The sequence below is a fragment of the Rhodamnia argentea genome, chromosome 6 (genome assembly GCF_020921035.1).
Source record: "Rhodamnia argentea isolate NSW1041297 chromosome 6, ASM2092103v1, whole genome shotgun sequence".
Taxonomy (NCBI): Eukaryota; Viridiplantae; Streptophyta; class Magnoliopsida; order Myrtales; family Myrtaceae; genus Rhodamnia; species Rhodamnia argentea.
In genome coordinates, this window is record NC_063155.1 from 21,178,755 (window position 1) to 21,233,606 (window position 54,852).

The 54,852-nt window shown below is 39.8% G+C and overlaps 4 protein-coding genes across 4 annotated transcripts; all 4 read left to right on the forward strand.

The window, feature by feature from the left end:
• Positions 1-1,790: 1,790 nt before the first annotated feature.
• LOC125312423 (WAT1-related protein At5g40240-like) lies at positions 1,791-6,685 on the forward strand. The gene is made up of 7 exons (XM_030665031.2): positions 1,791-2,120; positions 2,228-2,293; positions 2,385-2,498; positions 2,916-3,162; positions 3,259-3,417; positions 3,508-3,659; positions 6,202-6,685. Exons 1-7 carry the CDS (start codon positions 1,933-1,935, stop codon positions 6,359-6,361), a joined length of 1,086 nt encoding a protein of 361 aa, XP_030520891.1. The 5' UTR covers positions 1,791-1,932; the 3' UTR covers positions 6,362-6,685.
• Positions 6,686-15,212: 8,527 nt separating this feature from the next.
• LOC115731973 (WAT1-related protein At5g40240-like) lies at positions 15,213-23,234 on the forward strand. Its single transcript, XM_048280866.1, has 7 exons — positions 15,213-15,510; positions 15,622-15,687; positions 15,824-15,937; positions 16,357-16,600; positions 16,684-16,842; positions 16,933-17,084; positions 23,051-23,234. Exons 1-7 carry the CDS (start codon positions 15,323-15,325, stop codon positions 23,199-23,201), a joined length of 1,074 nt encoding a protein of 357 aa, XP_048136823.1. The 5' UTR covers positions 15,213-15,322; the 3' UTR covers positions 23,202-23,234.
• Positions 23,235-25,213: 1,979 nt separating this feature from the next.
• Positions 25,214-28,013, forward strand: LOC115733093 (WAT1-related protein At5g40240-like). Its single transcript, XM_048280865.1, has 7 exons — positions 25,214-25,590; positions 25,697-25,762; positions 25,878-25,991; positions 26,215-26,461; positions 26,558-26,716; positions 26,808-26,959; positions 27,843-28,013. The coding sequence occupies exons 1-7, from the start codon at positions 25,403-25,405 to the stop codon at positions 28,000-28,002; spliced, it is 1,086 nt and encodes a 361-aa protein (XP_048136822.1). The 5' UTR covers positions 25,214-25,402; the 3' UTR covers positions 28,003-28,013.
• Positions 28,014-29,680: 1,667 nt separating this feature from the next.
• LOC115734307 (WAT1-related protein At5g40240-like) lies at positions 29,681-39,595 on the forward strand. Its single transcript, XM_048280735.1, has 4 exons — positions 29,681-29,868; positions 29,980-30,045; positions 30,185-30,298; positions 39,274-39,595. Exons 1-4 carry the CDS (start codon positions 29,681-29,683, stop codon positions 39,593-39,595), a joined length of 690 nt encoding a protein of 229 aa, XP_048136692.1.
• Positions 39,596-54,852: the final 15,257 nt, after the last annotated feature.

Consider the following 54,852-nt stretch of genomic DNA (forward strand, 5'->3'; position numbering starts at 1 on the left):
ATATCAAATCCTAACTTGTCTAACTAAGTATCGTGTATTAATTTTTTTTTTTTTGGTCTTAAATATTGTGTATTAATTTGTCTCATACTAGATCTTGATTTTGATCTTTGGCCACCATAGAGAGAGAGAGAGGGGCAAGATGAAGTGCAGTGATGACCACTCAATGGTCATGACCTTGGCCATTTCTCCTCCTCTTCTTTCCTCTTGCCCCCTTGAGCTTCCTCAATAAACACAAAGACGGAGAGTGAAGAGGGCGTGAGAACACTGGAGTCCACTACGTAGAAGAGATTAAAGACGGGTAGAGAGTTCTTCTCCAGAGATTCTAGAGTGGTTTTCCTGTTGTAATCATTCTCAACGGACTTAGCCGTGAAATTCCTGCTGTTAGAATTTTTCTAATTCCTTTGTGAAACTGAGATATTACTTTAATAGGAATTGTGAGAGGCTAAATACTAAATGAGTTAATGGGTGTAATTGAGGGCCAAGAAATATTGAGAGAGTGTTTGAGCGATTGTAATCTCTATTGGACCACATGATCTAAAGTGGAATTATGTGATGCCCTTCCCATAGAATAAACCATACCAACCGAACCACGTGAATATAATTTCTTATTTATTTCCTTCCGTTTTATAACACATGGATTGTCGTAAAATTTTCTTTCAAAGAATTCCAATCATATATGAGACTTTTAGGCGATGTTTGATCATCTGAATTTCTAACCAAGATAGGAGAGGAAGTACAGGAATTTTATTATATCATATCCATGTTTTGGTGAATTGCAATAATAAAGCCGTACATATTCACATCATAGCATATCTAGTGTTTGCAATAATATAGTCACACATATTCGCATCATATCATATCAGCGTTTGATATAAACTGCACATCAGTGTAAATAAACCGTAAACTTGTACAAACGGAGATGATAAGACTCTCTCACAACACTTTTCCCCATTTCATTTTTATTTGCTTACTTTTTATTATACTTCCTCTCTTTTTGTAATTTTTTTCTTTTATATTTCTTTTTTCCCCTTCCATCATCCATCATTAAATTTTTTTTTAATAGTAAACTATACATATACCTAAAATACTGAAATACTTAAAATATGTAATAATTATAAATATCATATATATATTGAATTTATGTTATAAAATAGAAAGAAATACTAATATATATATGAATAAATAAAAATGAATATTTTTATTTTATTTTTATTTTGAATTCTTGTATTAAAAGTCGAACATCATTTACAGTTAAATATCATTTTAGTATTATTAATTGAAGAAGTTTGTACTTCGAGGCAAATAACTTTTATTTTATGGATACTACAAATTATATCTACCTTTATCTCACTTTCCCCATAAGATGATTTTATTTATGCTATATCCATCATATATTGACTATATCATGTCTTGAGCATGCACCAAATACAGGATATAATCAATTTTATCACACGCTAAATTATATGCTGACTGCCAAATCTAGCCTCAGATTAAAACGTACGCACATACTATTCTTTTCAGAGAGAATATGTTTTGAGTATCCTTCGAATAGCGGGGCTTGACAAATTAAAAATTGCACAATTCCGAACGTGGTGCGCTGGGCGCTCCACAATAACCCCATGCTTCAAGTCTGTGTCGTGTTAATTTGTGCCAGCTTCGAGTTGAGTGTTACCCGTCTCCACAGTCGCAAAAGGCCACATCAATCAAGCTTGCCACCGTTGTTTCCATTGTTGACAAAAACGACCCACTCCAGCTTCTCGAGCAAGTAAGTCCCACCAAAAGTCGGGGGAAAATGTCTTTTTTCCATCACACTCAAGGTCAAATGAAAGCATCAAATAAGTGGCGGTCCCGCAAAACTGAGGGGAAACCATCAGCTTCCTCCAACTATTAACCCACGAGCTCTGAGAGAGAGAGAGAGAGAGACAGAGAGAGATGGAGGGGAGAGCAAGGGGTTCACTGCCGTTCGTGGGGATGATAATGGTGGTTCTGGCTCAGGCGAGCTACATGGTGGTGGTGAAGATGGCCATGTCCGACGGGATCAACAAGTTCATCATGGTCTTTTACAGTAATGCCCTCTCCTCTCTCGTCCTCCTTCCTTGTCCTCTCATCATCTCTCGCAGGTTTGTGCCCTGTCTATCGCTCGCTCGCTCACTCCATTAATGTCTGGTTCGAAGGGAAAAAGAAGGTTTTAAGAAACCTTGTCTTGTTTGCTTGCTCTGTTTGGCAGGTCAGGGTCGTGTCCTCCTCTCACTTTCGCTGTACTTGGCAAGATCTTCTTGCTCGCTCTGTTTGGGTGAGGGAGTCAAGTTCCTTCATTTAACATGAATTTGCAGCCTCTTGAAGCGAAAGGCAAAGTAATTTTTTTAGTTCCTTGGATGATGCAGACTCGCATCGCAGATGTCCGGGTACGTCGGCATCGATTACAGCTCCCCTGTTTTGGGCACGGCCATGATGAACCTCATCCCAGCTTTCACTTTCATTCTCGCCATTATTTCGAGGTTCTTTCTCTCTTCTTTCTTGTTATCGGCGGTGCACTTAAAAGAACCTTCGTTTGAAAAAAATGAGAGAAGCAGATGGTGGTCCGCTAATTGGATGATGGGAGGTTGATTTCACATTGGTTCAGCTTAGAGTTGGTGAATGCAAAAGCAAAATCTATAGTTCATGTTTCTGTGCTTGTGTCCTTTTTAATCTTGGAGTTCATTAATAGTTCTGTTACTTCATTCTGCTGATGCTGGACCGCCAAAATTCCTAAAAGGAGAGATGCTCTGTAAATGACTAAGTCCCTGAAATGGGACAACATCAAGAAAGTACAGTGCACATTCATGGGAAAGACGAGACAAAAGTGGCATAACATGTTATGACAATGGTTACAAGATAAACTTAGTTCATTCTTTGATCACTGAATTGAAAATTAGGATGGAGAAAGTGAATTGGAAAAGCTCAAGCAGCCAAGCTAAGCTCGTGGGAACCATCGCATCCATTCTTGGTGCATTCATAGTCACTCTCTACAAGGGTCCACCGATTCTCCTATCATCTTCGCCTCCTTCTTCTATCCAACCTCGCCACCTTCTTTTTCTTCTCTCTCGGCGATCAAATTGGATCCTTGGCGGGTTTCTCCTCGCGGCTGAAGCTTTCTTGATATCATTATGGTACATTGGACAGGTTAGCACCTATTTCCTTACTTAGAATACTATTGACACTAATGGCACTAAAGCAAAGCCAACGACTTGACAAGTAAGCATATCTTGAATCTTGCAGGCATTTATCCTCAGAGATTATCCCGTGGTGCTGAACTTAATGTTCTATCTAATGTTCTTTTTGACTATTCTTTCCGGGCTATTGTCGCTCGTTACAGTGAGAGAACCACAGTCATGGATTCTGAAAGTCGATGTAGGTCTGATCGCTATTTTATACTCGGTAAGAGTGTCACATGACGACTCCTAAAGTCTAGATATTGGTCCTACTTCGAGGTTGAACATAAAAGTCAAATCAATATTGTATATGCAGGCTCTGGTTGCTGGCGTCTTCAGAGTCACATTGTGTACATGGTGCCTGAAGAAAACTGGACCTGTTTATGTCTCCATGTTCAAGCCCTTGGGAATTGTATTTGCTGTTGGATTGGGGTTCATATTTCTAGGCGAGATGTTACACCTTGGAAGGTAACAAGTACTCTCTCTTCTTCTCAATTGAGATGCCCATTACTCCACCTCACCCTATAATCAAGAATCTAGTTGATTAAAAGGAACTAGAAATGTGCGTTCATCAGAGAAAAAGCTCCTTCATGAGCTCATCTCATGCACAGCAACAGATATTTTGCAGTCATAAAACATAAATGTGCTTGCTCTTTAGTTTTAACGTTTTATACAGAAATGGTTATGCTCAAGTTTAAAGATTTGCCAAGGTCCTCTGTTAAGAAACGGGAGTTTAGGTCGTTAGAAGCATACATAAATGAACAAGACAGGCTAGGAAAATGAGCTATACGAGGATTATATTGAAGAATTGCACCATCCCTATTCTTTTGGCGATCAAAAACCGCCTGTTGGAGAGAAGAATTACTTGACCTAGATATATCTAGGAGTATATTTCTCTACAAATATCTAGGGAGAAATTTCTCTAGAAGTATCTAGGATGTTCCTCTAGCTAGAAATATCTTTGGAAGATATTTATTTGAGAAAATCTAAATATTTTGGGAGGTAGAACCACCTCCTTAGGCCTATAAATAGGCAAGAGCTCTCGTTAGAGCAAGTGTTGTACGAGTGAGCTTGGCTCCCATAAGTGAGTGTGAGAGAGTGTGCTTGGCACCCGCAAGTGTATGTAAGAAGTTCTCCCAATTGACGTTGTAAGAGAGTGCCTCTTATGAAAAGAGCGTGTGTTTCTTTAAGTGAGCCTGTGTTTCTTTAAGTGAGCCTATGTGTCTTACTCAACAATTGGTAGCACAGCTGCGCCTCTCTGCACAAAGTATGTTTCAAAGCTGCGCCTTTGAGTTCAACAAGTGGTAACAGAGCAGGCAGTTGGAGACCATGGCCCAGCAATCGAAAGTCATGGTATGTGAAAATAGAGGAGAGGTCATGGAGATTGGCTGAGGTGACCAGAAGGGAGGAGCGCTCAGGAAGGAAACTCATCGGGACTGTGACAAGGATGACAGTGAAGATAAAAGCAATAAAGGGCGTACAGATGGTGTTGCATGTGCGGTAAAGTAGGACACTTTGCAAGAGCTTGTCTATTCAAGCACGTAAAAGGAATGCCACAACCTCTATCATGAAGGAAAACGATAGTGAAGAAGAGTGAGATTTCCAAGTGGCCACTGTAATAGAACAACAAGAAGAGCTCTCAGCCTCCTTCATTGTCAAGTCAGATGATGCGACAACTTTTGTCACGTCCTCAAAGAAGAGCCACCTGAGGACGAGCTCGAAAAAGTAAGTGGCAGTGCCAACGTGCGGCCTTGGGAAAGGTTTGTAGGAGATGTAGAAGATGAAGGCGAAGATGGTGGAGATGTTGAAGGAGAAGAACAAAATGCCGAGGCAGAAGTAAGAGGCACTCATGGCCAAAGAAAGAGAGCATGAGAAGCTTTGGTTTGAGCTTAAGCAGTTGCAGAAGCTTAACGAATTTAAGCCCACAGCGACATTCCCAATTGGTCAAATTAGGAAAGACAAGAAAGACAAATAAAAAAAAGCTTTGAGAAAATGAGGCCATCTCCAACTTACTTCCCATAGTGCAAGGATAAATGGAAGGGTGTGGAGAAGAAGCCCTATGAGAAGGACGAAGATGTCTACATTGAAGTGCGTCAAACGGAAGTGGACCAGTTGAACACCAAATGAAACCGCGAATCAAAAGCTTGGCCACATGAGCTACGATCTTGAAACTCTTACAAAAGAATTGCAAAGTAGGAAGGCCGGGTTAAGTGGGATGAAAGTGAAAGAGGCTGAAGCACAGGTCAACTTGGCGTTGCTAAATTCCGAGCTTCACAAAAGCCTAGTCGAAAGTTGCAAACCACAAATGTAATTGAAGTTCGAGAAGACGTTGCTACATCAGGGCTTTATCTCAAGTATCTGCAGCGAGCACAAGAAGCAGACAAAGTCAAGAAGGAATAACTGAGGTCAAAGGAAGAAGCCTATAAGGCTATAAGACAGCTAACGAGTTCCAGTAAGCGACTTGGCATGATGGCTAGATCCACATTGAGAGAAAAATAGCGAGGGGAGCTGCTGAAGAATTACACCTCCTCTCTTCTCTTAAGAATACTAGATTTTCTGGGCTATCTAAATATCTAGATATTTTTAAGAAAAGTGTAGAAATATTTAAGGAAATATTTCTCTAGAAGTATCTACGGAAGATGCTAATCTAGAAATATCTAGAAATTAGGAGGTAGAACCACCTGCTTAGGCCTGCAAATAGGAAAGAATTTTCCTTAGAACAAGCGTGGTATGACGGAGCTTGGCTACCATTGGTGGGTGCGTTAGAGCGTGCGTGGCACCTATAAGCAAGGGTAAGAAGCTCTCCTAACCGATTTGTAAGAATGTGTCTCTAATGAAAAGTGCATGTGTTTCTTTAAGTAATGTCTTATTCAACAATTGGTATCGGAGTCCCAGCTCTGAGTTCAACGGGCTTCGTTGTAATTCTAAAAGAATATCTTGTCTTGATTAACGTGGACATGTCATTTCATAGAAATATTTTCAGTTAACTTGCCTTTCGGATTTTGTGCAGCTTAATTGGAGTGATTGTGATCGTGATGGGATTCTACGTGGTAATGTGGGGAAAGTCCAAAGAGGAAGAGAAGACGATCGAGGGCAGTGGGGTTGGGGGGAGCTTGGCATCATCCAGCCATAAGATTCCTTTGCTCCAAAGCGAAGCTTCAAGCGTGTAGTTATTCTTGGCAACATTAAAAAAATAAAATAAAAATAAAAATAAAGAGAGGAAAAAGACAGAGATTTGGACATGAATTATTCATAAGACAGACGTATCCTCGTCTTTATAAATGAATTCGAGTTGAATATTCCAACGTGAATTAGATGTGGAAATATTAATGTTGGGACAAATTTCGACTGCCGTATGCATTCCGGTGCACATAAACTAATGTGTATGCCCACTTTGGAAAACCAATATACTAAACTTTTGAGCAAATTTGACTAAAAACTTTTGAGCTATTGTGATAACTATCTAATCTCGTGGTGGATATTACCACGCGATTGCAAAGAGCTGACTTTGAGTTACATAGAATATGTAATTTTCTATGTGAACTCAATTGATACAGATTTAGACATGCGAATTTTATATCAAGGCCAAGTTGTGTTATTACAATGTGTTGTGATTAGTGCCTCATGTTGAGAATTATAACGTATACGATAAAGTATATATTGTTGGAAAAAACCTTTAATTGATTTTGAAGTCGACAAAACAATCCATATTCTTTTATATGTGAGTTAATGCAATGAAATACTTATTTTGCAGATTGTCTTAATGTGTATGGAATAAGTTACACAGGATTGAATCCGGTAAACAAGCTTCAGACGATATTTAGAGGAGCTTAGACGATGTCGCACAGCTTAAGCTCTGAGGGAGTATTTTATGTGCTATGATCAGATTATCAAGAGATATCTTCGAGATAATATAACTGTGATATTATATTGTCACAACGGCTAGCAAATCAAGCTAAATTCATTCTTGGAGATTATCAATTTCGAAGATCATTCGAGAACGTGGATTACGAGAGAGGAGGATGACTTACGTTTTGAAGAACTCTATCTTTCGAAACCCATATCATAATTGAATGGGCGATTTGATCTAACGAGAGATTCTTTCTTTAGTTAACCTTAACGGCTACGAAATACTTTGTATACAATCTCGTCCAAATGGGAAACTTAGAGAGTGATCTTTTGGAGACCTTGCCACGGATAGTTGAAGGTAAAGGAGTATAAAAGGAGACCTTAAGGCTGAAGCGTACACGAGAGTTGAGAATCTTATTTTCCAAGATCAAGAAGGCTTCACATCCTTCATATATTTTTGATTCAAATACTGTAATACTCGGAAGAGTTCATTCTAATGTGTGAGTATTAGACGGGAAGTCTATTAACTCAAGATTCGTCATTGAGTTGTAACCTCCAAGCTATTCACTAATGGAATCCAGTCGATTAGCTACTAAGGTGAAAAAGTAGACGTAAGCTTGAACAAAGCTGAACCACTATAAATTCTCTATGCAAATTCTCTATCCATTAATCTCATTGTCTTTTCAATTTGATAGTTGAATAGTGCATGTCGCTGCATTTGAGGACACCTCGGATCTTGTTAGCGATCATATTCTGAACTAAACTTTGAGCTTATCCGTTTAATTTCCGCATTGATTTCTAAAGTTCATCGAAATTATTTATTCACCCCCTCTAGGTGATAAAGCTAGCACCAATAATTGGTATCAGAGCCTAATGCTTTTTTTTTTTTTAAGTATCATTACTTCTGAGCTAACGATCTTTGTGGCTAGCAATTTTGTTTAAACTTGGATTGAAGAAGGAAGCAACATCAGGTCTCCTTACTTTGACGAAAAGGAGTATAGCTATTGGTAAAACAAATTCAAGGCAACCATTGTCCGGACCGATAAAATTCAACAAGCTTCCGAGAGGACCTTCAAAAGAACAAGATGACCCACGGAAGAGAAACTAGATGACAAATTCAACAAAAACTGGAAACATAAATCCAGTCATCCAAAAGATTTTGTCTTAGATGCATAGAAAAAGGGATATAACTAATCGATTAGTCAATTAGGTTGGTGCTAAGCGATGTACTGTTAAGTCGCATTTGGTCGTCCGTATTTCTAGTCAAAATAAGATAGAATAAGAAATCTAAAGATTTTGTTATATCATATCTACTGTTTTGTGAATCATGGATTTAAAGTCGAATAAGCGGAGACAGGCCGCTATTGAGATCGACTCTATTTCCCTAAAACATCATGATGCTTTAGAAATTATTCAGTAATGAGTATTGATGAGTGAGTTGTTGTTGCGTATAGATTTGTGCCATCTGAATTCGAGAACATCATCGACGGAACAAACCGCGTAGAATTGAGGGTCTTAATTTGGAGTCGAAGCCTTTGAGAATGACCTACTGGCCTTCCTCACAATCTTGTCAAGTGAGTAAACAAGTGCTAAATAATCTAATTATTTGACATCTTTTCACAAGTTAAAGATGCACTTATGCAGATCGTTCAAAAGAGCTACATTGAAAGTCAATGATCAGCTTCGAGTTCTTCATAACATGTCGAGACCTCTCTTAAATGTTGAAAAGGTTCAAGTTGTTAAAAGACGATGCTCATGATCTCATATCACGCCAAACAATCAATTAAAGAACAAGGTTGTGGAGATACCTAGCTTTGCGGCTAGATACCCCAAACCGGCGCCACCAGAGAGGCTACCATACTTGACGGTCGCCGCCACCGGAGAAGCGATCCCCCGCCAAAGAGGCGACCTAGCATGGAAGAGAGGCAGTGGTTGTGGGAAAATTTTGATTTTTTTCATATCTACTCTCTTGAGAAATCCTATCCAAGTATATGCCCCCCCTCCCCTAGGATTTTTTTATGCTAGCTATATCCACCCATATCCCTCTTTATCGTATTCTAGACATCTACCAAACATAGGATAGGATATGTTTATCCTAGCTTATATCCTAACAACCAAATGCAATTAAGAAGTAATTATTTGAGTTTAAACATATTCAAGCCTTTCCCATCTTGCCATGTCAAAAAGATGACGCGTCTTAAAGAAAATGTTGATTTTTGTCTAAACAGGTCAAGCTTGTAAGACACAATTCTTATCGTGTCTTACACGAGTTGATCCATTTACGACATGAGCCGGCTCATATCAAATCCAAGCTTGTTTAACTATGTATCATGTATTAATTTGTCTCATATTAGGTCTTAATTTTATTTTGGTCCCTAGCGTTAAATAGGTCTCAAGTTTGAGCTACGATGAAATCCGATCCGATGAAGATATGAGCGCTTTCGATTACATGAAAGTCAAAAATCAACGTGCTATTGTAATCGGCCAAAGAATTGACAATCATGCCGCGGAATATTGATAGGAAAGTCCACTGTTGAGGTTGGGTTCAAAGGAAGAATGAAGGCCATGTGAAGCTCTCTTGTCCTTTCTTCTTAAGCTCTGTTTGTTTGGGATAATGAATCATTTGAAAAATATTTTTCTTAAAAGTAATCGCTTATATCAATAAAAAAAAAAGCTCAATACCAAAAAATTCCAAATTTACCATATGTTCCAATTATATAAAAAAAAAATTTGTCCCCTAAAAAAATCTCAACTTTTACTTTTGTCCTAATTCTACATACCTAATACCCAAAAAATTCTCAACTTTAACATCTGTCTTAATTATATCCAAAAAATTGTTTTATCTCATAAAAAATTATCAACTTTTACTTGTATTCCAATTTTAATCATTGTTAGTTAATCCTACTTAGTATTTTCACTTCATTAATGAATTATATCTTAGCAAAACCGACATGAAAAAATCCAACAACTTCTCTTCTATTGTTTACTTTCCCTACATATTGTTGGGAGATACAGAGCAGCTCAAGACGGAGCGTTTCGGATTCTCCCCGGCACTCAACAGCCCAAAGAACGGCTAAACGTGGAGATTAGATTATTTGGACGAACAATCTCAAATCTCTTCGTCCCCGAAACCTACTATTTTTTAATTTGGAAAATCCATTGGTAAGTTCATAGAGAAATTTTGAGCCACATAGGATAACTAATGGTGATTATGGATAGAAGACTTCCAGTGGTAGAATTAGGACAAAAGTAAAAGTTGGGATTTTTCTATGAGACAAAAAAAAAAATTTGCATATAATTGAGATAAATGTTAAAGTTTGGCACCCACCGGTTGGTGGCCACGCCAGTTTGCGCTCGGTTCTTTTCACGAGAGGTCATGGGTTCAAAACTTCATGGTGCCAGTGTCTTACCCGGGCACTGTGGTGGTATAATTGAGATAAAAGTAAAAGTTGAGGGCTTTTTACGAGACAAAAAAATTAGATATAAATGGGACAGATGCTAAAGTTGAGAGTTTTTTGGGTATTAGGCCCTCAAAAAATGAATAAGCAAAAAATATTTTCATTATTCGTGAAAAATATTGGATATAAATTATTGGTAATAATAAAAATATTTTCATTGATTTAATTATTTCGAAGATACACATGATTATTTTTGAGAAAACACGAAAAATAAGAGTGAAGTGTGGGGAAAGTTGACATACACGAAGCTTCGTAAGAGAAGAGTGCAGTGATGGGCATTGATTGCATGGGTTAAAGAAAAAGAGAAAAGAGAGGGCATCATGCGAGAGAGAGAGAGAGAGAGAGAGGATGAAGTGCAGTGATGCCCATTCAATGGTTATGGACTTGGCCATTCCTCCTCGTCTTTTTCTTTCCTCTTTCCCCCTTGAGCATCCTTAATAAAACACGAAGAGGTAAGAGTGAGAGAGCGTGAGAACTCCGCAACTACGTAGAGAGAGATTGAAGAAATCGTGAAGAGAGTTCTCTTCCTGTTGAGATCATACTCGAGTGATTTAGGCATTTAACTCTTGCAATTAGAATTTTTTAATTCATTTGCGAAAATAAGAGATTAATTCGGTAGAAATCTTGAGGGGCTAAACACTGAGTGAGTTCTTGGGGTACTTGAGGGTTGGAAAATACCAAGAGAGGAGTAATTGTAGTTTCCGTTGTATCGCTCGTTTTGTAGTGGGATTATATGTTGCTCTCTCACGTAAACGTAAGTCACACCGACCAAACCACATGAACCGGTGTCCGATTTCTTTCCTTCCTTCCATTTTATAGCACATGGATTGTCATAAAATTTTCTTTTGAAGAATTTCAATATTCTGTGAGACTTTTAAGTTAGGTTTGATCATTTGATTTCTAGCAAGGAAATATGAAATTCATGGATTTTACTATATGCTATCCTTGTTTGGTGAATTGCAATAATAAAGCCGTATATCTTCACATCATATCATATCTATTATTTTTTATTTTTTTATTTTTATTTCTTTTTCCCCCCTTCCCTCATTCATTAATAAATTTTATAGTATAAATATTATATGTATATATATATATATATATATTTAATTTTTATTATAAAATAGAAAGAAATTCAAATATATAAACAAAAACAGGATCAAATAAAAATGAAATTGTTGTAATTTTTGGTAAAGTTGAAATTTTTCATATTATAATTCAAATATCATAATTTACATACAAATGTCATTTTAATTTTACTAATTTAAGAAGTTTGTTTTTCAAGAAGAATAACTTTTAAATTATGGATATGAGAAATCATATCCACCTTTATCTCACCTTAATTTTATCTAGCCTATAGCCATCTTATATTTGACTTTATCTTGTCTTGAGTAGGCACCAAACACATGATAGAATCATATCCTAAATTTCATCCTAACTACCAAATATAGCCTTATATTAGAACATAAGTATATCTTGTACTTCTTGGAGAGAATATGCTTGCGTATCCTTTAAATAGCGAGGCTTGACAAATTAAAAATTCCACAATCCCGAATGAGGTGCATCGGGTGCTCCATAATCATCTGAAGTGGTCTTCGTAATCTAGATGTGTCAAGTAGTGTCGTGCCAATTTCTGTGATTGTTATCGGTCTCTGTAACCTCTTAAAAAGCCACATCAATCAAGCTCGCCACCGTTGTTTGCAATGTTGACAGAATCAACCTCCTCCAGATTCTCGAGCAAGCAAATCAACACCGAAAGTGGGTGGAAATATCTTTCTGTGATTGTTACCGGTCTCTGTGTTTTTCTCTCATTGATTTTGGCAACTTAATTGCAGCACTTGTGACTGTGATGGGATTCTACGCTCCGGTGTGGGCCAAGCCTAACGAGGAAGAGAAGGCGATCAAGGGGAGTGGGTTTGGGAGAAGCTTTGCATCCTCCAGTCATAACATTCCTTTGCTCCAAAACCAAGCTTCGAGTGTGTAGATATTATTGGCAGAAAAACAAAAAGGGAAAAGGGAAAAAGACAACGTTTCATACTCATTCATAATTCGTCCTCCTTTTGTCCTTTTCTAAATGAATTTGAGTTTCGGACCTAAGTAAGTCCTTCATCCGAGACCTCCTCTGGACCTCGAGATCCTTTAGACATAAAGCAAATAGAGGGTATTCCCGTCGACAGAGAAGAAAACGATATGCTCGGTGATAAAGAGGGTGGCGGTGGAGAAGGTAGATCTCAAGTCGACTTAAACCGACTACCGTCGGATATGGTCGTATAATAGTATCCCGCGCATTTCAACGAGCCAATGTAGGGGCATTACTTGGAAAATGAAGAATTTGGAGAAAATTTTGACTGCCATCCTCACATTGTTGCACATGTATTAATGTGCACACCCGCTTTTGAAAACTTACATTATGCATCACAATTTTATTACCAGATTTCAACTTGCCTCTTCTATTTCCTTTTTCCGTTTTCTTTATTTTTGTTAAATCGCAACTTTCTTTTCTAAATTCTTCTTACTAGTCCATCATCCATTTTTACAGGGCTTTGCTAACATAATAATTTTTGAGTAATTATAAAAGTAACAACATGGTGTGGGCTATAAATTCTTAAAAGAGTGAACTTCGTAACAATTTCTAATTATATGTCATTTATTTTTTAAGGCCACTACATCTAATCAATTACCCTATGTGCTTTGTGAGTAGACAGATATACGTTGACCTAAAGAATATACTTGTCCATATGGGTTCTTCTTTCTCTTCTTTGTCATAAGATTCACCTCTTATTAATGATCACTAATCATCTGTTTAATGAGTTATTCAGATAGTATATTAAGAACAGCCACATAATAAAAAATAAAATAAGACTCTTGCATCTCTCCCTCTTTTCTCCTCCTCCTTTCTCTTTCTTCGCCCCACCCTCTAAAATGCCATCACCCGCCTTAGCTGTTGTCACCCTAAGTCGTAGTCGCGTGCTATGCCGCAGCCATTATCTTTGATGGCTCGTCTCTGCGCAATACCCTCCATCCCTATTAAGCACCGCCTCTCTCTCTCTCTCTCTCTCTCCGAGGCTGTTGTGGCATATAGATCATTGGTTGGCGATGGTCCCTTACTCCATGATAGCCACAAAGTTGACCTGGCCTCGATTGGGGAGTGGAGCTCAAGCTTAGAATAGAGCTCACCCCTCTATGCACAGTTCAAGTTAATGGATAATTTGTTATGGGATGCTTTTGAAAGGAAATACGGATCGAATAGATGACGTTAGGGGTGATCGGTTCCAAAATGGATTATTCCCATCTTAAAATCGAGAATCGCCTACTAGGAACTGATTCCGCAAAATGAAAACCGTTAACCATCCCCTCGTTCTATGGACCCATCTGAGAACCGAACCACCCGTGATTCGATTCTTGGGGGGTCTATGGAACCGGTCCTTCCGAGTACCAATATCAATTAAAAAAGTGTACGCGAGTGAATCAATGAAGCCATTCCCAATTTCTCATGGGATGCTCTGCATTCATTCAAGCAACGCTGAATTCTCACATCTTGACAAAACCGTGAAAACTGCAGCACTTGTTCCCTTTTCTGACCCTCTTTTTCCTTCTCAAAGTCGTGTACCATACAAATATGCTTTCAGTAAACCCCAAAATATGAACCATCTCCATTAGTGAGATGTACAGAGGAGGTATAGCATACCAAAAGATCTCATTGTTCCTCATTCTCCAACAAGATGATTAGCTTGAATGGACAACAACTTCATTGTGAACCCAAAAAAATAGGTCCGGTCCGATTGAGAATTTGAGGGAGATAGCCTGAATTAAAAAATATATATCTATATTATATACATAGGACTAGTTTGGTTGGTCCAATGGGTGGTTCCCACCTGGAACCAGGAACCGAGTCGGTACCCGTTGGTTCCAGCAAATTGAAACTAGAAACTAGACCCAGTACCGAGGGGAACCACCGAAAACCAACCGATTGGGTACGGTCTTGTCCAGTTCAGGTGGATCCCGATTTTTTTCTCGCCTCTAGATGTAGTTCACCACCAAGGCATAAAGGAACACCACTAGTCAAAAATAAAGGAATTTTTGGCTCACCACCAATGACATTGGATAAAAAACCAAAGATGGAAATGCGCTTATTTGAAGAAAATCTCATGTACTCATCAACTTGAAGTCTGGATCCATACATTTGAGAATTCACCTCTATTTGTAAAGGAACTGAGAGATTGGAACTAGGCAAAACATTAATGACATGGGAGCTAGACATATATTAAAGATTCAGGAACTAGTAAACACAACAATGATCCAGGAATTAGAAAATGCATTAAAGCACATGAAAACTTTGAATTGTTTACTCTTTAGCCTTGTATATCAACCTCCAAATCATTATTCTGCCTTTACTCTTCAAATAGTAGCCCTTCTTGGGCCCATTAGATCAAGTTGTGGTTGAAATTCCCAAGATGTTTATGAATTTATAGTCTTCTTTTTAGTTACAAAGAACAGTTGTGGTTTTGTTATACCCTTTTATTAACCGTGCTCATTGGTGTTCAAGCCAATTTTCATCGTGGTCTTAATAAGTTGATGGGGACCTGCTCAGAAAAAGAAAAAAAGAAGAACTGTATTTATTATAATCATCATCATTATTCATGCTTCATATATTATAATAAGCTGAAAAGATAAGAGCCGCATCAATCAAGCTCGCCTCCACTCTTTTGAGGGGAAATATTCGTATTCCTCATCAATCATACATATTCAATATCATCATCATCATCGGTGTCGTTATGTACCAACCCTCCAACTGAGAGAGCGAGAGAGGGAGAGAGGGGGAGAGAGATGGAGGGGAGAGCGAGGGGTTCACTGCCGTTTGTGGGGATGATGATGGTGGTTCTGGCTCAGGCGGGCAACATGGTGGTGATGAAGATGGCCATGTCCGACGGGATCAACAAGTACACCATGGTCTTTTACAGTAACGCCCTCTCCTCTCTCGTCCTCCTTCCTTGTCCCTTCATCTTCTCTCGCAGGTTTGTGCCCTGTCCATTATCCATCACTCATTAACTCCATTAATGTCTGGTTCAAAGGAAAGAAAGAAGGTTTTAAGAAACCTTGTCATGTTTGTTTGCTCTGTTTGGCAGGTCAGGGTCATGTCCTCCTCTCACTTCCTCTGTACTTGGCAAGATCTTCTTGCTCGCTCTGGTTGGGTGAGTGGAGTAAGTGAGTAAAGTTTCTTCGCTCGTGAATTTGCGGCCTTTTGAAGCGAAAGGTCTATATCAACTGCTGAGAGTTTCATACGAAAAACGGAGTAATATGTTTAGTACGTTGGATTGGCTGATGCAGATTCGCAGCACAGATGTCTGGGTACGTCGGCATCGATTACAGCTCCCCTGTTCTGGGCACGGCCATGATGAACCTCATCCCAGCTTTCACTTTCATTCTCGCCATTATTTCAAGGTTCTTTGTCTCTTCTTTCTCGTTATCTGCTGTGCTCTTAAAAGAACCTTCATTTGGAAAAATGAGAGAAGCAGATAATGGTCTGCTAATTGGATGATAGCTGGTTGATTTTACATAGATTCAGCTTAGAGTTGTGAGTGCAAGCCAGGCCCGGAGAGATTCACTCTGCTATTTAATCTCGGAGTTTATTAATGGTTCTACTACTTCATTTCTGCTTATGCTGGACCGGTAAAATTCGTAAAACGAGAGATGCTCTGCAAATGAATAGGTCCCTGAAATGGGACAAAATCAAGAAGGTCCAGTATTCAGCAAGTGGAGGCTGCACATTCATAGGACAGACGGGACAGAACTGCACATGTCGAGGGCAATGATTGCAACATTAACTTAGTTTATTCTTGTATAATTGAACTGAAAATTAGGATGGAGAAAGTGAATTGGAAAAGCTCAAGCAGCCAAGCTAAGCTTGTGGGAACCATAGCTTCCATCCTTGGTGCATTCGTAGTCACTCTCTACAAGGGTCCACCGATTCTCCCTTCACCATCGCCTCCCTCCGTCCAACCTCGCCACCTTCTATTTCTCCTCTCGCGACAATCCAACTGGATCCTTGGCGGGTTTCTCCTCATGGCTGAAGCTTTCTTCATATCATTGTTGTACATCGGACAGGTTATGTCCTTACTTAGAATATGAATGACACAAAAACGAAATGAAAGAAGACTTGACAAGTAAACATCTCTCTAATCTTGCAGGCATTTATCCTCAAAGATTACCCCGTGGTGCTGAACATAATGTTCTATTATATGTTCTTTTCGACTATTCTTTCCTTGCTGTTGTCTGTCATTACAGTGAGAGAACCAGAGTCATGGATTTTGAATGTCGATGTAGGTCTGATTGCTATTTTATACTCGGTAAGCATGTTACATGATGGCTGCTAAAGTCTAGATATTGGTCCGATTTCGAGGTTGAACATAAAACCCATATTGATATTGTATATGCAGGCTCTTGTTGCTGGCGTCTTCAGAATCACAATGTGTACATGGTGCCTGAAGAGAGCCGGACCTGTTTATGTCTCCATGTTCAAGCCCTTGGGAATTGTATTTGCTGTTGGATTGGGGTTCATATTTCTAGGCGAGATGTTACACCTTGGAAGGTAACAAGTACTCTCTCTTCTTCTCTATTGAGATGCCCATTAATCCACCTCGCCCTATAATCAAGAATCTAGTTGGTTAAAGGAAACTAGAAATGTGCGTTCATCAGAGAAAAAGCTCCCTCATGAGCTCATCTCATGCACAGCAACAGATATTCTGCAGACACAAAACATAAATGTGCTTGCTCTTTAGTTTTAACGTTTTATACAGAAATGGTTATACTCAAGTAAGATTTCTGGCTAAAAAAAAAAAGTCCAAAGATTTGCCTATTGAAAGAACAAGCGGCAAGGATGGTTCAATAACCTTTGAACAATTTGATATCACTATTGTAATTTGATCAAATAAGCTCAGAGAAGAAAGACACTAGAGAGAATTGCTACCGTAACTCTCATACTTTATTCATCAGATCATAAGCCTATTAAAATAGGCATAACATCCAAAACCACTTAGCATGAAAATAGCAACAGAATAGCAATAACAAATACCCACTAACATATCCAATTAACTAGAACATGTGCAGAAACAAACTCCTACAAACTAAGACTCCACTACTACATTATTGAAGACACGTAAAACTGAAACTTGACTACGTCAACAATTCCTATAAACTAGGATCAGCATAACAGACGCTAAGAACTCGGTAACAAAATAACAAATAAACAACAATATGTTAACAATACGCAATACTTGGTCACAAGGCAACCCACGTGCTGGTGTTGTTTTATTCAATACTCCCCCTCAACACCAGCTTCTGCTCTTTTCACCATACCGAGTTGATGACAGAAACTTTCGAACTTGTTGCTACTCAAGCCTTTTGTAAACAAATCTGTAGCTTGGTTTTCTGTTCCGACATGCTCCAACTCAATTTCTTCTTGCAAGACTTTCTCTACGATAAAATGATAATGCATCTCCACATGCTTAGTTCTTGCATGAAAAACCGGATTCTCCACCAAACGTATTGCCGACAAGTTGTCGCGGTACAAAGAGATACCAAACTATGTTGGCTGATGCAAGTCTTTCAATAATTGCATAAGCCAAGTGCTTTCTTGAGCTGCCATCGCTGCTGCTCGATACTCTGCTTCCGTGGTTGACAAAGACACTGTTGGTTGTCTTTTGCTACACTAAGAAATTGCTCCGGATCCGAGCATGAAAACATACCCGGTAGTTGAACATCGGGTATCATGGTCACCTGTATAGTCGGCATCACAATAGCCAACTAGTTTGCAATCTCCACCTCTCTTGTACATAATACCATAGCCAAGCGTGCTCTTCACATATCTCGGGATTCAACGAAGCGATTCCAAATGAGTCTTCTTTGGACTTTGCATGTAGCGACTCATCACACCAACTGCAAAAGAAATATATGGTCTTGTTAAAGTTAAGTAGATAAGACTACCCACCAACTGTAGGTACATGGTAGCATCTTCTAAATCTTTCCCTTCATGAGCACACATTTTGGCGTTTGGCTCCATTGGTGTCAAGATTGGCTTTCGTTTAAGCATTACAAATTTCTTCAACAAATCTTTGGAATACTTTTGCTGATGGAGAAATATTCCTTCCCGAGTATAGTCGCCCTCTAAGCCAAGAAAATGCTTGAGCTGTCCAAGTTCTTTCATCTCGAAAGCAACCGACAAATTCCCCTTGGTTTGGAGAATTTCTTCTTCACAATCTCCTGTGATGATTAAATCATCCACATACACCAGCAAAATAGCTAGCTTCCCTCCTTTAGCTTTGAAAAACAAGCTAGAATCCGCAGATGTCACCGAATAACCGCTATGAGTAAGAAATTCGACAATCTTACCATACCAAGCCCTCGGTGCTTGTTTCAACCCATAGAGGGCCTTCCGGAGCTTACACACGTACTCGGGATGATCTTGACTCTGAAAGCCCATCGGTTGGCTCATGTACATCTCCCGATCTATGTCCCCATGCAAAAATGCATTCTTCACGTCCATTTTCCTTAAGTTCCAACTTTTGCTCGTTGCAAGTGCCGGTAAGACTTGTACAATTGTAAACTTTGCAACTGGACTAAACGTTTCATCATAGTCTTGTCCATATTGTTGAGAGAACCCCCGGGCTACCAGACGAGCCTTGTGCCTCTCTATTGATCCATCTGTGCGGCGCTTTATCTTGTACACCCATTTGCGAGAAATAGGCTTCACATCTCTTGGCTTTGGTGCGAGCTCCCAAGTCTGATTTCGCTCTAATGCAGCAATGTCCTCTTCCATAGCTTTAATCCACTCCGGACTACGAGACGCTTCCTCAAATGTCTCTGGTTCTTTTGCATCCGCTTCTTCTACTATGGCGGCATTAGCATACTTGGAATTTGGCTTTCTGGCTCTTGTTGATCTTCTAAGTGCGGTTGATGTACCTGCTCCACTTGACTCATCTTCTTCGCTTGGCCTTTGGTATACACCTGTTTGCCAAGGATTTTGAGCTATGCCTTCTTCAACATCTCCATCGTCTGCAACCGTTGTTTCACTTGAACTCAACTGAAATTGAGAAATTTTAACATTTCCTTAAAAACATCCGAGTCCGGTAGTAATTCCTTGTTTGAGGACCACCATGAGGAAGCTTCATCAAACACCATATTCCAAGATATGTAGCATTTCTCGGTTGTTGGATCGCAACATCGCCACCCTTTCCTTTCACTGTCATATCCTACAAAGATACACCTAACAGCCTTTTTCTCCATCTAGCTACGTAAGTGGTCAGGTACAAATACATATCACACACATCCAAAAACTCGAAAATGACCAACAGCAAGCTTCATGTTCCATATTTTTTCAAAAGGTGAAAGGAAGCATAACCTTTGTTGAGGAAGCCTATTGGTCACAAAGGCCGCGGTCTTCATCGCTTCCGCCCAAAATCGTCCCCGAACATTCTTTGCATGAAGCATACTTCGACATACTTCCGCCATATGCCTGTTCTTCCTTTCTGCTACCCCATTTTGCTGCGGAGTGCTGGCACATGTGAATTGATGGCGTATTCTACACTCCCGAAGGAAATCTAAGAACTCATCTGAGGTGTACTCTCCCCCGTTGTCGGTGCGTAGACAACGAGACTCTTTGCCAACCTCCGCTTCCACTACCTTCTCGAACTCTTTAAACTTTGAAAGAGTTTTAGATTTTTCCTTCATAAAGTAAACACACACGTACCTCGAGAAGTCGTCAATGAAGGTCACCATGTACTTCATTCCACCAATGGAGGCTTGTTTAATTGGTCCAAACACATCAGAGTGAATCAACTCTAATGGTTTCTTTGCTTTAAATTTGGATTCTTCATACGGCAACTAGTGCGCTTTTCCATACCGACAGCCTATACATACACTGTCTGTTCTCACTTCAAGTTGTGGAAGTCCCTTCAACATCGACTTCTTCATCATCACATCTAGATTGGAATAGCTAACGTAACTTAGCCGCATGTGTCATAAGTATGCTGTCTCGTTCCTTCTCGTCTTGTCTACATATGCGGTTTCTGCGGACATTACATAGATCGACTCCAATCTTCGTCCCTTCATTACCGGCTCTTCTATAATCTCAAGGTCCCGATATATCTTCACATCTTGTGGACCAAATAGGACAAAATGGCCAGAAGATGTTAATTGTGCTACCAATAGAAGATTTTTCTTCATACCTGGAACATGATAGACATTTTGGAGTGGCACCTCGGTATCACTACATTAGGGAGAGACCGCCGTATTACCGATGTGAGCTATTGGAAACTTTGAGTTATTCGTTGTCACCACCACCCGACTTCCCTTATACTCTAACAAGTTACGCAGCTTCTCTTTATCACCGATCATATGGTTTGAGCCGACTGAGTCAACGATCTAATCATTCTCATAATCGATTTGATTGAATGTTGTTCTTGTAAGGGCTAGCTCCTCTTCATCTATAGCAAAGAAAGCCTTAGCATCCCATTCGTCTTCACTTTTGGAAGTAGCGGTGTTACTCTTGACGACCTTCTTCTTTGACCAGCAATCTTTTGCCATATGACCCTTCTTCTTGCAATTGTAGCACTTCCCTTCAAACTTTTGGCCATTGCCATGGTTCTTAGAACCTCTCCCTGTACGAACGCTCCCTTCGCCTTGATGACTTCTTGCCTTGTCATCGTTCTTTTTGGATCCATCGTTGGCATGCTGCTTGGAATTCCACTTGCCTTTGTTGGAATAGAGTGTCTCTTCTTCATTCTTCAATGAGACTCCTCCCATTTGCTTAGCTAAGGCTTCTTGACCAGCTAGCAAATTTTCGAATTCTACAAGCGACGGCTGAGTTTGCCATCCTTGTATGGCAGCAACAAAACTCCTGAATTCTGGCTTCAAACCATGGATGATGATCCGCTTCATCCTGGTATCGCCAATAGGAGCCTTTGGATCCAACTCGGTAATCTCTCGGCACAACGTCTTCACTTTGTGGAAGTATTGTGCGACCGTCATGTCGCGTTGCGCCACCGACAACAACTCACTTTCTAAGAGTTGGACCTTCGTATCGTTCTTCTTAGAGAACAGCTTGGTGAACGTATCCCAAGCTTCTTTGGGAGTTTCCGCATCCCAAATATGCTCCAGCACATCCTCTTCAACCGTCGTCTTCAAAACGAACATGGATTTGCCCGCTTTAATCTTCCACTTCCACAATGTCCCATTCGCATCTTCAGCCTCCGGTTGTTTCACATCATTTCCATTTACAACCTCCCACAAATCCTGGCCCCGCATGTAAGACATCATGCGGGTAGACCAAGAATTGTAGTTACGGTTGTTAAGCTTCTTGATTCCGCCAACAACTTGAAGATCACCCATCTTGGCAATAGAGATGTTCACCAAATACCCGGAACCCGGCTCTAATACCATATTGTTGAAAGAACAAGCAGCAAGGATGGTTCAATAACCTCTGAACAATTTGATACCACTGTTGTAATTTGATCAAATAAGCTCAGAGAAGAAAGACACTAGAGAGAATTGCTACTGTAACTCTCATACTTTATTCATCAAATCATAGGCCTATTAAAATAGGCATAACATCCAAAACCACTTAGCATGAAAATAGCAACAGAATAGCAATAACAAATACCCACTAACATATCCAACTAACTAGAACATGTGCAGAAACAAACTCCTACAAACTAGGACTCCACTACTACATTATTGAAGACACGTAAAACTGAAACTTGACTACGTCAACAATTCCTATAAACTAGGATCAGCATAACAGACGCTAAGAACTCGGTAACAAAATAACAAATAAACAACAATATGTTAACAATACACAATACCTGGTCATAAGGCAACCCACGTGCTGGTGTTCTTTTATTCAATATTGCCAAGGTCTGTCTGTCAAGAAACTGGGGTTTAGGTCGTTAGAAGCATACAAAAATGAACAAAACAGGCCAGGAAAACGAGCTATACGAGGATTATATTGAAGAATTACACCTCCCTCGTCTTTCGGCTATCAAAAACAGCCTGTTAGAGAGAAGTGATCTTGAGATATCTAGGAATATATTTCTTTATAAATACTAAAAAGTGATTGAAATGTTTATGGAGATATTTCTCTCTCTGTATCTAGCATAGTCCTCTAGCTAAAAATATCTAGGGAAGATACCTAGAAATATGAAAATATTTTCGGGGGCAGAACCTGCTCCTTGGGCCTTCAAATAGGCAAGATCTCTCGTTAGAGCAGGCATGGCGTGAGCAGGCTCGGCTCTCATCAGTGAGTGTGTGAAAGCGTATTTGGCACCGGTAAGTACGTGTAAGAAGTTTCTCCCAGTCGATATCGAAAGAGAGTGTCTTTAATGAAAAGAGCTTGTGTTTCTTTAAGTATGCATTGTGTGTCTTACTCAACAATTAATACCAGAGCTGCGCCTTTGCGTTCGTCAGTTACGTGATAATGCTAAATGAATATCTTATCTTGATTGATGTTGACATGTCACCTAAACTCGCCTTTTTTGTCCTTTTTCTTTGGGTTTTGTGCAGCCTAATTGGAGCACTCGTGATTGTGATGGGATTCTACGTGGTAGTGTGGGGCAAGTCCAAACAGGAAGAGAAGACAATCGAGGGCAGTGGGGTTGGGGAGTGCTTGGCGTCCTCCAGCCATAAGATTCCTTTGCTCCAAAGCAATGCTTAAAGCGTATAGACATTCTTGGCGACACAAAAAAGTGAAAAAGAGGAAAAAGGCAGAGACGTACCCTCTTGTCTTTTTTCAAATGAATTGAAAGTCGAATATTCCAACGAGAATTAGATGTGGAAATGCTAATGTCGGGACAAATTTCGACCGTCGGATGCATTCTGGTTCGCATAAATTACTGTGTATGCCAACTTTGGAAAACCTATATTCGAAGCTTTTGAGCAAATTTGACTCAAAACTTTTGAGAGATCGATGAATTAACTAATCTCGTGGTGGAAACTACAACACAATTCTAAGGAGTTAACTTCAGGGCTAGTTACCAAACAATTCCTAAAAATTATGTCAAATCAGTCCTAAGTTTTTTTTTTAATCAATTTAGTCCTTAATCTTTTGCAATAATGCCAATTCAGTCCACTTTTTTAGTTGGAAGTGAAGGCCGAAGGCCAGAGTATATGACTGGCGCCACTGATAATGAGTCTCGGGGAAGGGCTCGAGGAAGAAGAAAGCCAGCAATTAAAAATAAAGACAGTAAAAGATATGAGAAAAGAAGCAAATTTTTAGCTTTTTAGCTTAATTTTTTATTTCTTAATTTTTTACTTTTAGCTTTTTTTATTACTGACTGGGATCCTCTTCAGAGAGCCACATGCTATTAGATTTGGCACTTTTGGTGTCGTTTTGCCCTTTCTTTTCTAACTTTTTGTACTTTGGCAATAAAAATTTTGAGATTGGCAAATTACTGGCATATCTAGATAAGAGTTAGACTGATGATTATTTTTTTGGCTTAATATAAATCTTGACACGGACACATTTTGACTTTTTCTTAATCAAGAAAACTTGAAACTTTCACAATATATAAATATTGATACGTAAATTCCCATATAATTTTTTTATTTTTAAAAAAAATTGAATAATAAACCAATAATCAATTGAAAGAGATTTACCAATTTAATTCATTGTTTTAGGCATAAGAGATTCCAAGTTGGATCACATGTCGGGTAGGTCTAGAAAAACTCACCGTCTTCCCTAAATCCATTTGAGATGAGAATGCTATTCTTAGATGCAAATGTTTCTAATTTCTAATTTCCAAATCGGATAGGTCTAGAAAAACTCATCGTCTTCCCTAAATCCGTTTGAGATGAGAATGCTATTCTTAGATGCAAATGTTTCTAATTTCTAATTTCCAAATCGGATAGGTCTAGAAAAACTCATCGTCTTCCCTAAATCCATTTGAGATGAGAATGCTGCTCTTAGATGTAAATGTTTCTCATTTCTAAGTGCGAAAAAACGCAGTAGAGAACAAGAAGGTGTTCAACCAAAAGAACCAAAGAAAACAAGAATGTGAAAGTATATAATGCCCATTTCTGCTCGAGGGTCAAATTCTGACAATATCGACGGATTCGATCCCCATCCATCTTTATACAATCTTTGAGGCATAAAAATTTGTGTGTCAAAAATTATTTGTCACTCCTCTGGAAATTTTACTCTATCGAGAGCGAGAATAATTATTTTTTCCGTGAACATCTTTTATTTTCGTTATCGATAGTCAATTAAATTGGTGTTAGTTGATGTGCTTAGAAGAACTAAATGGTAATTAGTCGAGTATTAAGCACATCAAAACGCGTCTAGTCACGTTGTGTCAAAAAGGCAACACATTAACTCGCTAATTTAAAAATATTAATTCGTGTCTAAATGAGTGAAGTAGACACAATTTTTTTTTTTTTTTGTTGTATCTTGAAACGGGTTGACCCGTTTATGAGGTCGAGTTAACCAGTCTATACCAAAGTCAAGCCTATTTAACTGCCTATCGCGTTGTGCACACGGATCGTTGTCATGAATTACGGATCTAACCCTCGAAGTGCAGCCTGACGCACATGCCCTTACCCCCAAAAAAAAAAAAAGAAAAATCTTTCATAAACAACGGTGCTGGAAAATAATGGGAAAGAGAGAGAAGCATATTTTCCAAGGAATCTTCAGGTTCCTTGGCAAGACACCTCGTAGATGATCGGGCGGATCTTTTCGAAACGTGGACTGATCTCTGCTCGCAGATGCACACACATAATGAACTAGAGACAAACCTTATTTTGGATTTGGCCTAAACGAAAGGCTCCTGCCGAGGAAAAAAAGAAGCAGCAAAACGTAGGAAAACCTCAGTGTCCTCCAAATATTAACCCGAGAACTCTGAGAGAGAGAGAGAGAGAGAGATGGAGGGGAGAGCGAGGGGTTCACTGCCGTTTGTGGGGATGATCATGGTGGTTCTGGCTCAAGCGGGCAACATGGTGGTGATGAAGATGGCCATGTCCGACGGGATCAACAAGTACACCATGGTCTTTTACTGCAATGCCCTCTCCTCTCTCGTCCTCCTTCCTTGTCCCCTCATCATCTCTCGCAGGTTTGTGCCCTGTCCATCACTCATTGACTCCATTGATGTCTGGTTCAAAGGATAAAAGAAGGTTTTTTCAAGAAACCTTGTCTTGTTTGTTTGCTCTGTTTCGCAGGTCAGGGTCGTGTCCTCCTCTCACTTTCGCTGTGCTTTGCAAGATCTTCTTGCTAGCTCTGCTTGGGTGAGTGAGTGAAGTTCCTTCGTTTCTCGTCAATCTGCTGACTAGGGATTTGCTTTTCTTGGAATTCTTTGTCTCAACTGCTGAGAGTTGAAGTAATTTGGATTGCGTGATGCAGATTCGCAGCACAGATGTGCGGGTACGTCGGCATCGATTACAGCTCCCCTGTTCTGGGCACGGCCATGATGAACCTCATCCCAGCTTTCACTTTTATTCTCGCCATCATTCTAAGGTTCTTTGTCTCTTCTTTCTCGTTATCTGCTGTGCTCTTAAAGAATTTTCATTTGAAAAAATAAAAAATGAGAGAAAATCAAGGAAGTCTGGTGCCTCAGCAAGTGGGAGACAGCTGCACATTCACAGGAAAGACGAGACAGCAGGGCACAATGTGTCGGTGACAATGATCACGAGATGAACTTATTCTGTTCTTTGATTTGTCGATGGAATTGACAATTTAGGATGGAGAAAGTGAACTGGAAAAGCTGGAGCACCCAAGCTAAGCTTGTGGGAACCATTACATCAATTCTAGGCGCATTCGTAGTCACTCTCTACAGGGGTCCTCCGGTTCTCCGCTCACCACGGCCTCCTTCTGTCCAGCCTCATCGCCGCCTTCCTTTTCTTCTCCTGCAACAATCAAATTGGATTCTGGGCGGGTTCCTCCTCGCGGCCCAAGCTTTCTTGTTAGCATCGTCGTACATTCTCCAGGTGAGCCCTGACATCATAACATTTTCCTAGATCAAAATGACACTACAACGAAGCGAAAGAAGACCAGACAAGTAAAATGACTCCCGAACCTTGCAGGCATTTATCCTCAAAGAATACCCGGCGGTGCTGAACTTGATGTTCTACGTGATGTTCTTTCTGACAATTCTTTCCGGGCTATTGTCCTTTATTACAGCGAGAGAACTACAGTCATGGATTCTGAAAGTTAATGTGGGTCTGATCGCTATTTTGTACTCGGTAAGTGTATATTGTCACGATTTGTAAAGTCGAGATTTTGGTCCAACTTTGAAATTCAAGATAAAAAGCCATCTTGATATTGTATATGCAGGGTGTGGTTGCTGTTGCCTTTGGATCCACATTGGGTACGTGGTGCGTGAAGAGAGCTGGACCTGTTTATGTCTCCATGTTCAAGCCCTTGGGAATTGTATTTGCTGTTGGATTGGGGTTCCTATTTCTCGGTGAAATGTTACATCTTGGAAGGTAACAAGTCCTCTCTATTCTTCTCTACTGAAATGGCTCTACCCCCCACCTTTTTCTATAATCAAGAATCTAGTTGATTAGAAGGAATAAAGAAAGATGTGCTCACTAAACAAAAAGCTCCCTCATGAGCTCCTTCTCAAGCATATCAAAGATATTCTTAACATACAAAAATACAGATTGCCTTACTCTTGAATTGAACTTTCAAAGCCAAATGATTATGCTCAACTCTGGGGATTTTCCCAAGACTGTTGATAAATCAGAGTTCTGCTCATTACAAGCATACATAAATGAGCAAAACAAGGTATAAAAATGCGTCCAGCGAAAATTAAATGGTAATTCTAAGAGAATGCCTTATTTTGCTTGATATGGACATGTCATTTGGTAGAATTGGCACATGGACAACTGGATGGACCGATGGGCTTACTAGCCTTAATCGTCACAAAGAAAGATTTTACCACATTGAGCCTATTGCTGTAGAAGAAAATCAATATATTTGTTATGTAGCTTACCCTCTAGACCCTTTTTCCCGCGCTGTGCACTCTACGTCCGGAGGATCTACAAAATCCCTCCTTATACGAAAATTTTGCAAGACCCACCTTATAACATCCAAATTGAGAGAGATAGATTGCGCCAGTATGGCCGTCCCCTGTTAGGCTGTACTATTAAATTTGAACCGGAGGGGGTTGTCAGCTAAGATCTTTCGTAGAGCATCTTATGAGTACCTTTGTGGTGAGTCTTGATTTTACAAAAGATGAGGAGAACGTGTGCTCCCAACCATCTATGCACTGAAAGAGGACGTTTCTTATTTCGCGCCGGAGCAATTTTTGAGTATCCGATTGGTCCTTTACTTGCCTCTGTGTTTTTCTCTTATTGATTTTGGCAGCTTAATTGGGGCACTTGTGATTGTGATGGGATTCCACACGGCGGTGTGGGCCAAGTCTAAAGAGGAAGAGAAGGCGATCGAGGGGAGCGGGGTTGGGGGGAGCTTTGCATCCTCCAGCCATGACACTCCTTTGCTCCAAAACCAAGCTTCGAGTGTGTAGATATTATTGGCCAAAAAAAAAAAAGAAGGGGGAAAAGGGAAAAAGATAAAGATTCGGATGTATTCATAATTCGTCCCCTTTTTGTCCTTTTTAAATGAATTCGAGTTTCGGACCTAAGTAAGTCCTTCGTCTGAGACCTCTTTTGGACCTCGCAATCCTTGAGACATAAAGTAAATAAAGGGTACTCCCCACCAGCAGGAAAGAAAAAGATATGCTCAACAACAAAGAGAGTGACGGTAGGGAATGTAGACCCCATGTCAGCTTAAGCCAGCTACTGCCAAGTAGAGTCGTATAATAGCATCTCGGGCATTTCGATGAGCCAATGTAGGGGCATTACTAGGAAAATGAAGAATTTGGAGAAAATTTGGACTGCCATCCTGACATTGGTGCACATGAATATGTATACCCGCTTTTGAAAACTCACATTATGTATCTCAGATTTATTACTAAATTTCAACTAGCCTCTACTACTTCCTTTATCCGTTTTCTTTATTTTTTGTTAAATTGCAACTTTCTTTCCTAAATTATTCTTACTAATCTATCATCCATTTTTACGGGGCTTTGCTAGTATAATAATTTTTGGGTAACTGCAAATGTAACAACATGGTGTGGGCTACAAACTCTTGAAAGGATTAACTTCATAACAATTTCTAATTATATGTCATTTATTTTTAAGGCCACCACATATGATCAATTACCTATGTGCTTTGTGAGTAGATAGATATACGTTGACCCGTATGGGTTCTTATTTCTCTTCTTTTTTATAAGATTCACCTATTACTAATGATCACTAATCATCTATTTAATGAGTTATTCAAATTGTAGATTAAGAACAATCACATAATCATTTCTCTTTTTGAAAAATCAAAAATAAAATAAGACTCTAGCATCTCTCCCTCTTTTCTCCTCCTCCTTTCTCGCTCTTCACCGCACCCTCTAAAATGCCATCACCTGCCTTAGCTGTTGTCACCCATAAGTAGTTGTCGCGTGTTCTGCCGCAACCATTATCTTTGATGGCTCGTCTCTGCGCAATACCCTCCATCCCTATTAAGCACCGCCTCTCTCTCTCTTCCCTCACCCCCCCGCCCCCGCCCCCGCCCCCCCACGGCCCCGGCTGTCGCGGACATTAGATCGATGTTTGGCGATGGGTAAAATGTTCGGGTCGGATTATACGTCGGGTCAAGTTCCCAAAAAGCTTGTCATCTTGCCTAAATCGATGTTGATTGGTCGATTGTGGGGGATGTTGTCTCGTTATTGATTAGCCCATTAATTGGTGTTAGTTGATGCACTGTTAAAACTAAATGGTAATTACCAAAGTATTAGGCCAATTGGAACATGTTTGATTATGTTGTGTAGACACAATTTTTATCGAGGTCTTAAATAAATTGGTGGGGCCTGCCCAGAAAAGGAAAGCAAAAGAGCCATATCCATTATCATCATCATTATTACCATCATGTAGTAGCAATCGTACATGCTTCATATATTATAAGCTGAAAAAACAAAAGCCGCATCAATCAAGCTCGCCTCCACTCTTTGAGGGGAAATATTCGTATTCCCCAACAATCATGCATATTCAATTTCTTCATCATCATCATCATAATCATGATCATCATCGGTGTCATTATGTACCAACCCTCCAACTGAGAGGAGAGCAAGAGAGGCAGAGAGAGGAAGAGAGATGGAGGGGAGAGCGAGGGGTTCACTGCCGTTTGTGGGGATGATGATGGTGGTTCTGGCTCAGGCGGGCAACATGGCGGTGATGAAGATGGCCATGTCCGACGGGATCAACAAGTACACCATGGCCTTTTACAGTAACGCCCTCTCCTCTCTCGCCCTCCTTCCTTGTCCCTTCATCTTCTCTCGCACGTTTGTGCCCTGTCCATTATCCATCACTCATTAACTCCATTAATGTCTGGTTCAAAGGAAAGAAAGAAGGTTTTAAGAAGCCTTGTCACGTTTGTTTGCTCTGTTTGGCAGGTCAGGGTCGTATCCTCCTCTCACTTTCTCTGTACTTGGCAAGATCTTCTTGCTCGCTCTGGTTGGGTGAGTGGAGTGAGTGAGTGAAGTTTCTTCGTTTCTCGTGAATTTGCGGCCTTTTGAAGCAAAAGGTCTATATCAACTGCTGAGAGTTTCATACGAAAAACAAAGTAATACGTTTAGTACTTTGGATTGGATTATGCAGGTTCGCATCACAGATGTGCGGCTACGTCGGCATCAATTACAGCTCCCCTGTTCTGGGCACGGCCATGATGAACCTCATCCCAGCTTTCACTCTCATTCTCACCATTATTTCAAGGTTCTTTCTCTCTTCTTTTAGTGCACTTACAGAACCTTCAATTGAAAAAGAATGAGAGAAGCAGATGATAGGGGGTTGAGTTTACATAGCTTCATGTTGGGATTTAGCATCAAGAAATACGACTAACCTATGTTGTCGACGTACAGTTGCGGAATTGCCCAGGAATGTGCGTTGAATCCCCGACATGTCCTCGATCGAATCTTCAATCCACAATGGTCCGAATATGATCACAGAAAAAGATATTCACATTTTACAACGTAAATGTGATTGATTCTCAAAGTAACGATGTTTTTTCTTTGTTCGTTTGTCTGTTCGTTCTTGAGAGAGGGAGAGAGAAAGAACGTATGTTCATTTGTACGCTTCTGTTCATTCATTTCCTCTCGTAACATACCCCTTCGAAAGTTATCTTTAACTTCCTTATAGATAAGACGATTGTGCCCTTTCAAATGCACTTCTTCGTAGAGCCTCTCAAATGATGCCTTATATATGCACCCGTTCATGAAACATATCCCATCATGAACATAATATGACATATCCCACTCGGACGTGATGGGCTTGATAATCCTCTATCAAGAATATAAGGCAATTAACATCGTCAAATTTAGAAGCAATTCATACTTGCAAATACATCGTACGACCAATGAGTACACCTACACTTGGGAGCTCAATTATGCACCTGTTAGGAATACATAACAGCTACAATGCAGAAAAAATAATGTCTCACAATACCCTATATATATTTTGTTACATCAGTCCAAGTATTCTTATTCCTTAAGAGGCTATACTTAACTATTCTTCACCCAAAACGTATTTACAATTATATCTGCACCCACAACAGACGATATAATTGGTCGACCCGTAAATACATGCGGTAGATGTAAGACAATAATAGTCTTCATTCGCACTCATGTCTCTCTCCATTTCAGAGCAACTGCTTTTTAGATATGTCCCATAAAGCCATAGGGAGCATAATCATATATGGCGGTGGTTCTTCGGATCGATCACGGATTCTCGGCCCCCTCGTTTGGCTTCCACTTCCTGCTCCCTTCGAAGTTCATCGGAACTACCGAAGAACCACGCAGCACTCTCTAAAGGCCTAGACGGGCTTAATTCCCAAACAAAGATTGCAAACTTCTACAGTGTGGAAGGTCGAATAGCTCGGCTTCAAAGCCTGGAGGCCTTGCCCGCTCTCCGCTATTCTTTCATGTCTACTTAAGCTTCCCCGGATTGGGGGATTAATTGATTGGATACCCGAGAACCATAAACTATCCTAGGGTTTGGATAATCTATCAAATGCTGGTTAAGTGTGGAGGATATAGGCTGTTTAAGAAGAGAGAATCGTTGGTTCCTTATACTCCCTCTTGGCCATTCCCTTGGCCAACATTCATTGTAGAAGCCTCAACCATGTCGAAGGCATTATAACTAAAGTACGCGACCTCAAAAATCAACATCTACGGCTTCCTTGTCTCATCTGTCCTTCTCTCATTCATTTTATCAAGCATAATGATGTGAATCGAGCTTTAATGACTTCGAATAAATCCACTGCCCTCTCAAGAGGCCCCGCGGCGACGCCTTCTTCTTCCCCGAAAAAGCCTCACGGCATATGGTAGTTTCAATGAGTATTCACTAGTAAATACAAAGTTCCAAATGAAGGAGTACTATTTGCCACGTCAGAAGTAAGGAGTATGTTATCCTCAATAAAGTTTCAAAATAAGGTGATGACAATGAAAACATTGAGCAAAACGGGATGCTTCACAGCAGGCAACACGAAAAGAGGAGTAGAAAGGAACTCGCCCTTTGACACCAAGGGAGTTGAGACCAACTGAATCTAGATAGTTGTAAGAGACGTACTATAGCTAGCTAGACCTTTGCTCAACTCCTTCCTAAACACGGGCGGTAGAGAGGTCCCCCACTTCTATTCATGCCCCGTTAGCTTCTCTGATGCTAAAGCAACAATATTGAACCATTACTTTGAGAACATAGTCAGAAGTAAAATATGGTACAAAATGAGGTAATTAATTCATAAATTACCTCAAGAACTCACAAGATGAGTAAACATGGATAATCATACTTATCTCCCTTATGGGTCGAATATAGCACATGCAATATGAATTACATGATATAGAGGATTTCTCTTTCTTTAAGAGCGTGTGTCATTTATCAAACATATCCAATATATGGATCTTAGCCTAAACATAGTCACATGCTTCTCACATACATATATTTAGCCCGAGTGTTATATCAGCTCGCTCTCAAAAGCGCCAAATTAAGCACTCGCATCCGACTTCCATCAAGCATACATGATTGTGGGACTATCATGTTCGGTCTTATCACATATTAATCACCGACCTCATCTTGATTCCAATCAAGGCAACGTAAAAATACTGTGCACTGAATTTGCTCTTCCAACACCCTTCGTACATACCGTTTCATCTCAACTCGCTTACTACAGCGCTTGAGGCATTTGCTCGTGTGAGTGAGCCAATCATTGCCTGATAACATACCTTTCAACAATATATGTGTGCTTGTGCTAATCTCATTATATCTCTAATGAAGTTATCTTTTGTTTCAATGTGTTTTATCATACCATGATACTTATAATCTTTCACATAGGCAATATCTTCTTGACTACCACAATAAATTGCCACTAGTCTTGGAATATCAATAACAATGGCTAAACTTTCCAATAAACATTTTTAGCCATACTACTTATGGCACCATAGCAGAGCATGTAATAATTCAACCTCCATCATACATGGAGCTGTGCATGTTTGTTTCTTGCGTCTCCAACAAATTGCACATTCATTAAGTAAGAAAGCATACCCCGATATCGATTTATGCACATCTAAGTCCCTTCCCAATTACCATCAGAGTGAGTAAGTAAGCGTAAATTACTCCCTTGATAACTGAGTAGATAGTCCATAATGCCTTTCAAAGTATCTCAAACTCCTCTGCACTTCTTTCCAAGGTGCTTGACCAGGATTTAACTGGTAGCAACTCACTAAGCCAATGACATCACAAAAGTTGAGTCAAGTAAACATATAGAATACATCAAACTCTCGATTGCACTAGAGTAAGAAACAGTTTCCATTTTTTTTCTTTTCTTTTGGAGTCTTAGAACACATTTCAAAGGTCAAGGATTCACCTCGTACGATAGGGATATCAATGAGATTACAATACTACATATTAAAACGTTCAAGAATCTTTTTAATATAAGACTCTTGAGATATAGCAAGAAAGTTCCTTCAACAATCACTTTCTATCTCAACTCCTAATATACAACCAGCTTCTCCCATGTCATTCATTTCCAAAATGAAGGACAACTACCTTTTTATGGTGATTATCAAATCCTTATCATTCCTGGCTAATAGAATACCATCCACATAAAGTGATAAAATCACAAATTTATCCTCGTACTATTAGACATACACACAGTGATCTTCTTCGATCATCGTAAACCCAAAAGAAGTTATTACTCAATAAAAAATGAAGGTACCGCTGTTTAGATGATTGCTTAAAGCCATCAATCGAACGATGAAGCTTGCAAACTTTATGCTCCCGACCTTTAGCTGTGAAATTTATCGGTTGCTTTATATAGATTTCCTCATCTACTTCTCCATTGAGAAATATCATCTTTACATCCATTTGATGTAATTCTAAGTCCAAATTTGTGACTATAACTAGGATAAGGCATATGAAGACAAACTTTATAACTAGCGAAAAGATTTGCTCATAGTCTATACCCTCGTGTTGAGTATAGCCGTTCGCCGCAAGGTGACCATTACACTTTTCAACGAATCCATCCGCCCTACGCTTGATCTTAAAAATCCATTTATTTTCAATATCCTTGCGTCTGGGTGAAAGATCAACCAAGTTCCGGACATGGTTTACTCCCATATACTCCATTTCATTTTCCAAAGCGGTTTCCATTCTTCCTTATCGGGAGATGAAAGAGCCTCTACAACTGTCTTAGGCTCCGCATCGTCACTTCCCCTTCAATCTCAAAACGACAATCGGGAATGCTTGTACGATTACTCTTACGTAATCGAACTCTTTGTGGTTTCAGTTCACATACACTCCCACTAGGTCCAATATGTTGAGGTAAATCATTATTTTTCTCAATCAACATTAGTGTGTGCATTATCAAGATCTTCCATCTCATATAATTAGAAATCCTTATCAATCTCACCTCTACTAGGAAAATCATTCTCCAAGAACGTGACATCTTATGACTCCATTTCAATCACACTTCCATTAGCTTGTTCACATATGAATACATACCCTTTGGAGTGATCGGAGTATCTAATGAAAATACTTTTCTTCTCTCTAGGATTCAATTATCCATATTTATGGGAAGAGTCATGAATATATTATACGCACTCCTAAGGTCGCAGATTGCTTAAAACTGATTTTCTACCAGTCCATAACTCATAAGGAGTGAAAGTGACTAATTTAGATGGCACACGATTAAGTATATAGGTGGCGATCAATAACGCATCTCACTAGTATGAGATCGGTAGATATGCCTATGTCATTATAGACTTAACCATTTTCAAAAGGGTTCTATTCCTTCTCTCAGCAACTCCAAATTGTTGCGAGGGTACCAGGAATAGACAAATGTCTTACACTACCCTTTTCATCACAAAAAGACTCAAATTGCTCAAATAAATACTCACATTAGCCATCGATTTTAAGCGATACTCTACCAAACTCGTATATTGTCTAAAGCAATCCAGTGCTTCTGACTTATGGAAGATCAGAAAAACATAACCGAAGCGCGTGAAGTCATTTATAAAAGTGACGAAACTATGAGGCTCCATGCATCTCCCTCACATTCAATAGACCACAAATGTCAAATGTACAAGTTGCAATGGAAATTCATCCTTGGTTCTTTTACCAAATGATTTTCTAGTTGCTTTTCTTGCTAGACAATGTTCACATATAGGTAGATTGATATTAGCAAGTGACCCTAAAAGGCCTTTTTTAGCTAATTTTTTCATTCTTTCTAACCCAATGTGACCGAGTCTAATATGCCAAACATTTGCATCAATATTCACATTTTTAGAAGATGCAATTAAGGAAAAATAACCATTAACGTTGACATTAAACACATCAAAGTCAATGCCTCAAATCATAAAATCATTCAGTACATAACCACAATCATAATAAACTATTCCAAACCTAATATCAACCCAAGCACCCTGAAAATTCATATCATAACCTAAGCTTAGAAGAACAACTACATAGACCAAGTTCCACCGAACATCGGGAGCACAGAGGACCTCATGTAGGAATTGGGTTCGACCACCACATAAGTTCAATTTACATGTGCCAATACCTTTCACCTCAATTCTAGAGTTATTTTTAACATATATCCATCTATTTTCAAGCGGTATCCGACGATAATCCATAAATTCTCCTCGGTCTCTAACTACATGGCCTGTTACTCTTGAGTCCGTAGTCCACGTAGGATGTAATTTAGCAAGCATTATAGTGCTAGAGACAAAAACATTGCTCATAGAAATGGAGTAATTTGTTACTTCTTTCGGCTCGGTGCATTTATGTGCGAAGTGACCAATCTTGTCACAATTATAACATTTGGCCTTGTCCTTCTTCCCATCATGCTTCTTGCATAGGATGGTTTACACTCTCTTAAGTGCCTGATCTGTCTCCTTCCTATTGTTGTTGAATTTATAGTTCCCTTTGCGCTCGAAGCCCGAAGTTTTACGCGAACTAAATTCAGCAACATAAGCATGTGTAGAGAATCTCGTGGCCTCTAGGCATTCATCCTCTAATTCCAAATGACGTGCTATACCATAAAAAATTATGATATTCTCATTATGCGTCATGTTGATTTTCATATGCTCCCAACTTTTAGGAAGAGGCCTAATAACAGCCTGAACTTGTTGTTCATCAATTAGAGTATGACCTGCTATCTTGAGCTCACGTATCAAGCCCGACACTTGGTGAGCCTCCTCAACTTATTAGCAGATATAACCCCAAACTTGTCTTTCGGGGCAGCCCAAATTTCTGGAGCGTTATTGAAACCTTCAAACTCACACATGAGATCATCTTACATACAGCTCAGCAACGTGATGTGAGCAATGCTATTTTTCTTTTTCAAAGCTTGATAATTTTCCTGATCTCTTCTATTCTAAGCAGAAGTTTAATGCTCGGGTTCATCCATGGTGTAGTTGAGGGTCTCCAAAAGCTCTTGCTCTTCAAGGATGTACTAAACCTTTCGATGGCGATTATCATAATTGTCACTTGTTCAATTTTTCATCCTTGTTGAGGCCAGCCACAATGGTCTTAGATGCCGAAGCTATAGTCAATAACAATTATATATCGACAGAATAAGAGCAAAATTAATACCATCACATTTTTCACATTAACACACATATTTATTTTGCAACAAAAAGCAACCTAAATAAATGATAATTCGATAAAAGACACTGAAACAAAAGTTTACTATGTTCCCAATTAGCTTCTATGTATCGATTGTCTCACTATCGTGCATTTAGTTCAATTCGCGCAAAATTTAAGCTCTAGGTGGGAATTCCATCTAATTTTACTAACCTACAAACTCCCACTAGAAAAATAATCGGAACATATGATCCAATGATCATGGTCCACTTTAATCAACATAGTATGATGCGAATCCATATTCAAGTAATTCAAGCATCAATTATAATCAAATGCGGAATACAAAATAAATCTCCCACAATTATTTGAGTTTGTTTTGAACTGAAATTGTAAGCATCATATACATGCTAACTATGAACCATGCAATACATTATCTGTATATGGTCACTTACATGTAAGCTAGGTTCTGTATTCCCAAAACCATAAGGAAATACATGTAAAAATGCAAAATTACACCCAAAACTACGTACATTTAGGGTTTCATATGCATTTTTATAACTTTAAAAGCTTCAAATATGTACAACAAATATACCATAATGTAGATCTTTTCAATACGAACATGCAGTTACCAAAAACACCTCGATCGGAGGTCACAAGCGCCGGTCAAAGTTTTGGCGCGTGTAATTTACACAAGGTCAATGGTCAACATTGACCGGGTCGAGTCACCGATGGGGTTGCATGATGTCAGCATAGCATCACGATAACATGAGCGTACCACATCAACGCTAACGTCGGCAGGCATGGTTGGACGGTTTGCATGCATGCGCCGAACGTAGCGCGTACGGCCCCCGCGCAAATGCCCATTCAAGCTTGTGTCGGCCTGTGTGGCCTCCTTCGGCGTTCGACCCCGCAAAATGCTCGTATCGACATGACGAACCCAATGGTATCCTCAAAATCAATTCTCACTAAGTAAAAATACAATAAAAGGTGACATTTCGCCGCGACATCGATTGGCTTAGTCTCGTCGTGGCGCGTGCGGCGTCTCCCAGTATCTCCCAAAGACCGGCGACCACTTAAAATTATCATCTCAACGAGATGGTCCTAACTATATGTTCAAAATCAATTTCAATTGAACATAGTATCACGAATTGTCCCCAAACAGTACAATCTTCAAACCCAAGACTTGCCTTGCATACCCCATTCATATTCAACATTCATTGAGCATATTAGTCAAGACAAAATTTTATCAAAAACAAGGCAGAGATTCTTAAACAATGCTTCGATACCAATGTTGGAATTCAACATCAAAAAGTACGACTAATCTCTATCGACGTTCGATTGCGGAATTCTACCCGTGATGGTCCGAATATGACCATAGATGAAGATATTCACGTTTCATGATGTAAATGCGATCGATTCTCAAAGTAAGGATATTTTACCTTTGTTCGTTTTTTGTTCTTGAGAGAGAGGAGAGAGGAAAAGAGAGAAAGAACGTACGTTCATTCCCCTTCGGAAGTTATCTTTTAACTTCCTTATAGATAAAAAGATGATGCCTTTTTTTTTTGGTTGGATACGGTGCCCTTTCAAACGCACAATTTTGTGGGGCCTCTCAAACGGTGCCTCACATGCACCCGTTTATGAAACAGACCCCATCATGAACGTAATATAACGGGATAAGTACACTATCGGTGTTATAACTTTTATACGGCGTTTACTTGAGTGTTATAACTTTCAAAATGTTCACTTAAGTGCCATAACTTTCAAAAATTGTTTACCCGAGTATCATCGCTAAAGTGGACGCCGGAAAAGCTTACATGGGGCCGGCGAATTGATTTTTTTTAATATTTAATGTACACGTGAAAATTTTCATTAATTTTTTTTTTGTAGATTTATTTTTCTGGTTTGTTTAATTATTGAAAATTTCAAAAAAAAAAAAAAGGGGCCGAACCCTTGATTTCCTTGCCGGCCACCACCGGCCAGCCCAGGCCCGTGGGTCGACTCGCCCTGGGCCGGCAAGGCCACAATGGTCGTCGCTGCCTTGATAGCTACAAGCGAGGGCGTGAAGCCCTCGCCGGATCTGGGCGAGGACCTTGCGCTCTCGCCGACCCGAGGCGAGCCAACCCTGGCCCCCGGGTCGACCGATGGTGGCCGACGAGACCCTTGCCGGTGACCTCGCCGGCCACCACCGAGAAACCTAAAATAATTAAAATAAAAATAAAAACATCAAAATGAATAAAAAAAATTTAAAAAGTTTCATAAAATATTAGAAAATGTAAAGAAAATCCATGTGGCACTAAGAAATTAATAAAATAATTGCAAAAAGTCCACGTCAGCTTTTCCGGCAAAAATGGCACTTAAGTGAACGATTTTGCTCCGACATGGCACTCAAATGAACGTTTTGAAAGTTATGGCACTCAAGTGAACGCTGTACAAAAGTTATGGCACTTGTGCTGTACTTATCCCTAATATAACACTTCAAGAAAGTCCAGCGCTTCAGCAAGTGGAGACAGCAGCACATTCATTTAAAATTACGGAAGACAGCAGTGCACCATATGTGGATGACCATCAAAAGTTATTTCATTCTTCCATTTGTTGTTTGGATTGAAAATCAGGATGGAGAAAGTGAATTGGAAAAGCTCAAGCAGCCAAGCTAAGCTTGTGGGAACCATCGCATCAATCCTTGGTGCATTTGCAGCCACTCTCTACAACGGTCCACCGATTCTCGGCTCCCCTTCTGCTCCTCCTCCTGTCCAGCCTCGTCGGCTTCTTTTTCTTCTCTCAGGACGATCAAATTGGATTCTTGGTGGGTTCCTCCTTGCGACCGAAGCTTTCTTCATATCATTCTGGTACATTATACAGGTCACCACCAAATCCTTACCTCTCCTTAGAACACAAATGACACTTACAGGAAGCGAAAGAAGACTTGACAGGTGACGGAAAAAAAAAAAATCTCGAATCTTGCAGGCATTTATCCTCAAAGATTACCCCGTGGTGCTGAACATATTGTTCTACATGATGTTCTTGTTGACAATTTTTTCCGGGCTGGTGTCCTTGGTTACTGTGAGAGAACCACATTCATGGATTCTGAAAGTCGACGTGGGTTTGATGGCCATTTTATACACGGTAAGCACGCAACTCCTAGAGTCCAGATTTTGGTCCGACTTCGAGGTTGAACATAGAAATCAGATCCTCATTGCATATGCAGGCTTTGGTTGCTGGTGTCTTCAAAGTCACATTGAGCACGTGGTGCTTGAAGAGAACTGGACCTGTCTGTCTCCATGTTCCAACCCTTGGGAATCATCTTTGCTGTTGCACTGGGGTTCATATTTGTCGCGACCTAAAAATCAGGTTTTTAGGCTAATGGATTATCAAGCTAATTATCTAATTAACTTAACTCAGACTCTCCCAAGTCCATACCAAATCGCAACTTATGGTTCACTATTTATCAAGCAAAAAGATTTTCAAATTGGAGTCGCCACTAATCATTTTATGGTAGGCTGATTAGTCACCTAAATAAAGTATCGGGAGAAATACTTTATTCCTACGAACCAGAGATTCATTGAGTTCGGGAACTTGATTACGCTAATATTTCTATTAACGCCCTTTCGGTACCTTTCATTTCAATGAAAATTATTTGAGTCGGCAACTTCCAATGATTATGATTTAAAGTTCCAAAGGTGTAGTTATTTTTTGTTGTTTTTTTTTTTAATGAATGATGCAATGCATGAATGTAATTGTGTTGTAAGAACACAATTATTCTAATGAGATGAAAAAAAGTGACAATTATTCATGAATGCATGATGGTTTTTTTTTTGTTTTTTTGTTTTTGTTTTTAAAAGTTTTTGAATCCTAATGACATGCAAAGCAATATGAATTCTAACCTATATGTTATGCAAAAAAAAAAAATGGCATGAATCTAATCTAAATGACATGTTATATTAGACTAGACTAATCTAGCAATTCAAAATGAACGAGCCTTATTCTAAATGACATATGAATGTGACATGACATCAATGACTTATGACGACACGTAAAAATAATATGACGAAATGACATGCCGAACTATATGATATGTCAAACTTTGATGACGTGGCAAAATATATTACATGACTAACAATGCGACATGAAAATGACATAGTGGTTATGCGACTAAGCCTAAACAACGTGCATATGTAAAATGAATGCGTTCAATCTACCTTAATAGAATGTTCTAAACTATATGCAATTTACATGAATGAGATATTTTTGGTGTTTTGAATGAATTTTTTTTTTATTTTTTTATTTTTATTTTTTATTTTTTATTTAACAAATCAAATCATGCATGAAAATATCTTCCGATTCGAATTAGATAACGGATTGGATCGAGGAATCAAATCTGGTGGTTAAGATTAGATATCTCGATCCCCATGCCATCGAGACAAATCTCGGGGTTGAGATTAGTCCGAATTTGCACGTTGTTGGTAGGGAATCACCCCTTAATTCGAACCGGTATTCTAAGCCTAAAAATATGCTTGAGGTATCAATAAAATTCAAATAGGCAATTATCACATGCTGCAATATCAACAGATAAAAACTTGCCTAAGCAAAATATCATTCGAAATCCATATAAATTCAAACAAGAAACGAACTTGAGCAAATCGAATTTACCTAATCTAAAATATTTCAGATTTTGCTTCTTGTGTTCGAATCTTCTATGGATCGAGATGGCTTTCTGATCGTGATCAACGGAGAGGCACACTACCAAGGCTCGAGATCGGCGGACAGCACCACCAATGAAACACGTCCAAAGAAGAGTTGTTTTGGACTTCAAACAGCGGTAAAAAGGCCCCTGGACAACAGCTGAACTTGTGCCTAAAGAATCCCGAAATGATGAGCACTTTGCGCCGAATAATGTAATTATCGCTCTAGGCAATGCCCAAAAATCTGCACTGAAAATTAGCCCAAAAACTGCACTGTTTCTGCGCCAAACAGCAGTAAAACTTCCCAGGACAGCAGCAAAATTTGTCTTTAAACAGTCGCATGAGCTTACTCGAACAAACCTTCGAAGCCAGCCTTAAACAGCCACCAAATCTGGCCTGAACAACAACTGGGACAGCACTGGAAAGCGATGAAACAGTGCCGGAACGAAGGTGAAACAATAAGCAGCAGCAACGTACTTTGATGGAGCTGTGACGCGTGACGGTGGGACAGCGGGGGACGTCGACGGGGTTATGTCGGGCGACAGCAGAATAGCAATGGCAACAGTAGGTCAGCGAAGGAGAATTAGCACGCGGGGGAGCTTGCGACAAAAGAGGATTAGCGCATTGATGAGCTTCGAACGGAGGAGGGTTTCGACCCTGGAGGGAAAACCTTCGAACTCCATCCCGAACTCACGTCATTTTTCTCCAAGTTTTCTAAGCCCTCCCTTTTTCACACTGGACGAAGCTCCTCTCGTGACCTGTTCTCTTTTTTTTCTCTTATTTCTGTCTTTTCTCCCTAACTTCCCTCGGACTTTCTTTCCTTTTTCCTCTAAGATCGAAAACACTCTGAACGTGGCTTCTCACTTTTTCTGTTCTCTCTGTTACCGCCCAGCTTTTTTTTTTTTATTCACCCTAGACGAAACCCCTCGCCTTTCTCTCTTTTGCTTGTGCGGTTGTCGAGCCCCCCTTTTGAAGAAGAACGTGAATGCCTTTTATAGACCGAGACGACCTGAGCTTCCTCTAAACAAATCAAATCTCTCTTCGTATCTTTTTTTGAAAGTACGGAGCTGTTGGAGCTGTTTTGACCCGTGAAGATTTTCCGAGAATTTCGACAAAGACCACTTGAGCTCTTTCAATGCAATCTATTCTGTTTCGCTCATATTGCCGCGAACGTGTCTACATTCATCACCGTTGGCCCATTCACGAGTATTGATTTTTTGCCGATATTTCTCCAGCCGCATTCTCATTGATTTTGAATATCGAAGATATGCTCCATCTTACCAGATTTTCAACGTTCTTTTTCCTATGGTTGCTTTCTTTCTGCATCGATCTCAAGCAAAATTAAATAGGTTCTGAATTGAACATTTAAGCATGTCCGCTACTAGTCCTATGCTAAATTAAACTAGACTATATGAAAACGATTTGAATATTTTTTCCTAGGGACTAAAGTTAGTCCCTAATTTTTATGCAAAAATTCATGACTAAAGAGAATAGCCAAAATTTAGGTGTCAACAGTTGCCCCTCTTTGAGTGGAGGCTCGTAGAGGTTTTGCTCAAAGATAAAATTGAACCTAAATTTTGACAATGCAAATGATGGATGAATTTTTTTTTTTTTTTTTTTGGGGTTTTAATCCCAATTTTTCAAATGCAGTGATGGATGATATGCAAAATGCAAGCAATAAGGAACGCATGCCAAGGCTTCTTACTTCATGCGGAGCGGTAAAAGAGCCTTACGTACGGATCGCATACAAAAAGCGCCCAAGTGAGGGGAAGCTTCATAATGCTTGAATTCCCTTGATCTTCGAACTTCTATTCTATTGGAAGTAAGGTTCTCAAGGTACATGGTTGCCTGTCTGTTACCTGTAATTTCCGACGGATGCGAAACAGCGCATGATGTGATTAAAAAAAAAACATTTGAGAAACGTGTTGCCTATTCCACTGGGCAATCACGAAAAGGACCATGCCATCTATTCCATTGGATGAACATGAGGTTGGTTGTGCTGCCTATTCCACAAGGCAGACACAAAGAAATATGTCACCTATTCCACCGGGTGAACATATACGAGAGATCATGTCGCCTATTCATTTGGGCGATCATGAGATGGATTGTGCTACCTGTTTCACCGGGTAGACACAAAAAGTATGTCACCTATTCCACTAGGTGAACATACAAGAGGGATCATGTCGCCTATTCCACTGGGCGAACATGAGATGGATTGTGCTACCTGTTCCATTGGGTAGACAAAAAATATGTCACCTATTCCACTGGGTGAACATATGAGAGAGATCATGTCGCCTATTCCACTGGGCGAACATGAGATGGATTGTGCTACCTGTTCCACCGGGTAGACACAAAAAAGAGAAATAATGAAGAATAATTTAGGAGACGTACCTAAATTCTTCTTACGCTATCAAAAATGACAGAGGTAATTGCCTTGCACTTGTTTTTACCTAAGACAGGGTTAAAACAGCATGCGCACACAGGTAAAGCAAACAGAAGTCATGAATCTGTCTACATTACCAAGCTTCACCGGGGAATTTATCAATGAGAACAACGGTTTCGTTCTTTTGACAATTTGATCACATTAAATGAGAGACCTTCAATTAGAAAGGACTTTTCACTCGCTCTCAATGAAAGGCTTTTGACCCGACCCTTGATGCGGGTATAAAAATCACTCGACCACTCTTCATCGTGCTTGACAAGAGTCTGGATATTCTCGAAATTAGTATGACCTGACCAATCCGAGAGGTCTTTTGAAGGACTGAAATGCAGGTTTGGTCAAAGTTTTAACAATGGAGACTCATGGGAGTCACGGCTTTGGAAGAATTGATATCACACATTGCTCCGGGTTTACAAGTCGGGAACCCCGCAAAATGAGATAGAAAAATCTTGCTTGCACTTCTTCGAGCAACATTTATAAGCATTTAAAACTCTACGTTAACATAAGTGTCATAATCGGAAGAGACTTCGGTAAGGGTTGTAACGTAGGTTCGGGTAAGCTTGAAATGAATGGCCTACTTTTATCAAGAGGGCTATTATTTGAGGAAACCGGGAATTGGTGATCATTTATCGGGCTTCCATCACGGACTCTTGCTCTGGCAATTTGCGAACTCCTTTTGGGATCCTTTCAAGTGATTTCCTTCCGAGAAGCAATTTTGCACATCAAAATTTTTCGAGATCTCTCTCTCCTTGATTGATTTTTCAAGAGGGATTTTCTCTCTTTTCCTTCCCTTTTCTTTCTTTTTTTTTTTTGAGAGAGATATCTCTTTTTCTTTTTTTTTCAAGAGAATTCAGTTTCTCTTCTCTTGTTATTTATTTATTTATTTTTTTTGAGAGAGATCTTCTTTGAGAGAGAACTTTGCTTGATGGAGCCCTTTTGCATCCTTTCTTCGACTTCTTCTAAGCTTCTTCCACTTGCCCCAAATCATTTTGAGCTTGCTTTGAGCTACTTTCATTTATTCACCATGGGAATGATCACCAATCGGGTTGAAATGAATCTACTGCTCAAATTGGGTATGCAAAGGGTATAGTGTGTAGGGAGATAGAAAAAAAATGCTCTTCGTCATTTCTAAGGCACTCAAGCTAACACAGAATTTGCATGCAGTAAATATGCTTGAAGATTGATGCAAGTGAAAGCAAGAAAAATTCTAACCATTTTTGAATTTTTGAGATATTGCCCCAATGTGGGGTTGTTTCGACCAGGGATAAGAAATGAATCTCCGCTCAAAGGGGTTAAGCAAAGGATAACCTGTAGTGTTTAAATAGCAGAAATGAATGCTTCTCATCACTTTAGTCGTCATACTTTTCTCAAGATAACCCTTTACCTTGTAAGCACGGAAATTTTCACTCAACTCGCACTGGGGATTAATAACCCGGACGTGTATGAAAATGGCGTGCCTTTCATCATTCTAATGTCTCTCATATAATATGATCATTTCATTAGAACGAAATAGACTGTCCGATCAAAATCCCTCCTCAATAAACCATGCATGGAATTTTGCAATATATGAGCATCTTTTAAGTATGCAAAATGTAGCAATTTGAATCAACTTGTCATGTTTCATGAAAAACTTGTGCATTTTCTTAATTTGAACAAATTATGAAAACATATTCAAATTTGTAAAAAAATCCTCTTGGATTGGGAGATCATGGATTGCCCCCGAACTTCTAAACGAATCAAACAAGTTAGTGAGTCTGTCGAGAAGTGGTTTGCTCCCGAATCCGCCCCAGTATAAATGGAAACATGCATGAAACAAGTCAAGTGAAGACTTCGGGATGCCCTGGCTTGTTTAACAGCAACGACCATCATGGTCGGTCATATGCCCCCGTAAGAAAAAAGTAAAGTGTCACCTTCAGAGCCAAGTAGGTTGAAGAAAAATATGCTCCCTTTTTAAGGCCGGAGTTCACTGTCAATTTGCCCCATTTTTGTTGGGACAGGCTCTGTCGAGTACCCATAATATGGAATTGCCCCCCAGTTATGCCCACATTGAAAGTTTAACTTCTGGCCTTTAACGGAGGCTTCACTTCTATTCCCGATCCTGCGAGAAGGAAGAAAACAAAATGTCATCTTCAAAATTTGTCAAACTCTGTAGAGATACTCCCTTTTAGATCGGGTGGCCTTGGTTTTGCCCCGCCTTCCATCGGCTAATACAGCACGATCGAAAGACCGGTTAAGGACAAAGCGTGGATTGCTACAAGCGGCCAATGGATTGGGACTAGTCCAGGATTTCTAGCTTGCTTTAATGCTCGACATTCATGTGCGGGGCTGTCCTGGGATGATCAGGCTGGTACATAGTTAGAGTTAAAAATATTCCCTTTTGCCCCCGAACATATAGTAGATGAATTAGTAAAACAAACAAGGTTAGACCGCATGCCAGCCAAAATTTTTTCTTGAAAAACTTTTTTTTTTCGAACACCTTGGGACGAAAATTCTTGAGAAGCCCAACCCTCAGTACTTACCATAGATGACAAATTTTCAATCGTTGGTTATCGTCATCGGGTTGGTTTGGGATACTTCGTCAAGATTCCAAAATTTAATGAAAAACGTCCGTAATTTTATTGATATCAAATCAACGAATTACATCTTATTGAAATGGAAATCCTAAAGTGCAATATGAAATAAAAAGGGAAATCCTAGAAAGCGGTAAAGGTTTCCACGTAGGGGAAATGAAAAGACTCAAAAATGATTGCTAATGAGGGCCGGCGTCATCTCCATCAATGACTCTTCAAATGTCGATCGAATGATTTGGTAGTGGGTTGCTCTGCACATTGGGTTTACCAGCCGGTTGAAATGCAAATGCCCCGGTTTCAAGTAGATCCTGGATGTGATGCTTGAGTACAAGACAATCATCGACCGAATGACCCATTTCACCGGAATGATAATCACACTTTTTCGTGGGATCATACCTAGGATACTTCGGGGGATTGGGACGCTGCGGCTCGGAGGACAACAGACCCTTCTTTCGTAAAACAGCCGGGACTTGGGAAAGTGACCCGGGGAGTGGAGTAAACGGGCGAGGTTTGCGCTGTTGGCGTGGGTTCTGCTGGCCTTGTTGGCCATAAGAAGTCGGCTCTTGGGTAGTGAATTGCAACTTCGAGGCCCGAGCTGGTGCCTTTTGTGCATAAGTCATGTTGACTTCGGGGACAGATTCCTTCTCCTTTTTACCGAAAAATCTCTTGCTAGATGCACCCGACTCACCGTACCACCCCTTCTTGAGCCCGGACTCAATTTCCTCTCCCATGGAAATGAGCTCACTAAACGTTCGGACCACCGTAATCAGCATGCGTGAACGGACTGCGTGCGGAAGAGTCGATACAAATATCTTCATCAAATCTCGCTCCGAAGGTTCGGGCATAATCTGTCCCGCCATGTTCCTCCAACGAGTAGCATACTCCTTTAGAGTTTCGCCTTTCTTCGCTGCTCGGCTCTCTCCGGATCTTCCCGTGTAATGGTGACATCAAGATTGAACTTAAAATGCTTGACGAAAAGGTTCGCCACCTCTTCCCACGAGTCCTTTCGGTTAATTTGATGGTTAGTATACCACCTCATCGCAGCATCCTTCAAACTTGCTTGGAAAGTTTGAATCATTAGAGGTTCATTAGACATATATCTGCTCATGTGCCCCCGGTACATCTCGATGTGTTGAATTGGGTTTGAGGTGCCATCATACTTATCAAAAGTCGGCATCTTGAATTTTTCGGGCACTTGAACTCGGGCAAAAACGGACGGATCAACGGGCGGAACACTTTGAGTCCCCTCTACTTCTCGTAATCTCTGGTCGAGCTTTGCCAGCAACTTGACATTCTCATCATTTAAGGGTGGATGATGAACATGGGCTGGTGGAGATATACTAGTATCAGTCAAAATGACATCATCCAAGTGAAAAGTTGGGTCAGTATCCACTACATGAGCTTTGTCTGACCGACGACCTTGACGGGTTGGAGGTGGAATCTCTGACCGAGAGCCAACATTGACTTGCTGCTGCTTGGCCATAAAATCATTCATCATCTTGGACATGGTAGCTGCAACATGTTCGTTCATTGCATTCATGTGTTCTTTCAGCTTTTCATCGATCATGGCCGCAATCTCAGACTGATTGGCCATCCTTCTCTTTGTCACCGACCGAGTGTTATAAGAATGTGGAGGATCCGTAGTAAATTACCTACCAAAGATAAATACCACAATGAGTATACCAAACACGGATAGTGGGTCGATCCATGACGACATCTAGATGACAACAATGTGTAGACATGCCACTCAAATCCCATTCCATCCATATTTCCGATTCACTACATTTTTTAATTTTCAAAATTTTTTTCAAAAGAGCTCCTTCAATTAGTGACAAAATATGGAATAAAACACGTGTGGGGCTTTTTTTGATATCTTGGTCATTTGTCCGAGTCATAAATGGAGAATGGCTCAAATTGACCCGAAAATTTCATAAAACTTACACAATGCTCAAAGATTGAGTGATACACCCATCAATTTAAAACTCTTGCAGAATCCGACAATACCGGGGATCTTATTTCAAAGTACAATGAAATGAAATCAGAAAACATAAGACTCCTAAACAAAATGTACTACTAATGAAAAGATAGATTCAAGCCTTCACTTGGCCTGATCTATATACATATGGGTGCCGACGTCATCTCGAAACCGCCTATATTTCTTGGATATCCTCGAAGCTCGTTCCGCAGCTCTTTGGGCTCTTTTCTTGAGGCGCTTAATCTCGGCACGTTGTGTAATCTTCACCGGAACCCGGGGAATCTTCGGCCGTATAGCATCCGGAATGACATGATGATCGATGTACTCCCTTGAAGCATGATACATCTTTTCTCTACCTTTCGGTGGCCTATCCGGTAGCTTCAATTCTGTTGGTCGACAATCCTTCCACACCGAACGGACGAATGCAATAGACTCCTCGTGATCGATGCTATGATCGGAAAAATCTGTCAAGACCGGGTCTTTTAGTAATGCTGGCGGTAGCCGCTGTAAGGCACCATACTGTCGGGCTACTCTGGATGGATAGTACTCAATGGCCCCAGTGAAACCCATCAAAGGAATGGGCCCGAACCCTCGGCATGTAATACGAGCTTCTCTAACTTGGAACCAATTAGCATGCCATATGAAACCCCTAAGACTCGGATTTTTCATAAAAACCAACCATTACGAATAATGATAATCTGGAGCATTTTCTTGATTTTCTTTAAAACTTAAGATTGGGTTATCCGAGGTACCAGTCTCGGCTAAAGTGAATAGCCTATCACCTCTTTTTATATGGGAAAGGAACCAGATTTGTAATAATTCAAAAGATGCACGTAAAACCTTTTCTTTTCCTTGTATAAATCTAGTGAGAGACAAAAAGGTTTCTGCAAGTGCCGCAGAGACAATATTTTTGTTGGAACAAAACTGTCGCACAACGTAGATTACTTGTGGATGAATAGCATTTTTCCGATAAGGGAAGACTATGAACCCAACAAATGTTAGCACAAAAATTTTGCCCATATCATATGAAGATTTAGAAGTTTCAAAGCATTGTTTGAGAAATGAAAAAGGGCAGCCGCCATGGTGTGCTTTCAAGATTTTTCCAACAGTATCTTTTTCTTTGTTTAAGAAATCTGCTAGGCTTGCGATATGATCAAATTCAATCGGTGGATTAATCAAATCCGAATCTAGAGGTTTTCCTATAATCATGCCATATTCTTCCAAAGTTGGAGTGAGCTCATGCTTACCTATGATGAATGTGGTAGTCGTAGGGCACCAGCAATGCGCCAATGCTCGAATAAGACCCGTTCGGACTCGTACTTCTAGCAAGGGGAGCAAACGACCAATCCTGGGTCGAACAAAACAACGGCCCGTCGCATCAAGTCTGTTGTACCATCGACTCAACTCTTCCTTAGGGGCGCTTATGATCTGGATGCAATCCATTCCCTTAGTATCTTCTTTAGGGGCGATTACGATCTGAACGCCGGCCGTTCCCATAGTATATAGACCAAGACCAACAATTGACCTAATTCATGGATCGACCCAAACGAAAATCAAAAGAAGTAAATTATAAAATAAAGCAAGGAGAAATACTTACTTTACACCGACAATAATGTCAACCACATAGACATGCAGATGAAAAGGTGAGAGTTGACATCTATAGGCTTACAAAATGAAACCACGTAAGTGTGTAGATTGAAGCTAAAGGGTTGTAGCTCAATCATCCTACGTGATCCCGGCTAGTCGAGTAGCGACCCGCGATTCGAAAGGTTACGAATCTATCTGCGTGGTTCACGGATGGGTAGCAAATCTCAACTTTGAAAGAAATTTCGGGACATAAGAAGTGCAACTCAAGTTACATGGTGGTAACTAGTGTTGCGCGGACTTTCATAGCTAGATGGGTTTAGCTAGATCATCCCTTCTTAGTACCATCCTAAGTTGTGCGTGCCCGGGTCCGGCAATGGGTTATTCGTGAGTGTGTGCAATGAGAACTTAATTACAGCATGCACGACAGTTTATATCAAAACACCGCTTCAATAATATACAGAATTTAAATTCCAAACTCCGAGGCCCGCAAAACAAGGGGTTAGCCACAACACTCCTCCCCTTATAACTCCGTCTGCAAAAACATTTAACACCTAAAAAATTAGAATCCAATCAAAGTTGCCAAGCCGAACAATTCTTCATGAAAATCTTTTCGGGCCTAAGTTCACTTATGTTTAAAATTTTGTTTGAAAATTCTAAACATGTTCCCCAGATGAGTCGCCAAGCTGTCGCGACCTAAAAATCAGGTTTTTAGGCTAATGGATTATCAAGCTAATTATCTAATTAACTTAACTCGGACTCTCCCAAGTCCATACCAAATCGCAACTTATGGTTCACTATTTATCAAGCAAAAAGATTTTCAAATTGGAGTCGCCACTAATCATTTTATGGTAGGCTGATTAGTCACCTAAATAAAGTATCGGGAGAAATACTTTATTCCTACGAACCGGAGATTCATTGAGTTCGGGAACTTGATTACGCTAATATTTCTATTAACGCCCTTTCGGTACCTTTCATTTCAATGAAAATTATTTGAGTCGGCAACTTCCAATGATTATGATTTAAAGTTCCAAAGGTGTAGTTATTTTTTGTTGTTTTTTTTTTTAATGAATGATGCAATGCATGAATGTAATTGTGTTGTAAGAACACAATTATTCTAATGAGATGAAAAAAAGTGACAATTATTCATGAATGCATGATGGTTTTTTTTTTGTTTTTTTGTTTTTGTTTTTAAAAGTTTTTGAATCCTAATGACATGCAAAGCAATATGAATTCTAACCTATATGTTATGCAAAAAAAAAAAATGGCATGAATCTAATCTAAATGACATGTTATATTAGACTAGACTAATCTAGCAATTCAAAATGAACGAGCCTTATTCTAAATGACATATGAATGTGACATGACATCAATGACTTATGACGACACGTAAAAATAATATGACGAAATGACATGCCGAACTATATGATATGTCAAACTTTGATGACGTGGCAAAATATATTACATGACTAACAATGCGACATGAAAATGACATAGTGGTTATGCGACTAAGCCTAAACAACGTGCATATGTAAAATGAATGCGTTCAATCTACCTTAATAGAATGTTCTAAACTATATGCAATTTACATGAATGAGATATTTTTGGTGTTTTGAATGAATTTTTTTTTTATTTTTTTATTTTTATTTTTTATTTTTTATTTAACAAATCAAATCATGCATGAAAATATCTTCCGATTCGAATTAGATAACGGATTGGATCGAGGAATCAAATCTGGTGGTTAAGATTAGATATCTCGATCCCCATGCCATCGAGACAAATCTCGGGGTTGAGATTAGTCCGAATTTGCACGTTGTTGGTAGGGAATCACCCCTTAATTCGAACCGGTATTCTAAGCCTAAAAATATGCTTGAGGTATCAATAAAATTCAAATAGGCAATTATCACATGCTGCAATATCAACAGATAAAAACTTGCCTAAGCAAAATATCATTCGAAATCCATATAAATTCAAACAAGAAACGAACTTGAGCAAATCGAATTTACCTAATCTAAAATATTTCAGATTTTGCTTCTTGTGTTCGAATCTTCTATGGATCGAGATGGCTTTTCGATCGTGATCAACGGAGAGGCACACTACCAAGGCTCGAGATCGGCGGACAGCACCACCAATGAAACACGTCCAAAGAAGAGTTGTTTTGGACTTCAAACAGCGGTAAAAAGGCCCCTGGACAACAGCTGAACTTGTGCCTAAAGAATCCCGAAATGATGAGCACTTTGCGCCGAATAATGTAATTATCGCTCTAGGCAATGCCCAAAAATCTGCACTGAAAATTAGCCCAAAAACTGCACTGTTTCTGCGCCAAACAGCAGTAAAACTTCCCAGGACAGCAGCAAAATTTGTCTTTAAACAGTCGCATGAGCTTACTCGAACAAACCTTCGAAGCCAGCCTTAAACAGCCACCAAATCTGGCCTGAACAACAACTGGGACAGCACTGGAAAGCGATGAAACAGTGCCGGAACGAAGGTGAAACAATAAGCAGCAGCAACGTACTTTGATGGAGCTGTGACGCGTGACGGTGGGACAGCGGGGGACGTCGACGGGGTTATGTCGGGCGACAGCAGAATAGCAATGGCAACAGTAGGTCAGCGAAGGAGAATTAGCACGCGGGGAGCTTGCGACAAAAGAGGATTAGCGCATTGATGAGCTTCGAACGGAGGAGGGTTTCGACCCTGGAGGGAAAACCTTCGAACTCCATCCCGAACTCACGTCATTTTTCTCCAAGTTTTCTAAGCCCTCCCTTTTTCACACTGGACGAAGCTCCTCTCGTGACCTGTTCTCTTTTTTTTCTCTTATTTCTGTCTTTTCTCCCTAACTTCCCTCAGACTTTCTTTCCTTTTTCCTCTAAGATCGAAAACACTCTGAACGTGGCTTCTCACTTTTTCTGTTCTCTCTGTTACCGCCCAGCTTTTTTTTTTTTATTCACCCTAGACGAAACCCCTCGCCTTTCTCTCTTTTGCTTGTGCAGTTGTCGAGCCCCCCTTTTGAAGAAGAACGTGAATGCCTTTTATAGACCGAGACGACCTGAGCTTCCTCTAAACAAATCAAATCTCTCTTCGTATCTTTTTTTGAAAGTACGGAGCTGTTGGAGCTGTTTTGACCCGTGAAGATTTTCCGAGAATTTCGACAAAGACCACTTGAGCTCTTTCAATGCAATCTATTCTGTTTCGCTCATATTGCCGCGAACGTGTCTACATTCATCACCGTTGGCCCATTCACGAGTATTGATTTTTTGCCGATATTTCTCCAACCGCATTCTCATTGATTTTGAATATCGAAGATATGCTCCATCTTACCAGATTTTCAACGTTCTTTTTCCTATGGTTGCTTTCTTTCTGCATCGATCTCAAGCAAAATTAAATAGGTTCTGAATTGAACATTTAAGCATGTCCGCTACTAGTCCTATGCTAAATTAAACTAGACTATATGAAAACGATTTGAATATTTTTTCCTAGGGACTAAAGTTAGTCCCTAATTTTTATGCAAAAATTCATGACTAAAGAGAATAGCCAAAATTTAGGTGTCAACAATATTCCTAGGTGAAACTTTATACCTTGGAAGGTACAAGCACATCTCTCTTCTACTCTATTCAAACGCCTGTAGCCCATCTTTTTCTCCAGTCAAGATGGTAGTTCAGTTCGTCAGAGAAAAAAAGCTCCTTGCTCTTCAGTTTTTGAACTTTCTAAACCAAACGGTGTCTCTGGTTTTGTGCAGCTTGATAGGGGCGATTGTGATTGTGATGGGATTCTACGTGGTGGTGTGGGGAAAGTCCAAAGAGGAAGAGAAGATAATCGAGGGCAATGCGGTTGGGGGCTGCTTGGCATCCTCCAGCCATAACATTCCTTTGCTCCAAAACCAAACTTCAAGTGTCTAGTTGTTCTTGGCAAAAGGAAATACGAAGAAGACAGAGATTTGGACATATTCACAAACCTTACCCTCTGTCTTTTGGTGATTGTTTCCAGAAAAATTGCAGAACTTGCAGGAAAAATTTCGACTGTCATCCTCACTTTGGTGCACACACATCAATGTGCATACCCCGCTTCCGTGATGTTTTAGGGAGTTGTCTTGCAGATTTACATGTATAGATGTTCTGTGGAAAAAAGGGTAAATGTAAAACTCAAAGAGCAGACACTTTATTACCGTATCGAAAACTTTTTAAGCAGTTACTTGAATTTCATTTCGGTAAAAGAAAAAATGATTACTTAGTGCCGTTGGCGATTTATGCAGTCGAAGAATCGGAGGCGGTAATATTTTAATACGAAACATCCAACGTTGATCGCGACGAAGGGAATTCCTGAACGACGTCATTTGGCCATCTAGTTATCCAACCAGGGAATTCACGGTGACCACAAAAATCATCCACTAGACTTGTCGGAGCTCCATTGTTCCCGATTATCGACTCACGAAACATGCATTACAGCTTCAAAGTGAGAAGATCAAATTAAACCTTTTTCTCTTATTTCGATTTTGTTTTGGTTTTGCTGGTCGCATTAGGACATAAAACGGTGGTTAAGAAAATGATTGGAAAAGAAAAAATGTGTATAAGAGATGAATATGAACACAAATGAGGAGTATGGTAATTTTCAAGGAGGATTTACCAAGGGATTTGTCCACGTTGGACTTTTATTTATTTTTTTTAAATGCCACATCGGACTTAAAAATTCAATACTGAAAAAAAAAAAAAAGACCATTACTTCAAAGTACGTCACCAGATGGATTGAGCTAATCAATCTTTCTTTCATGTCGCACTCATGCGATCGCTCGAAAATATTGATACTGAAGTTAGCATCATACGAAAGTAAAGATGTTTATAGTGTCATTTTCCTGTTAAATATATTTTAGGACCGTACATGAATGTTCAACCAATTTAGCGTACTAACCATCCAATTTGTATAAAACTCAGAAGAGACCAGGATGATTG

Bases quoted from the DNA above. Each gene is read 5' to 3' on its own strand.
- LOC115734307 (XM_048280735.1), top strand. From the start codon at position 29,681: ATGGAGGGGAGAGCGAGGGGTTCACTGCCGTTTGTGGGGATGATGATG. The intron at 29,869-29,979 runs GTTTGTGCCCTG...TCTGTTTGGCAG, and splicing joins CCCTTCATCTTCTCTCGCAC to GTCAGGGTCGTATCCTCCTC. The intron at 30,046-30,184 runs GTGAGTGGAGTG...TGGATTATGCAG, and splicing joins TTCTTGCTCGCTCTGGTTGG to GTTCGCATCACAGATGTGCG.
- LOC115731973 (XM_048280866.1), top strand. From the start codon at position 15,323: ATGGAGGGGAGAGCGAGGGGTTCACTGCCGTTTGTGGGGATGATGATG. The intron at 16,601-16,683 runs GTTATGTCCTTA...CTAATCTTGCAG, and splicing joins CATTGTTGTACATCGGACAG to GCATTTATCCTCAAAGATTA. The intron at 16,843-16,932 runs GTAAGCATGTTA...TTGTATATGCAG, and splicing joins TGATTGCTATTTTATACTCG to GCTCTTGTTGCTGGCGTCTT.
- LOC115733093 (XM_048280865.1), top strand. From the start codon at position 25,403: ATGGAGGGGAGAGCGAGGGGTTCACTGCCGTTTGTGGGGATGATCATG. The intron at 25,591-25,696 runs GTTTGTGCCCTG...TCTGTTTCGCAG, and splicing joins CCCCTCATCATCTCTCGCAG to GTCAGGGTCGTGTCCTCCTC. The intron at 26,960-27,842 runs GTAACAAGTCCT...TGATTTTGGCAG, and splicing joins GAAATGTTACATCTTGGAAG to CTTAATTGGGGCACTTGTGA.
- LOC125312423 (XM_030665031.2), top strand. From the start codon at position 1,933: ATGGAGGGGAGAGCAAGGGGTTCACTGCCGTTCGTGGGGATGATAATG. The intron at 2,121-2,227 runs GTTTGTGCCCTG...TCTGTTTGGCAG, and splicing joins CCTCTCATCATCTCTCGCAG to GTCAGGGTCGTGTCCTCCTC. The intron at 3,418-3,507 runs GTAAGAGTGTCA...TTGTATATGCAG, and splicing joins TGATCGCTATTTTATACTCG to GCTCTGGTTGCTGGCGTCTT.